This window comes from Euphorbia lathyris, chromosome 2 (genome assembly GCF_963576675.1).
Source record: "Euphorbia lathyris chromosome 2, ddEupLath1.1, whole genome shotgun sequence".
Classification (NCBI taxonomy): Eukaryota; Viridiplantae; Streptophyta; class Magnoliopsida; order Malpighiales; family Euphorbiaceae; genus Euphorbia; species Euphorbia lathyris.
The window spans coordinates 90,082,377-90,154,465 of NC_088911.1; the positions used below are offsets into that span (position 1 = coordinate 90,082,377).

The 72,089-nt window shown below is 35.6% G+C and overlaps 2 protein-coding genes and 1 long non-coding RNA gene across 3 annotated transcripts; 2 read left to right on the forward strand and 1 right to left on the reverse strand.

The window, feature by feature from the left end:
- The first annotated feature begins 24,347 nt into the window (after positions 1 to 24,347).
- LOC136220681 (uncharacterized) lies at positions 24,348 to 26,320 on the forward strand. The gene is made up of 3 exons (XR_010684666.1): positions 24,348 to 25,712; positions 25,802 to 25,854; positions 25,950 to 26,320. It is a non-coding gene; the product is annotated as an uncharacterized lncRNA (long non-coding RNA).
- A 12,099-nt stretch (positions 26,321 to 38,419) lies between these two features.
- LOC136220682 (uncharacterized) lies at positions 38,420 to 38,962 on the forward strand. The gene has a single exon (XM_066008475.1). It carries the CDS (start codon positions 38,517 to 38,519, stop codon positions 38,847 to 38,849), a length of 333 nt encoding a protein of 110 aa, XP_065864547.1. The 5' UTR covers positions 38,420 to 38,516; the 3' UTR covers positions 38,850 to 38,962.
- A 6,614-nt stretch (positions 38,963 to 45,576) lies between these two features.
- On the reverse strand, positions 45,577 to 46,812 carry LOC136217225 (F-box protein CPR1-like; the record flags this gene model as incomplete). Its single annotated transcript, XM_066003821.1, has 1 exon — positions 45,577 to 46,812. A coding segment is annotated over one exon (1,113 nt), but the record flags the coding sequence as incomplete, so codon positions are not given.
- Between the last annotated feature and the right edge of the window lie 25,277 nt (positions 46,813 to 72,089).

Here is a 72,089-nt window from a genome sequence, read left to right on the forward strand (position 1 = left end):
TCACTTGTCATGAAAGCTGACTCCACTGACGGGAGTTCAACTGATGATGAGATGGCTATGTTCACAAGGAAGATGAAAAGGCTGTTCAGGAAGAACGACAAATACTCTAAAAAGCCTTACAGAAAGTTTGATAAGTATAAGGCTGACTCAAGTGACAGCAAATACAGAAAGGACAGCTCAAAGCCCATTATATGTTTTGAGTGCCATCAAACTGGCCACATTAAGTCAAACTGCCCCACGTTGAGGAAAGACAAGAAAAGTGGGAAGAAAGCAATGGTGGCTACTTGGAGTGACATCGATGAGTCTTCATCCACAGAAACCGAGGCCACCGAGTCAGCGAAGATATGCTTCATGGCTGACGAACTTGCTGAGCCATGCGTCTCTGAGCATGCTGACCCATCCATCGCATCAGATGATGAGGAACAATCAAATGAGGTAATTTCTCTTCCCCAGCTCAGAAACGATATGGTTAATGCCCTGAGTGATCTCTATACACTTGTCAAGAAGTGTAATAAGAAAGTTAGAGCACTCAGCAGGCGCTGTGACGAAGTGGAAGAGGTCAAACTAAGTGACCTCAGATACCTTCTTCAGGACAATTTGACTCTGCATGATAACATGAAGATCATGCATGAGTATATCTCTGAAGTCCAATCAGTTTCAAAGAAACTGAGGAAGGACATCACAACCATCCAGAACCAACTAAAGGTTCCAAATAAAAATAACATTCCTCTGAGAACTCAGTACCAAGGTACTCGGCAGAGATGGAATCCCCAGCGAAAAGTCCAGTGTGACTTTTGTGGGAAGTTAGGACACACCACTAAGGTGTGCTGGCACGCTCAGCACTGGGGTGCTGACAAGTCAGTAAAAAATCCTAAACAGAAGGTCAGTTGTGACTTCTGTGGAAAGAATGGCCATACTATCCATGTATGCCGCCATAAAATAAAGTATGATGCTATACCTGTTGCACCTAACAAGTCAGGACCCAAAAAGAATTGGGTACCTAAAAGTAACTAGTTACAATGCAGGTAAGCCTGAGATGTGCCGAGAAGTCAAAGATGTGGTATATTGACAGCGCATGCTCAAGGCATATGACGGGTGATGAAACTCAGTTCATCACGTTTGAATGTAAACGAGGAGGGAGCGTAAGTTTTGGAGACAACAAGAAGGGTAAGATAGTAGGCTCAGGAACCATCGGAGGTAATCCTACTATTGAATCTGTCTCCCTAGTCAGCGGACTCAAATATAACTTACTCAGCGTATCTCAGCTATGTGACAATGGGAGAAAAGTTATATTTGATGCTACTGGATGTAAAATATATGAGGGTAAAACAAATGAGTTAATTTTAACTGCCCCTCGGATAGATAATGTCTTTATGCTAGACTTAGAGAAAAAGTTTTCAAAAACTGTGTGCTTAGTAACAAAGGAAGAAAATTCCTGGCTATGGCACAGGAGACTTGGTCATGTAAGCATGGACCTCCTGGCCAAACTAGCAAGAAAGCAATTGGTTAAGGGACTGCCTGAACTTAAATTTCAAAAAGATCAATTATGTCACGCTTGCCAAGCTGGAAGACAAACCAAACAATCTTTTCACAGTAAAAACATTGTCTCAACTAAACGTCCGTTAGAGTTACTACACTTGGATCTCTTTGGTCCAGTCCAGCCGCTGAGTCTGGGTGGAAGAAGATTTTCCTTGGTCATTGTAGATGACTTCTCTCGGTATACGTGGGTCATCTTGCTGACCAGCAAGGATGACACTTTTGAGACATTTTCAAATTTGGTTAAAAAAATTGAAAATGAAAAAGACCTAAAATTAGCTCATATCCGTAGTGATAACGGTGGAGAGTTCAAAAACCAAAAGTTTGTTGAATTCTGTGAAGCCAGCGGCATTGACCACAATTTTTCTGCTCCTAGAACACCTCAGCAAAATGGGGTTGTAAAAAGGAAGAACAGAACTCTGGTTGAAATAGTCAGGACAATGCTGGATGAGCATAGGCTTCCAAAGTATTTTTGGGGAGAGGCTGTTAACACAGCATGCTACATTCTTAATAGGGCTCTAGTTAGACCTATACTCAAGAAAACCCCCTATGAACTTTGGAAAGGACGAAATCCCAATATTGGATACTTTCGTGCCTTTGGCTGTAGATGTTTTATTTTAAATACCAAAGATAGCTTAGCAAAGTTTGATTCAAAAGCTGATGAGGCTATCTTTTTGGGCTACTCAACAAACAGCAAAGCATACAGAGTTTTTAATAAGCGAACTCAAGTTTTAGAAGAGTCAATACATGTAGAGTTCGATGAAACTGACCCTGCAGGTAGATACCAGCCGCTGACCGAAGATGATCCAAACTCAGTAACCATCGCTGACCCAGAACCAGCTACTGAGTCATTCACGAAAAGGCTGACCAAGAGTAAGAGTGAACCTAAGATTACTTTTACTGACCCATCTACTTCTGTAGAGATTGTTGAAACAGGAACAGCACAAGACATAAATCTACCCAAAGAAATAAGGATTCCAAGAGGGCACTCCGAAAGTGCAATCCTTGATTCTGCTGGGAATACCCTGATGACGAGGAATCAACTCAGGAAGTACCTCAGCAATGTTGCTTTCGTCTCAGTACAAGAACCGAAGAATTTCGCTGAAGCTGAGTACGATGAATTCTGGATGAACGCAATGCAAAAGGAGCTCGATCAATTTTGAAGAAATGATGTATGGGAGTTAGTGCCTCATCCAAAGAGTCAAAAGACCATCGGAACAAGATGGGTCTTTAGGAACAAGATGGACGAACAAAGAAACGTAGTCAGGAACAAAGCAAGGCTTGTAGCTCAGGGCTACAGTCAGCAAGAAGGTATAGACTACGGTGAGACCTTTGCCCCAGTGGCAAGGCTAGAGGCAATTAGAATATTATGTGCATATGCATCTTACATGAATTTTAAATTATTCCAAATGGATGTCAAAAGTGCATTTCTTAATGGAGTTATAAACGAGGAGGTTTATGTAAATCAACCTCCAGGTTTTGAGGACCCTAAGTTCCCAAACCATGTTTACAAACTCAAAAAGGCTCTGTACGGCCTCAAGCAAGCACCACGTGCTTGGTATGAGAGGCTGACCAGTTTCCTGCTGACTAGAAATTACGTCAGGGGTAAAGCTGATACAACCTTATTCATTAAGAAAAAGGGTAAAGATACCCTGCTGGCCCAAATTTATGTTGATGATATAATATTTGGTGCAACTAACGAATCAATGTGCAAAGAGTTTAGCAAACAAATGCAGACTGAGTTTGAAATGTCCATGATGGGAGAACTCAACTTCTTCCTCGGTCTTCAAATTAAACAAGGAAAGAATGGCATCTTCATCAGTCAAGCCAAATATGCCAAGGAGATCTTAAAGAAATATGACTTGGAAAATTGCAAGCCAATATCCACTCATATGGGCACTGACACTGTCCTCTGCACTGATGAGAATGGTAAGTCTGTAGACAGCAAGTTATATCGAGGTATGATAGGCTCTCTACTTTACTTAACAGCCAGTAGACCGGACATTCAGTTTTCAGTATGCTACTGTGCTAGATATCAATCTAACCCTAAGGAATCTCATTACATTGCTGTAAAAAGGATCCTTAGATATTTGCAAAGCTTAGTGAACGCAGGTTTGTGGTATCCAAATACTCATGATTTTACACTCATCGGATACACTGACGCTGACTATGGACGAGATAAGCTGGAACGAAAAAGCACCTCTGGAGGATGCCACTTCTTAGGAAGATGTCTTGTATCCTGGTTTAGCAAAAAGCAAGCGTCAGTAGCCTTGTCCACCACTGAAGCTGAGTACATTGCTGCTGGTCATTGTGTTTCTCAAGTCCTATGGATCAAGCAACAGCTTGAAGACTATGGTGTTCAAAGGAAAATAATTGAAGTCAAATGTGACAACAAAAGCGCAATTGATCTTTCCAAGAACCCAATTCAACACAGCAGAATGAAGCATGTCAGCATCAGACATCACTTCATTAGAGACCATGTACTCAAGGGTGAGATCAAGCTGACCTTTGTCCCAACGGACGAACAGCCTGCGGATATCTTCACGAAGCCACTGGCCCGTGAGCAGTTCAGCATACTGAGAGAAGCAATTGGTATGTTTAATCCTCTTCAGTAAATTCCTGTGCTAAATGAATATGAATGCTGAGTGAATTACATGCTGAATGATTTGTTTGTTTGCTGAGTATCTCATTGAAACTGACTGAATATACAATACTGAGTAAACTTGCACACTGAGTAAATTAGTTTAGAACTTGAACTTAAAATCATCCTTAAATAATGCACTGACCACTCAGAATATCAAACGCTTGACATTCTAAATACTGAGTGATTAATCCGTTAGCATAAATGCAAAGCACGCGTATAGCCTAGGATGACGTATTCGCCGTAATGTGTCATAAATGCCAGGATCGTTGTCGGTACATGATCCTAAGGCAAAACTGACACATGGATTCGATTAAGATCCACACCGTTCATTTCGTCTATAAATTATGGGTATTTCTCCATCTTTTACTCTTTACGCTTAATCAATTCTTAAGGCAAAGAAATCACTTAGAAACTCTTTTCTCTCAAATTCCTCTAATTCCTCCATCTTCGAAGAATGACTAAGTTATCTTTCAACGTCTCCGGTGCCGGCCACCAAAAGTCCAGCTCCGATGAACCTTCACGAAACCCTTCTACACCAAGCAAGGGTAAAACTGGCCAAACTTCTGGCCAAGGGAAAGCTGTTAAGATTAGGACCTATTCCAAGGTCTTCGAAAATGTCCGCGAATGGAAGGTTGAGCCCTCCAGATGGGTCTCTGAGCATTTCGTGCAACGTGAACAGCCATTTGTCGAATGGATTTCTAAAAACGAATGGACTGGGCTATTCTCGGTCAGGGATGAGACATATCCTGACCTAGTGAGGGAGTTTTACCACAACCTCAAGGTCGCTAATGACAATGCTGACTACCTATGTACCGAGGTAAGAGGAAAAACCCTCTTCATCAACCCTCTGTACATAGGAAATCTCCTCCAGCTCAAGAGTGAGGGAGTAAGGCTGAGGAAGTCAGGTGATCAGGAGAAAACCAACTATGTCCATACCTTCTGCAAGCCAGATGGTTACTCAGGAGAAGTCTCAGCTTCTTCAATGGGTCAGCATCAGAAAATGGCTCACTACCTGCTGAGCTATTTTATCTACCCAAAGATCAACTGCACTACATCAGCAACCAACTTTGAACAGTGCTTCATATGGCACATGCTGACGTACACAGCCATCAACATGTCGGTCTTCCTAGTTGCTGGGTTCCTACGCAGCACGGGTACACTGAGGTTAGGGTCAATTATCACCAGGATTCTCATCGACCACAAGATTGACCTTGAAGGTGAGGAATCTTTTAGAGGAACCGAGATCATAGCTGCCTCGCTGAGGGCACTGAAGTTTGGACAGCCTTTGAAGAAAGGTAAAGCTGATGCTGCTGCTGCTGCTGATGCTGGCCAAGCTGAGGAAACTTCTGAGCCAAAGAAAGGGCGAAGAACTAAGGCCCCAGCTTCTCGCAAGAGGAAATCTGCTGAGACTCCTTCTAAAAACGTTGAGTCTCTAGCGAAGAGGCAAAGGTCAGCTGGTAAGTCAGATGAGAAGAGAACCAGGCAAGGTGAGCCTGGAACCGAGGAAGCTGCTGAGCAACCTCAGAAGAAGCAGAAGACTTCAACTTTGACTCCTCTGGAAGCCAGACCGACCGACTTCATTGTACCGGGTGACTCTCACTTCACCCAGTGTCAAGGTACAGGTGCTGAGTCTGAGGAGCCTGACGTCCAACTAGATGATCACTTCATCTCTCAAGTTGAGGAATAACTTGATGGAGATAGTACCGAGGAAGAAGAAGAAGAAGAAGCCAGCGGTCAGGATAACGCTGAGGATTCTGAGGAATATGCCAGCGAAATTGAAGCTGAGGATGCTAACACTGGGTTAGCTTGTGGAGATGTGCATGTCAACACTGAGTTGGCTGCTGGAGTTGAGCAAGTACTTGACCAACACACAGTTGATCAAGGTAAAGAGCAAGCTGACCAGACTCATACTGAGCAACAGGGATCCTCTCCTACTCACTCAGAAGAACCTGCTCCTACTGATACTCCACCTCGCAGAAGGCGAAAGTTGGTCAAGGCCAGTGAAAAACCAGTCATTGAACTTCCTGTGCAACTTCCAACTCTTCCTAACATTGTCCTCTCTAAGACAACTAAGGACCCTTCTACCGTCCAACTTAAATTCTTCAATCGCCAATCCACTTCCACTACATTGGCGCAATTGGAAAAACAAGCCTCTGTTTCTTCTCAACAGGAACATGCCGACCCCAATGCCTCAGCAACATCAACCAGACAGGTTGAGCCGTCTACTGTTCATGCTATTTCCTCAAGCATGGTGCCGACTCCCCATCCTTCTGCCGTCAGCACAGACAGTATTCGCATTACAACTTTTCAACCTCAACTCTCTGCTGATCAATCAACAATTCCTCCAACTCAAGTGCAGATTGAGCAAACTCTTCCAGTCACTGACCAGGTTACACCCTTCACTCCACTTACTTCCGGTCATACTGATGTCCCTGAAGGCTCGCAAAGCCATCTGAATGCCACTGAGTCCAGTAAAAAGATCATCGACTCAGTGCAAGCATTAATCCGGGAACTTCAACATTCCACTCCTCCTGCTGCTGGTTCTACTATTCTCGAGACTACCCAGCTCTCTCAGGTCACTCAGCTTCTAAATGAAGTTAAGGGACTTAAAGATTTGCTAAATGTCGTCTTATCCTTCCAAGCCCAGCAAGCTAAGCAGGATTCTATTGCCAAGTTGGCAGAAATACAGCTGACAACAGTTCAACATCTGAACTCTCTCCATCACCAAGTCCAGAAGTTGTCCGCTGTAAACACTGACTACGCCACTTCCTCTGAACTCAAAATGCTCTTTGCTCAGCTTCACACTGAGCAAGTGAAGACCAACGAGCAAATGGTGTCATACAGTCAGTGCTCAGTAGAGCAAATCGGTGAGGCTATAAGACTGTTTAATCTAAATAAGCAAGAGATGGATACTGATGCGTTGAAGCAGAATGAGTTGATGTCTCTCGCACAACAATCTTTCAACCACATCCGTCATAACAATATCCAACATCATCATTATGACTCAGCTCTCTTGAAGACCTTCCACCAAATCTTTGCTGGCCTCTCTGAAGCTCTTATCTGGCAAGCCAAAGCTCAAGCTTACAGTGTAAATATGCTCAGTGCTGCTGATCTCCGCATACCCGTAGAGGTCTCAGCAGATGGAGTTGCCATTTTTGATGGCGTAAATGAGAGCGCTGACAAACTAAAAGAGCTTTCACAAGAACTGACTCGCGCTGTGTTAACCGATGCATTCAAGCTCCCTGAAGTTGACAAAACGGGGGAGAAAGCGCAAGCAGCTAGAGCTCAGCATGAGCGACGTCAGTACGAGCGAAGTCAGTCACAAGGCAAGAAAAAGAAATAGATAGGCTAGCTCAGCATAGGCCAAAACAGTTGTAATCTTTTTGTTGCCGTATCTATATATGTGTTGATATGTAATTACTGACTTCTATCATATATATCATATCTGCACTTCTTATTCAAATCCTGAGTTATGATATATGTTCCTATATACTGAGTTATTAAGTATCTTCAATTAAAATCAGCCATGTTTAACACTTGTAAAAATTATTTGACTAAATCAAATGCTGATAACATGTTTGACATTGACCTATGTGTTTATAAAACTTTCTGATAAGAACTCATTGAACAATAAATTACTCAGCGCACTATATATGACTAAACCTTCCGCTTTATACTGAGTAAATAGAATATGTTGAAATAGCTGACCTATATCTGAAAACTAACCTTAGACTTACTCATTTAAACCCTTAAATGTTTTAAGTAAAACTAAGTCAGTAGCTCAACACTTATGGGGGAGTTTGCTAAATTATATTAGGTCAACTATCATGGGGGAGCTCATACTGAGTTCCTTGCTGAATAGTTTTGCCAACATCAAAATGGGGGAGTTTGTTGAAACACCTTTCCACATAATTTTGATTTGACAAAATTGTTTAAGTATAACTTAAAATACATATTCTAAACACACTAAGTTTAAATGCTTTGATTTATTCTACTAATATGTTTGTTCAATGTTGAGTTAAAACTGTTATAAGACATAAGGATAAAAAGGCCCAAGCCCAATACGGAAGCCAAGGCCCAAGTCAAACAACTCAGTACACTCGGCCCGCGTATGTCAAGACGTTGCCGTTTTGAACAAAACGCAACTCAGCAAACGGAAGGATCTAGAAGACCTTCGGGAACAACTTCAAGATGAAGCTGTTGAGTAGTCTCGACAAACGTACAAGACACCAGCTGGCGAAGGAAAACTTCCAGACAAAGTGTTTCCTCTTTTGGCAAAGTTCAGACGACACAGTATGCTGTCCAGTTGACCTTACCATAAAAGGAGAGACCATCTGCTGAGCTGACCGAGGACAGAAGATACACGATTGTGATTGGCCGAGAGCTCTGAGCAAGTCAGGATGACAATGACATATAGCCGTTTCCCTCCAACGGTTATTTCGAAATTCGAAATGACCGATGCCCAGACGTCTCTATAAATAGTGCCATCACAAGCTTCATTATACACAGAACTTGATCAAGCCATTACGCTGACCAAATCTCTACAAGTTCTGCAAGCAAGAAGCAAAGCAAAAATTCTTACACTACATTTCTCATATCTGTGTAAAAGTCTAGAGTGATTGTAAATCGTCTAAAGTGTCTTAGCACATCTTTGTATTAGGACAAAACACTTATCATTTCTAGAGATAGAAAGGAGAGGCTGAGTACTCGGTTTTAAGTACTCAGCGGAGAGATTAGGATTGAGTAGAAGTATAGAGGAAGGTACTCTTGTCATACTCAATTGCTGATATTATAAAAGGTTTGAGGCTCTACCTTTAAAGAGCTCAGTAGAGTATTTGAAATCTCGGAACGTGTTCCGGGGACAGGACGTAGGCTTAGAAGAAGCCGAACCTGGATAAATCTGCTGAGTAAAGTATTTCTTACCTTAACTCCTTATTTATATTGCTTGCTTTAAATAATCAAAACTGACCAAGTAAAGAGGTCAATTTGAGTTGTGCGCGGTGAACGTCTGAGCTCAGGAATAGACTCTAAGTGCTATTTCCTGACTCAAGCTAAGAAACTGACATAGTCACCTGTTGACTAAGCCAGTATCTTATTGTTTACTCAGCGCCGCTGTTCAAATCTTTTTCTTTAGAAAAAGAAGTCTGCCTAAATTGCACAAAGTTTAAATAGTTCCTAACCCCCCCTTGGAACTATACTTGCAACTAAACTAGGGACCAACAGAAGTTGCATATCCTGGATTAACTTCCGACGGTTGTTGGATTTTGCCTTCAAGCGAGTTCAGATGGTTCACCATTGTGAGTACCAATTCAGTCAGCTTTGCTATTTGGTCTTGGCTTGGTTGCTGAGTTTGAACGGTGGTTATAATACTTACCAGATCCTTGAGTCCTCTAAGTTCATTGAGAAGCTGAGTGATACCAGACAGTTGGGAGGACTCAACATGAGAAGATCTAGTAGCATCAGCTTGATGAGGGTTCAAATCTTGAAGCAAGGACTGAGCAGAGGCAATGATTCGTCGTCCTGACTCAGTAGCATTCAAGTATTGGAATTGAGCAGCATTTGACTCAGAGGCTGGAATTGAGCTTGATGGTGGTGGAGTTGGCTGTTTGCCAGATTGATCATTTTGATTGGTGACAGGGCTTTGATGCAGATTGGCTTCAGGAGCTGATTCATCAACATGCTGTGTTGGAGGTGGAGTTTGGTTAGTCATGTTGACCTGCTCAACTTGAGTGGGTGAAGTTGAAGCAGGATTGGTTCCATCTTGAGCAGTTGGATTTGGATTTTCAAAAGTTTTGGTTTGTTCCTCATCCTGAGTAACAGAGGCTTGGTTTTGCACAAGATCCGTTGGAGGAGACTCAGGCTCAGCATCATGGGAGAAATATTTGAACTGAATTTTGGAGAGTTCAGCATCAATATCTTGAGGAGGGGAATCATCCAGAAGATTAATGTGCTTTTGTGCCTTCTTCTTGAGTCGCTTGAACCTTGTTTCTTTAGGAGGAGATGGGTCAGCATGAATATCCTCCTCATCAGTATCAACTGTCTCTTCTTCCACAGTTGGATTCTCATGTTGCTCAACGTGATCCTCAACAGCAAGATTTTCTTCTTCCTCAATTCTCTGCTCAGCATCATCCTGATGTTGCTCAACATGAGTGGGTTGTTCCTGCTCGGTATTGACTTCTTCCTCAACATGAGTTTCTTGCTCAGCATCCTTGACCGGCTCAGTATGAGTTTGGTCTAGGTCAATTCCATGACCTTTTGAAGGTACAATCCAATCCAAGGGATTTGCTTCAACTGTCTTTAAGGTATGATCCTTCTTCCTTTTCATCAAGGGGGATTCCGGAGTTTCCTCTTCTTCATCCACACCCTCTTCTGGCCTCTTTCTTTTCTCTGCCGACTCAGCTTTCTCCTTAGCTTGGTCAGTATCAACATTCTTAGCTCTGCTCATAGCCCGCTTCTTCCTGGGCACTGAGTCAATATCTTTTGCGCATGTTTCCAGCGTTTTTCTCTTCTTCTTGTCCTTAGGGGACTCAGCAGGAGCCTCCACTTCTTTCTCAGGCTCATGCTCAGGTTCAACTTCGTGCTCAGCTTCATCATTTTCCTCAGCATCTTCAACTTCTTCATATCCTTTCAATGGTTGATTGTATAATAATCCAACCAGCAGAGTTGCAGTGATTTCGCTTCCCAAACTGTCTGTTTCATTCACGGTCTCAATCTGCTTATCCTCCAGAATTTTTGTGATTAGAGAGCCCAATCGAAGTTTCATACCTCCTCATTGAAGAGCTCCAACTAGAAAGACTGGAAGGTTGAGAGGAGTGTAGGTCAGCATGTGCCATATGAAGCACTGCTCAAAGTTGGAAGCGGATGAGGCTGAGTTGAGTTTGGGGAATATGAAGTTGGTCAGTATGTAGTGTGCCATCTTCTGTTCTTGCCCCATACAGGTGTTGGGTATTTCACCTTTATGATTTTTGGGTTTACAGAACCCATTGATCTTGTCAAGCTTTTCCTTTGGTACCTTCGTCTGGTAAATTTAGCAAAGTAGCTTTTCCTTTTGTCAAGCTTTTCCTTTGGTACCTTTGATCTACACAGTTTCCAAATAGTCAGCATCATCTTCATCAACAAACATGTTGGAATAAAATTCTCTGACCAACCTAGGGTATGTTTTTCCCGTGAGTGAGAAGAGACCGGTCCATTTGTTCTTCTCGATCCAGTCACAGAACGGTTTCTCAGATGTGACGAATCCTGGAGAGAACCATCTGCATTTCAAAACCTCTAATGTCACACCCGACCCTAAACGACCTCAATCGGCATCGGACGTGAAATAGAAAGATCATAATCAATACTTAGAAGTCTCCAATTTATCCAAATATCATTATATTACAATTGCATTACCAAAGTTCTAACCATAATTCTAACAATAAGCAACAACTTCCGATCCTTGCCTAATCGGTCGGTAACCTTCTCTCGATCATGTATTTTCTTACCTAAAACCATTAAAACATTTAAAAACGTGAGACAAAAATCTCAGTAAGAAACTATCAGTTATAAAAACCAACTTTACTTAACATAGCTACATATATACATTTATAAAGGGATTTAATCCAAACCTTATAAAATATACTCAAAAAGTAAGTTCATAATATAGTCAAAGTCGTAAACCAAAACCATAAAAATATATAATCTTGTATCCATTCTTGAGTTCAAAACCTTATAAAATATTGTAATCAAATAAGTGTTTTATCAAACCAACTCGTATTTAATCAAACGTAAAATCTTATATCAAAATCAATTATAACCGAAAACGTAATCCAAATGAACTTAAAACATTGTATCCATCCTCGAGTTTCTCCCCTTAAGTATCAATCGATAACCACATATATAGTCGAGACGTCTCTTAACATTGCCTATCCCATATGGTCTTACCCGACACTTCTTTGCCATACCCAATAGGTCTTTCAGACTGTGTACACAGGCCATGTCCCTCACTGAACATGGTCTTCAAATATGGAACCACCGATCCGGATAGCTCTCGATGGATATAAAATCATAAAATCATAAAATCATAACATGCCCAAATATCCTTTCACAATCAAATTCCAAACTATTTCATAACCAAAAATCATTTGGCTACAATTAGCCATTTTGTATCATAAAAATCATATTTGGACTTCAACCCAAAATAATAACCGTAATAGATTTCTCAATCCAAAACAATTCGTAAGAAATCATCAACTTCATTTTGTTTAATATAGATATATATTGAAACCAAAAACATATACGTATATCTGTAAATCAATCAAATCAAGCCTTAAATCAACATAATCAAGTAAAATCCGAAATTCACATAGAAGCATAATCATTAGCTTCATTTGAACCGTAATATCACAATAAAAAGCAAAATCGTGGAAAACCCCAAGTTTACAAAATACTCGTATAAACCCTGAAATATCAATTTCTGTAAATCCTTTGATTATATATATATATATATATATATATATATTTATCAAACTCAAAATATAGTTGATAGTTACTTACCTTGGCTATTAATTGAAAACCACAAACCCGTTCAATTCGCCTCTAAACTCTGTCTAAGCCATTTCCCTCCAAACATTGTCGAAACTCAAAAACTCTTCGACTAGGACTTAGATCTATATATAAGGATGCTATGTTTCTAATTTCGAGTGATTCGAATGGTCGAATATCTGTAAATTAAAGAAACGGTTCAGAGAAAATTGATGATAAATATAAAAAGAAAAAAGAAAAAGAAAAAGAAGCAGAACATGAATCGGTGGATGCTGATGACATTTGAGATATATATCTCAAATATGGAAAATATCCATTTTGGTCCTTCATCTTATATAATCTTTTAAAAATTATTCTAAACTTTTAATTTACACATAAAACTATCAATTTAACTCCAAACTTTCCCTATATTACTAAATAAAAATCATACACTTAATAATTATAATATATATTACTATCAAGATATAAATTCTAAAAATTTAGACCCGGACGTGACAATTCTCCCCACCTTAAGAAATTTCGTCCTCGAAATTCACATTCTCTAATCTAAATTTTCTTCCTCAAATAATCTTCAAGATCACAAAATTATTTCAAATTATCAAGATTCCTCATAATCATCATAAGACCACAAATTCTAATGTTTCCTTCCATTAACTTCATCATTTACCAATATCGACATCTTAATATACTCTTAGTAACTCTAAACTTCAACCCAGTCAATTCCCTCACCAATAAATCCACAATAAAACTTTAAATATCATATATTCAATTTTATATGATATGATACACTTTATCTTCATATCTTCCTAACACACACCAAATCTCACTTCAATAGATCTAAATCACAATTGATTGTATCAATTATATTTTACCTATCTCCAAGTTCTACAGACTTCAAAAATATCACTTTTGAACCGCTAATATGTATGATATTATATTTTTCTTAAACTTCAAATAATTCGAATAATGATTTGCTTCAGCATATAATCTTATTTCATCATAATAACAATATGTGTATCTATAATTTTTCACTCCCATCATAATGAATATGAACTCCAAATCATCATTATCAATCAAATATAAACCTGATATCGATAACATATTTCCTCTATGAATATCACCTTGACTTATTTATTTTCGTAAAATCTCTATAATCAAATCCTTATAATAAGAAAAATCAATATAGATCATTCTTATACCCATCATCCTACATCCCATTAATAACTTCAGATAAATTTAAGTTTCTCATCAAACTATATGGATAACAAATACGATTTACTTAAATCGCAATGTGAAAAGCCTAAATTTTAGAATGTCATTCAATTTCTTTATTTGATCTATAACTACTCAATTTGATCTTTATGTAAATTTAGACTATAATCCTCGAAACTTCAATCTCTTCTCCAAACCATAAAAAACCATATAACCAAGAAAGATAGAGTACCTAAATTACGATAATCAATGTTTTTTTTTTCTCCAAACTCCAAATAATATCTTTACACTCGTAAAAGTCAATAAATCTATAATATCATTCGATTTTCTTATTTAACCTATAAACACTCAATTTGATCCTTATATAAACTTAAACCATAATCACACACTTCACATATCCTCTTATATCATATTTATCTCTTAATTTCCTACCTCAAACTGTGCTTAAGATCAGCAAAATTTGTCCTCAAAATTCATATCTTAATTATGTCCTCAAACATCAAATATATTCTCTCACTTTACTTCTCATTGATCACTAACATCGGTATCTCTCTAAACATCATTTATATAACTCCCAATAATTCTAAACCTCAACTCACTGAAGTTCACCAATAAAACAGTAATTTAAATTTCAGATCTCATCAACTTCCAAACCCATTAAATGAAATCTCCATATTTTATCTTTCTCAATGTCATATCTATTATCTTCAATTTATCACTTTATCATTTCCTCAATCTCCTATAATCCTAAGAAGACCAACTTATCATGTAAACTAGTAGCAATGTCTCTCAAATAAGGAGAAAAATCAAAGCAAAAACCAAATTCTGGTTTAACACTAAAATGACCAACATATGCCGTTTTCAGCATAACTTTTTCATACGGAGTCCGATTAAGGCGATTCAAAAACCTTTGGAAACGTAAGACAAAAATAAAGAAGTTTCATTTAGGACTCTATGACAGATTCGGCCTCTATTTGGTCGAAAAATGCATCACAAGATTTGGGTACGAATCTGATGTTTCAGCAGCACCTATATAGACAATTCTCTATATCTCTAGCTCAAAGTTATGACTTACTCATAACCCATATCACCAAATATCAAATAATTTACTATTTTTCATACACTCAATATGTTACTAACCATCAAATCTCATGTCTAGCCCTCATTAGCTAGTCACTAAATCCTCGAAAAATTTCAAATTATGTTTTTAGCTATCACCAAATATTCATATTCCTCAATTACTATCGATTATTTCTTAGATATCATCAAATATCGATATTCCTCAATTATTATCAACCTTAGGTCCGAAGAATTTAACCTAGATCTCTGATACCAAACTGTCACACCCGACCCTAAACGACCTCAATCGGCATCGGACGTGAAATAGAAAGATCATAATCAATACTTAGAAGTCTCAAATTTATCCGAATATCATTATATTACAATTGCATTACCAAAGTTCTAACCATAATTCTAACAATAAGCAACAACTTCCGATCCTTGCCTAATCGGTCGGTAACCTTCTCTCGATCATGTATTTTCTTACCTAAAACCATTAAAACATTTAAAAACGTGAGACAAAAATCTCAGTAAGAAACTATCAGTTATAAAAACCAACTTTACTTAACATAGCTACATATATACATTTATAAAGGGATTTAATCCAAACCTTATAAAATATACTCAAAAAGTAAGTTCATAATATAGTCAAAGTCGTAAACCAAAACCATAAAAATATATAATCTTGTATCCATTCTTGAGTTCAAAACCTTATAAAATATTGTAATCAAATAAGTGTTTTATCAAACCAACTCGTATTTAATCAAACGTAAAATCTTATATCAAAATCAATTATAACCGAAAACGTAATCCAAATGAACTTAAAACATTGTATCCATCCTCGAGTTTCTCCCCTTAAGTATCAATCGATAACCACATATATAGTCGAGACGTCTCTTAACATTGCCTATCCCATATGGTCTTACCCGACACTTCTTTGCCATACCCAATAGGTCTTTCAGACTGTGTACACAGGCCATGTCCCTCACTGAACATGGTCTTCAAATATGGAACCACCGATCCGGATAGCTCTCGATGGATATAAAATCATAAAATCATAACATGCCCAAATATCCTTTCACAATCAAATTCCAAACTATTTCATAACCAAAAATCATTTGGCTACAATTAGCCATTTTGTATCATAAAAATCATATTTGGACTTCAACCCAAAATAATAACCGTAATAGATTTCTCAATCCAAAACAATTCGTAAGAAATCATCAACTTCATTTTGTTTAATATAGATATATATTGAAACCAAAAACATATACGTATATCTGTAAATCAATCAAATCAAGCCTTAAATCAACATAATCAAGTAAAATCCGAAATTCACATAGAAGCATAATCATTAGCTTCATTTGAACCGTAATATCACAATAAAAAGCAAAATCGTGGAAAACCCCAAGTTTACAAAATACCCGTATAAACCCTGAAATATCAATTTCTGTAAATCCTTTGATTATATATATATATATATATATATATATATATATATATATATTTATCAAACTCAAAATATAGTTGATAGTTACTTACCTTGGCTATTAATTGAAAACCACAAACCCGTTCAATTCGCCTCTAAACTCTGTCTAAGCCATTTCCCTCCAAACATTGTCGAAACTCAAAAACTCTTCGACTAGGACTTAGATCTATATATAAGGATGCTATGTTTCTAATTTCGAGTGATTCGAATGGTCGAATATCCGTAAATCAAAGAAACGGTGAAGAAACGGTTCAGAGCAAATTGATGATAAATATAAAAAGAAAAAAGAAAAAGAAAAAGAAGCAGAACATGAATCGGTGGATGCTGATGACATTTGAGATATATATCTCAAATATGGAAAATATCCATTTTGGTCCTTCATCTTATATAATCTTTTAAAAATTATTCTAAACTTTTAATTTACACATAAAACTATCAATTTAACTCCAAACTTTCCCTATATTACTAAATAAAAATCATACACTTAATAATTATAATATATATTACTATCAAGATATAAATTCTAAAAATTTAGACCCGGACGTGACATCTAAGTTGTTGACCTTCTTATGGACCTTGATCATGTTCCTTTCTACTGGCTTTGATGAACCCGCGGGGTCAGCTTGAGTGGGTTTGCCAGATGTTTGGCCAAGCTGAGTGGTGACGTTAGGGATTTCGTTTTTGCCGGAAGCCATTGTTACAGATGAAGGTTTTAAGGTTTTAGGGAGAGAGAAGAATTCGATTTCAGAAGATTTTAAGCGTAAAGAGTAATGAGTGGGGATCCTTCCACTACTTATAGAGTTTTGAGTCATTAATAAACTAGCAGTTTTCATCTTGGGACTTTAATCGACAAGGATTCTGCCATTTATGACAGGTTCGACGCATGGGTATTCATTATTACTTGCGTTTTTCTAGGTATGATTCGTTACACGTGTCATTGTTTATCGGTGCAAGTGGGCTTTTACTCAGTTTGCCAGAATATGAGTCGTTTATGATACTGAGTATTTAATTCTACGTAGATGGATTTCCTATCTCTTAGTAACTCAACATACGTTAATCACACAGCATGTACATCTACTCAGCATAAGATGATTACTCAATATGTTTATCTACTCAGCACAGAATATTTTACTCAACATTTGTATCTACTCAGCATAGACTATTAAGCTCAATGTGCAGTAGTTACTAGATTGATATCAGTCAGCATGGTAATCACTCAACATTTATTCAAATATTTAGAATTATTGAAGAGGATTAGACATACCGATTGCTTCCCTTAGTATGTTAAATTGCTCACGAGCCAAAGGCTTGGTGAAGATATCTGCAAGCTGTTCATTTGTTGGCACATAGGTTAGCTTGATCTCACCCTTTAGTACGTGATCTCTGATGAAGTGATGCCTTATGCTGACATGCTTCATCCTGCTGTGTTGGATAGGATTCTTAGATAGATCAATGGCACTTTTGTTGTCACATTTGATCTCTATTGTCTCAGTTCTTACTCCATAATCCTCAAGCTGTTGCTTTATCCATAGGACTTGAGCTACACAGCTTCCAGCAGCAACGTACTCAGGTTCAGTTGTAGATAGAGCAACTGATGACTGCTTCTTACTGAACCAAGAGTACTAGACAGCTTCTAAGGAAATGGCATCCTCCTGAAGTACTCTTACGTTCTAGCTTATCCCGTCCATAGTCAGTATCAGTGTATCCTATGAGTGTGAAGTCATTTGAGGCTGGATACCACAAACCTGCATCAACTGAGCTCTGCAAATATCTAAAAATTCTTTTTACAGCAATTAAGTGAGATTCCCTTGGGTCAGCTTGATATCTTGCACAATAACATACTGAGTACTGTATATCAGGTCTACTAGTAGTGAGATAAAGTAAGGAGCCTATCATACCTCGATAAAGTTTACTATCTATTGACTTACTTTTCTCATCTTTGCATAGGACAGTATCAGTACCCATAGGGGTTGATATGGGCTTACAATCTTCCATATCAAATTTCTTTAACATCTCCTTGGTGTACTTGGACTAACTAATGAAGATGCCGTTCTTACCTTGCTTGATCTGAAGTCCAAGGAAGAAGCTGAGTTCTCCCATCATAGACATTTCGAACTCAGTCTGCATCTGTTTGCTAAACTCTTGACACAAGGATTCGTCAGTAGCACCAAATATTATGTCATCTACATAGATTTGTGCAAGTAGGGTATGTTTACCCTTTTTCTTAATGAACAAGGTTGTGTTAGCTTTTCCTCTGACATAATTCCTGGTCAGCAGGAAGTTGGTCAACCTTTCATACCAAGCTCTTGGAGCTTGCTTCAGGCCATATAAGGCCTTCTTGAGTTTATAAACGTGGTTTGGAAATTTTAGATCTTCAAAACCGGGAGGTTGATTAACATATACCTCTTCGTTTATAAAACCATTAAGAAATGCACTTTTAATATCCATTTTATACAATTTAAAGTTCATGAAACTAGCATATGCACACAATATACGTATAGCTTCTAACCTAGCAACTGGTGCAAAGGTTTCACCATAATCAATGCCCTCTTGCTGACTATAGCCTTGGGCTACAAGTCGAGCTTTGTTCCTGATTACATTTCCATGCTCATCTAGTTTGTTTCTAAAAACCCACTTAGTTCCTATGGATTTTTTATTCCTAGGTTTAGGTACTAAATCCCATACCTCATTTTTCGTGAATTGGTCAAGCTCTTCTTGCATAGCATTGATCCAATACTCATTATGCTCAGCATCAGCAAAGTTCTTTGGTTCATGAACTGATACGAAAGCAACGTTGCTAAGGAATTTCCTAAGCTGGTCTCTAGTCATTACTTTGTTGTTGGCATCATCAAGGATGGACTTTTCTGAATGTCCTCTTGGAATTTTTATCTCCTTGGGTAATGTTGAGTTGTTTGGAACATGTGTTTCTATAATCTTTGCAGGGACAGATTGGTCAGCAAAGGTAATTTCAGTTTCGATTTTACCTTTGGTCAGCTCTTGTGCAGATGGCTCAGCACCTCCACTTTGGTCAGTATGAGCTGAGTTCGGCTCGTCCTCCATGGGTTGGGTTGTCTTACCTGCAGGGCCAGTTTCATCGAAATCTACATGGACTGACTCTTCTACAACTTGGGTTCTTTTAATATAAATTCTATATGCTTTGCTGTTTGTTGAGTACCCTAAAAAGATTGCTTCGTCAGCTTTGGCATCAAACTTCGCTAAATTATCCTTAGTGTTGAGTATAAAACATTTACACCCAAAGGCACGAAAGTATCCAATATTGGGCTTTCGTCCTTTCCAAAGTTCATAAAGAGTTTTCTTTAATATAGGTCTTACCAATGCCCTATTCAATATGTAACATGCTGTATTGATAGCTTCTCCCCAAAAATACTTTGGAAGCCTATTTTCACTCAGCATTGTCCTAGCAATTTCTACTATTGTCCTATTCTTCCTTTCAACAACTCCATTCTGTTGAGGAGTTCTAGGGGCAGAGAAATTGTGGTCAATACCATTAGTTTCACAGAATTCATCAAACATTTGGTTTTTGAATTCTCCACCATTATCACTTCTAATATGAGCTACTCTTAGGTCTTTGTCATTTTCAAGCTTTTTGATTAATGTAGTAAACATCTCAAATGTTTCATCCTTGCTACTCAGCAAGATGATCCAAGTATACCTAGAGAAATCATCTACAATAACTAAGGAAAATTTCTTACCTCCCATGCTGAGTGGCTGGATAGGTCCGAAAAGATCCAAATGTAGTAATTCCAATGGTCTTTTGGTTGAGACAACATTTTTGCTATGAAAGGACTTTTTGGTTTGTTTACCTTGCTGACAAGCATTACAAAATTGATCTTTTTCATACTTTAATTTGGGTAATCCCTCAACTAATTGCTTTCTAGCTAGTTTGGCAAGGAGGTCCATGCTGACATGCCCAAGTCTCCTATGCCATAGCCAGGAGTTGTCCTCTTTAGACACCAAGCATATACTTTTTGAAAATTGTTTTTCCAAACTCAACATGTAAACATTTTCTACACGAGGGGCTGTTAAAATCAAATCATTTGTTTTTCCCTCGAATATTTAACACTTAGTATCATCAAATATAACCTTTCTTCCACTCTTGCAAAGCTGAGCTACGCTTAGAAGATTATATTTGAGACCTTTAACTAAGGAGACTGACTCAATTTTAGGGTTACCTCCGATAGTTCCTGAGCCAACTATCTTGCCCTTCTTGTTGTCTCCAAAGCTTACACTACCTCCTCGTTTAAGCTCTAGTGTGATGAACTGAGTTTCATCACCTGTCATGTGTCTTGAGCATGCGCTGTCTATATACCAAAGTTTTGATTTCTCCACGCATGTCAAGCTGACCTGCATTTTAAACTATTCATCTTTAGGTACCTAATTCCTTTTAGGTCCTTTCTTGTTAGTATAAACAGATGTAGAGTCATATTTCAACTTGTGACGACATACTTTTATAGTGTGGCCAGGCTTACCACAGAAGTCACAAAAAGGTATCCTTTGAGGGTTGTACTGAGTATGGTCAGCATTGTTGTGTTGGGCGTGCCAACATACTTTTGTGGAATGCCCTTTTCTTCCGCAGAAGTCACATTGGACAATCCGCTTGTTATGCCAACACACATCTTTTGTGTGCCCCCTTTTTCCACAACACTCATATTGAGTGAATTGCTTATGCTGACTAGTACTTGCATACTCAGCATGGGGTTTATTTCTACTTGAGCCTTTCACTTGACTCTGCAAGGTTGTGACATCCTTCCTAAGTTTCTTTGACTCAGATTGAACCTCCGTGACAAACTTATGCAAGATTTGCATGTTGGTATGTAAATCTGAGTTGTCCTGGAGGAGATATCGGAGATCACTCAGTTTGACCTCCTCAATCTCGTCGCAACGCCTGCTGAGCGCCTTAATCTTTTTGTTACACTTCTTAGTTAGTGTATATAAGTCACTCAGGGCATTTACCATTTCGTTTCTAAGCAAAAGTAAGGATGTTACCTCATTGTTGTTTTCCTCCTGCTCAGAATCTCCAGAGAGGTCAGCTTGCTCAGATTGAGATTGGTCAGCTCCATCATCTGCCATGAAACATATGTTGGCTGTTTCATTTTGCTCAGCTTCAGATGATGTTGACTCATCACTGTCACTCCACGTGGCCACCATTGCCTTTTTGCTTCCGTTCTTATCTTTCTTCAGATTTGGACAACTTGACTTAATATGCCCAGTTTGATGGCACTCATAACATGTGACAGGCTTGGAGCTGTCCTTTTTGTATCTGGTGTCTCCGGACTCAGCTTTATATCTGTCTCCTCTCTTGTATGGCCGCTTACTATTTCTTTCATTTCTTTTGAACAGCTTTTTCATTTTTCTAGTAAACATAGCCATTTCCTCATCATCAGTTGACTCAGCTTCTGTGGAGTCAGCTTTCATCACTAGTGATTTCTGTTTCTTATCCTCAGATTTTTCTTTAGCTTCAAAGTTTTTCATGGAAATTTCATGAGTCAGCAAGGAACCGATCAGCTCATCATATTTGTATGTGGTCAGATCCTGAGCTTCCTCTACAGCTGTCTTCTTAGCTTGCCAGCTTTTGGGAAGACTTCGTAAGATTTTCTTCATTTGTTCTTCTTCAGTGAAGTTCTTCCTGAGTCTTTTGAGCTCATTTATTATGTTGGTAAACCTGGCATTCATTGCTGAGATGTCCGCATTGTCAGTCATCTCAAACAGTTCATACAATCGTATGTGCTGGTTTACTTTGGACTCCTTGACCTTCCTTGTGCCTTCATAAGTCACTTCCAGCTTCTTCCAGATCTCCTGTGCTGACTCACAACATGAAATCTTATTGTATTCTGCAGCATCTAGAGCACAGTGAAGCATATTGATAGCCGAAGCATTGTTTTGCAATTTTTTGAGGTCATCTTCTGTCCACTCAGTTTCACTCTTGATAACTTTCTCATTATCAACAGTTTTGTAAGGTATATGTGGACCTTGAACTATTGCAAGCCATGCACTCATGTTTGTGGCTTGAATAAAGTTCTTCATCCTATTCTTCCAGAATGTATAATTAGATCCAAAGAATAGGGGAGGCCGACTAATTGATAATCCCTCAGGGAGTATCTGTGTTGTTTGGTTTCCTGGAAGGAAACGAGTGCTGTTTTAAGCCATTTATCGGGATCAGCTCAAGATTGTTAGATCTTTGAGTAGTGAGCTTTTGGCTCTGATACCACTTGTTGGTCCCTAGTAATTAGTTCCAAGGGGGGGGATAGGAACTAATGTAACTTTTTCGCTTTAAATTATGCTGACTTAATGTTATTTTAAGAGTTTATTAACTCAGCGTGTTGGTCAACACGGCCGATTGATTAGTTAGACAGTTTTAGTTCTATGCTGACTAAGACTGCTTGACTTGAGAGTTGGGAATTGACACTTGAGAGGTCAGCTTCCAACTCAGCACTCAGATTTACTCAGTTTCAATTTTAACAGTTTATAAGCTGAGTAAATATAACAAACAACACATGCACATATATATATATATGTATATTGAGAGAAAGAGTTTAGAAGTTACTCAGCACGACTTATCCTGGTTCGGCCTCTCTGCCTACGTCCAGTCCCCAGTTCCTCCTGGGATTTTCAATCCAATACTGAGCTCTTTCAAGGTAGAGCACAAACCCTTTACAAGGCAGTGAGTATGCAAGAGTACGTCCTCTATTCGTCTACTCAGCTCCTACTAAGTACTACAACCCAGCACTTAGATTTTTCTACCACTGAATGCTTACAACCAAGCACTCAGCATACACTCTCAATATAACAATTGATAAAACACTTGTTCTCTTTTCAGTAAAGAACACTTTAGAAGATTACACAGAATCACTCTAGCATTTACACAAAGAATAGAAGATTTGGTGTAAGATCTTTGTATTTGAGTGCTTTGAAGATTTCTCTTTTGGATTTTTCTTTTTGTTGCTTCGGCAATGATCCAAGGCTCTTGATTGTCCTTTTATAGATGGAAATCTATAGATGGATCATTTGAATTGTTTTAGCCGTTAACACCAAAATGGCTCTTTTAGGGAACATCTTCTGGTCAGCTTCAGACTGTTCCGCCATTCCCTTCCTCTGTTTTCTTCAGGTGTCAGGTTTTGTCTTCTTGCATCAGACTTGTCTTTTTGTGCCAGTTGTCTTTTACCAATAATCCATTGACCCATGTTTCTTGGAATTAGTCTTCTGTGTATTTTCGAGGCTTCAATTATTGGTGCAGAAGATTGGCAGACTTTGTCCTTTAGTGAACGGATCCTTCATGCTGTCCTGACTGTCACTCAGCTTCACTCGTTATCTTCGAATGTTCAACTTCTATGCTGAGTTCCTTCTTAGTCAGCTCTGTTCTGTTTATACGATTCTAAAGGAGTCTTCTAATTTAGTCAGCTTCGTTCTGGCAACTTTGAAGAAGACTTCTGAGACTGAGTTCTACTCCACTCAGCTTCAATTCTTTTATGCTGAGTTCCGTTCCACTCAGCTTGTATTATTTCATGCTGACTTTTGTCATGTCTTACTTTATATATATATTTTTGCACTCAATATTGAACAAACACATTAGTACAATTAAATCAAAGCATTTAAATTTAATTGCCTCTTAATCATGAATGATTTTGTCAAATCAAAATCTTGTGGAAAGGTGTTTCAACACTTATGTCAACCAGCACATTCGTGCTGAAAAAATATACTAAATTTCTGTAAGTTAATTGCTTAATCCGAGATACTCTCATGTTCTACCAGAATATCCACAATATTAGCACACTCTGATAAAGAAGTTCGGAAAAATAGAAAACTATAATGTGGAAAAGTAGAAAACTATCATGTGAGAAACGTTTTGAAATGCAGCTACCACAAACATCTCGCAGTTCAAAATTCTTTATAACATATAATTTAGGGTTAATACACATATTTGCCCCTGTATTGTCACGGATAAATGAATATGCCCTTACATCAAATAAACCCACAAAAGTATCCTGCAATTTTTAAAAAACAAGCAATTATATCATAATCTAATGGTTAATCTATGAGGCATAAATGGAGCTCCACATGGTTAACGACTAAGAAAAATTACAGCCCCACATACACTTAATTTAATGACCCGTCACTTTTTCTACCCAATATAATATCGTCTTATTCCTTAGACAATTTAGAGTGCCTTTTCCTCACAAAATAATCCTTATCCATTTGGTTTTTCAAACTTCTAAATTGAACAAAAAAAAGGTAATCATTTAAATTGATGTATTTCCGTGATAAAGACGAAGAACAACCACAAATAGAGCAAAGAAAAATAAAATTCAAATATGACATCTCTTTCATCTTGATCTTCCGATTTTTCCAGATCTTCTACTCTGCATGAAAATGTAGACCTGAACCCCATCTTCGATTTCACCTTTTCGATTTTTCCTCCTTTGATTTAGTGTCTCCTTCGTTCTTTTTTGTTCTAAGACCAGATTGAGCCGTTGTTCATCGTCTCTCTGTCGTCTTGCAAGGAAGAAATTATCTGGTTCTTCCCCTCTTTCTCAAAGAAGAAAAAGAATGGGTATTTGAGATGATAAGCTAATCTAAAGGATAATTTTAGAATGTTGATAATTTAGCTTATATATCTAATAAGTCCTTAATTTCCATGTAATTTATATGTTTAATTTTATATTAATGATATGTCAATAGCTAATTGGTCACCTAACGATAAGATTAAACGACATTTATGCCTGATAGATTAACCATTAGATTAGGGTATAATTGTTTGTTTTAGAAAAATTTCAGGATACTTTGTGAGTACATTTGATGTAAGGCATACTCGTTTATCCATGATAATACAGAGATAATATTATTAACCCTATAATCTATACAATATACTAAATCTGCAGAAAATAAGCTGATGTGTCGCTGTTTGAAAAAACAAAAGATGATGTGTCATTATGAAGAATTTTGAGAAATTTCACGCTTTCTTTTTGGGAATTTTAAGTTTATTTCTTCCAATTTTACTCACTACCTCCATGTTCCCTCTGTCACGTTCTATCTCTCTGCCCTCTCAACTGCTGATACCTTCAATTTCTCATCATCACTCCCACAATCTATGTAACTTTCTTCACTGCTCCACCAATTTTCTCTCGCTTTCCCCAACTTTCACAATAGCCAAAAAAAATTTTGAAACTTCGGTTATGCCCGAACGGATTCGTTTACACTCGCCTGCGTGATTGTTCATCCTGGTGGTTTTGGCAGGTATTTTCATCTCAATTTTAATTTTTACCTGTTGAGGCATTAGTTTACAAATTATAAATGCATTGAATATATATCCAATTTCAAAACAGAGAGTTTGAAGATGTGGTTGTCAAGGCGGACGGGTTAGGACAAAAGAAAAATTGTAAGTTGTTTCTCCAATTTTTCAGAAATGTATTAGATGCTGAATTGATTTTCTCCTAACCTATCTCTTTTGTCGTTATTGTGTTTTGTTCACAGACTTTAAATGGGTTCATCGTGCGAAACTTCTCATCCAGACATGCAATCAAACCAAGGTTTCCCTCCTTTTATAAATCTTATTTTAATATATATTTTTCCGAATTTCCAAATTGCTGGTTGAATAAGGTAATGTTGTCCACTTTGATTGTGATATTCATTTGTAATTGAAGTTTCACTCTCTGTTCTATTCAATTACAAAACCGCTCTTTTATACTTTTTGTTTGTGTTTCTGTAACCGAAATTGGGGTATTAACTGTTTGTGAAAATTCCCCAATGAGAGTTTTTTGTAATTAAAGTACATATTTTAGGGATAAGAGGATATGTATCCCAAAGTATTAATATCAGAAAGCCAACTACAAACTTCTTAATTATTTTACCTTGTAAAGTATTATGTATCCCAAAATTGATTTATTTCAAAATGTTTTTACAGATCTAAATTTTCAGGAACAAAGTTCACAATGCTCAACTATGACAGCGGGATGATGGACACTTTCTATTAATTTTTAATAAGCATGTAAAAACTATGACAATTCCTTTAAAGAAGTATTTAATAATATTGATTGAACTATTCATTATTCATTAATCATCACGTTATATTATAATAATTATATATCCATTAAATTTTAATATATGTAAAATTATAAACTGTAAACATGTACATTATACGAAAATATAAAAGACAACCGTGCAAACACAGGTGAAAAACTAGTTTATTAGCTAATTGGTTACACAATTGTTTAATACATAGTCTTTTTTTTTTGTTGTAGTGACGAATAGTTGTATCTTTGTAGATTTCGTCAGCTTTTTTTTTTTTTTTTTTTTTATTTTTATTTTTATTATGTATGTTGATCTCAAAAATGCACACGAGTGAGTATATAATATATTCATGTTCTTCTAAACCAAATATACCGGTCCAACATAAACTTTATATTTTGTCCCCATTTTAATTAGCTAGCTTAACTATAGTCCTTTAATAACAATATTAATTTCAACCAACTATTTAATTAAAAACTTAAATTGATAGTAAGATTCTAAAATAATACTGTAATTAGGCCGATAGAATCGTCTAAGATTAATTACGCGATTAATTGGATTTTTATTTATATATTTTCTTATTTATTAATAAACACATTATTATACAAACTCAATTAAAATAGGTATTACATTATCAAAAAATAATAAATATTAAATAATTTAATATAAAAAACATATATATTTATACTATATATTTAAAAAAATATGCAAATAATTATATTACAATACAATAATATCATTGAAATAACTTAAGAAAGTTTAATATAATTCACCAAAAATTATAAAATAATATTTTTAAAATCTTTAACCATAGCATGTAAACAAATAAAGAACGTAATTACATAAAAAATATTCGAAAATAATAAACATAATTCGCTAACAACCATAAGATAATGTTTAAAAGGGAACTATAAAAAAATAATAATAAGAATAATACTAATAAACATTTTTTGTTCCTATCACCGCATGAAGCCGCTCAGGCAGTCTAGGCGCTACCTGAGCTGCTAACAACGTCCAAAGGGACTAATTAGGAAAAATTGAGATGTAATCTCAATTTTGAGTATTTAGATCTCCAAACGGTTGTTTTGTTTTAGGTAAATTAAAAGTTTAGGTAATGGTATACTTATTTACTCTTAAAATCAGGACAAACCAGAGACTTGGATGATGATTTAAAGTGAAATTTACAGATTACTTATCAATAAGGGTTAAATTTTAACGGAGTGAAGAATCGAACCTCGAACCTGATAAATAGAAATTCAACTCCTTATTACAATTCGAACCAACCATCATTTACAAATGACAATTTTCTTTAATAGTAAGATTCAAGAATATTTTTTATTATTATATCTGATCCACCCAATATAAGAAGAATATCCTATAAATTTAAAAGGTATACAACGGATACTCAATTTTATTAAAAAATGAAATTGTCACCATTTGAAATCCTCATCTATTTAATCTAAGAGAGTCTAATATAATATTAGAGATTCACAATCCAAAATAATAATAATTAGGCAAAAAGCATCATGAGGCCCCTGATCTTTCATTGTTTGGTGCATTAAGCCCTCGATCTTTTATTTAGACATATTAAGTCTCTGATCTTTCATCATTTGGTGTATTAAACCCTCGATCTTTCATTTAGACACATTGAACCATTGATCTTTATATATGGTTGTATTATGCCCTTCTGTAAATCAATTAATATATAAGTTTATTAAGGGCATGTTTGGTTAGGTTTATATAACTGCAGCGTTTCGCATTTTCTCTGGACACTGCAACATTTTGGAGCTTTTCACGAAAAGCTCTTTTCATGAACAGTTGTTTGTATTTACTTGTTATTGAAAAATTACCCTTCTTATTTCCACAAAATGTGCTTCAATTTTAACATTATTTTTATTTTTAGAACATAATTATCGAAAAACAAGGTTTTATTGTGTTCAATAAATTTTTTATTTTTTATTTAAATTATTTTTATTAATTTGTATAATATATTTTTTATTTTAGAATTTGTTATTTTTAGAACATCATTTGTTGTTACACCAAACATGCCCTTAATAAACCTATATATTAATTGATTTATGGAAGGACCTAATACACCCATATATGAAATATCAAGGGCTCAATGTGTCTAAATGAAAGATCGAGGACTTAATGCACCAAATGGTGAAAGATCAAAGGCTCAATGTGTCTAAATAAAAGATCGAGAGCTTAATGCACCAAACAATGAAAGATCAGGAGCCTCAGGATGCTTTTTGCCTAATAATTATTATTATCTTTTATAATAGTAATTAAAGAAGTGATTAAGCTTAGATAATGAAGAGATTATCTAGAAAAAGTAGGGGAGGTGGGTGTCATAATCTTAGACTGAAAAGACATAGGGAAGTATATTCCAAAATGACTAAGACCCACCACAAATTGACAACAAGGCCCTACCCTTCCTTTTATCTATATGGAATCATTATCTTTAAACCTCTCCTATTTTTATCTCTTTAATTGCCTTTATTCCTTTCTAAGTAAAGCGTACAAATTCACTTACTCTATTTTTCATTATCATTACTGCTTATTTTTGTTTTTCTAAATCCATTTTTAATTTAAATAACACAACGCCTTTTTTATCAACGATGCTTTCACTAAATTTATTATACATCATATTAATTTGTCCTTTCATTTTTTTTAAAGAAAATGTTAGCATTATTCGGATTATAGACCGAATAATAATTATATTCGTAATAGTAATGGGCTGGATCCATCTAAAATGATAAAGGATTATATTAGAGTTTATCCTAATACTTAAACCATAATCTCATAAGCTCTCTAATCATTCTAAGAGAGATAAATCAATTGTCTCCTTCCGACTCACTCTCTCCGCGCTACCCTCTCTCTCTCTATGTTAGCTTTCCATTTGGTTGAGATTTTATCAATTTTAATATGTGAAATAGATCAAGGCAGCAAAGACTAACATTTTAAGTATGTCAGAAGGCCAATTGTTTTAACCCTATTGCAAATTAATGTGAATTGTCTTATGGTTGGACTGAACATTTCTATTTGTAGAATATGTTTTAACTTGCAAAATCAGAAGACCGTCACTAACTAGCCGTGGATAATATGATGCTTAAGTACGTGATTTACTTAAGACAATGGTTGATGATATAAAATAGTAAGTAATAATACTTAATGTAACCATACCTCAAAGTAACTAAGGTCTTTATATAGGAGAAAAATAGTCCTAACCGAGACATAACTAGTCTTTCTATTACCTAATCAAGGAGCAACCCGAATAGGTTAGGAACCTCCAATATAGGAGTAAAGCACGCCATCTATGAAAACCTAATCAGAATAGGATTGTAACATCCTCAATAGAATAAAGATAACACGAGTCCCACTTCAGATTTTCCATCCGGTTGGAAAAGTTCGACATTGACATTCAAGCCAAACAGGATGGTAAAATCTAGCATGTCATCAAAAGCGTCCCGAGAAGGTAGAGATAGTATCGATACTAAACCTTAACCCTATGATGATATACAACCGATAATGGATATGCAGATATAGTAAAACTTGAAATGGATGAAAAATAAAAGAGTTACAAAAGTCAAACCACCCAAAATAAAAAGGCCAACCTTTTTAAGCGGATCTATATTAGGTCACGAAGTATTTACAAGATTCATTGTACTCTTCATGAGCTTTCCAATGCACATGATGTCTTAATTGGAGGTCTAACGAGAAATTTATGACATTTGGAAGTTTTGGTCAAACTCGAGAAACTCTGAGTTTAATATAGAAAGTTGGAGTTTGATAGTACTAGAATAAGTCTTAGAGGCTTGAATATAGATTACATTAATCTTCATAAAATTTCCAATCATACTACTTACACGGAATTTAGAGTTTGGATGAAAAAGATATGTCATTTGAAAGTTAGAATGCACGATTAGGTAGTCATATAAATTGTTCTAGAAACTATAAGACAAGTCGGTTATGATGAATTCAGAATTTGCTTTAGGTATCTTATGTTGATTTGTCTCATGATCTCAACGTTTCTAACACAATCGATCGTGTATCATTCCATTGTTGGATGAAAATTTTATGATCCAGCGAAGTTTGGAAGGCTATCAAACAGTTCTATGAGCCTCACCGCCCATAGATGGTGGGTTTTCGAGGAGACCGTCCTCGATCTGTCACTTGATATAAAATGAAATATTGGTGTATTTAACTCGTGTTTGGATTTTAATATTGGTGTCATGTAAACCGTTCAAATAAAAATTGATAGTTTATTAATAAACTATTTATTAAAAATAAAAATATTATATTTTTAATTTTAAAATACTTTTATATATATATATATATTTACAATATTAAAATTAGTTAGGAGAAACCAAATAATTGAAAAAAAAATTAAAAAATACATATATAAGCCTCGTGATGATTTGAATCTCCACCTTAGAATTCTAATAAGCCTAGATCTAACGGTGAATGAGCAAATTCTACATGCTCATTAAGGTGTATGTGATCAAGACTGTATAAAAGTATACTTTTAGTATTTAAAATAGGCTCAATGTATATTTACACCCTCAAACTTTAACATGTTTTGTCTATTGGCAACCCATAACTTTTAAAATAGCATATCATATACTTATAGTTAGCTTTAAGAACATATCACACACCTATAGTTGGCTTTAAAAATCTATTATACACCTATAGTTGGCTTTAAAAACCTATCACACACATAGAGTTAGCTCATTAGGACTTCCTATATATAGAATCGTTGACCTATTATATATTTTTGATAGATGAGGTGACATGTGCGTGTCATAGAAAATAAAATGCATGAGTTTGTTCTGTATGCCACCTTATCTGTCAAGAATGACAGATTAACGATTTTGTATTCAGGAAGTCCGAATGAGCCAGCTATAAGGATGTGATAGGTTTTCAAAACGAACTATAGGCGTGGAATATGTTTTAAAAAGCGAACTATAAGTGAGTGATATATGTGTTATTTTAAAAGTTCAATTTACCAATAGATAAAACTTATCATGTCTAAAGGTGTAAATATATATTAAGCCTTTAAAATAATAGTATAAAATTAAAGCTCGATTAGGAAAGTGTAAAATATGTTCAAGTTCAGGTACCATAAATATAATTTTATCATTAATGAGAAAAGGCAAATTAGTATTCTACAGAGAGACTAAATTATTGAGTAGAACAAAACTTATATTCCAAATAATATTATTACTGTAATTTTGTAAATATAATGACTAAACTGTATATTAGGAAAAATTTGAGGGACTAATAAAATATTTACCGTAATTTTAAATATAGTTCGTGCCCATAAAATTGACAAACGAGTACGAAACTTGTTGACCACGTAGTTGCATGCCAATCACTTATATATTATTATTATTATCATAAAACGGCTTGATTTGCTTCGATTAGTGACAATTTTAGGGCTGAAAATGGGCATAATGAGAATGAAGAATAACTTTTTTTCATTTTTGTCCCTAAATATTTGGGAATATCCGATCATATTGTCCTATATGAATCTATGAAATTTCTCTCTATTTCCGGACCTGAGGACAGCAGCAACTCTAGTATTTTAAAAGTCCTAAACCAAATTTTCATATATTATTTATTTATATTTGATAAATTTAAATTAACAGAAATAAAATTTAATTAATTCTGATTGGATCAAAAATACTAAATAAAAATCAATCTGTTTGCAATTCAGAGAGAATGAAGGAATTAGAATCTATGTTATTGTTAGGATAAAAACAAAAATAAACCTTGTAATTTGACATTTTCGTAAATACAGTCTCACAGTTTTGAAACTTCCAAATAGAAGTTTATGGTTTGTGCAGTTTGTAAATTCATACATTCCGTGAGATAAAATTGTTTGAATTTATCCCAAATATGAGCGATTTGTAGCAATTAAATAGGATGACTTGCAAAGTATCCAACATAAGTATATAAAGCCCGACTTTACATATTATTTAAACTACAAGTATTTTTTGACTGAAAAATTGACTTGCAAATCTTTTAACTATAAAATGCACAAACCACATACCTCGATTTCCAACTTTTTAAACCACGTGACTGTGCCTGCAAATCAAACAAACCACAATGTTTTTTTTTAATATACTTTACACTTATTTTAAAAGAGAAATTGTGAAATAAATTTTGAAGGCCTTCTAGTGAACTATTATTGTTGAGAGCTGATGACCGAAAACAAAATGTGTGATGTTTTATTTCATTTTAATATACTTGTTTTCTATATATGATATATATTAAATTTAGTTACATGATATCTAGAAATTTTTTAATAATTGTAATTTGGATAATTATTGAATTATAAATAAAATAATTTTTGAATTGAAGGACCCATAAATAGGAGGCCATGGGCGTCCGCCTATGCCGGCTTTTGCCTCACCTAAGGGCTGGCCCTGCCTGAGGATTTCCAAGGGAATATGGATCCACAAAGATTTTACTTTTTTTTTATTATTATTTTTATTTTTATGGTTTAATACCTTCGACAACCGGTCTTTTTTTTTTCACTTTCTCCTTAACTTAAGAGACACCTTAATACCCTCATTAATTCAATAAATGTAACATTTTATGCTCCTTATATGCCTACATGAAATTGAGTATACCTTCCAAGACACCTTTCGTATCCTGATGTGATCAATTTCTTCATTATTTTGAAATAGATATATCAACCTAAGGAGCACAAAGTGTTAATTTGGTGAGTTGAGAGAGCTAATAGGATGCACAAGGTGAGTTGACGGGAAAAATTAGTGTCATATAAGCACATAGAGGGACACGAAGTGTTACATTTGTTGAGCTCGGGTGACTAATAGATTGCCCACTAAGTTGAGGGGATGAAGTGAAAAAAATGACAAGTTGAGAGAGCTAGGAAGGTATTAATCACTCTGAACTTTTAAAATAATCTATCACACACTTATAATTGACTTTAAAACATTATCACACACCTGTACTTGCTTTAAAACCCTATCACACACCTATAGTTGGTTCATTCGGACCTCCTGCATACAAAATCGTTGATCTGTCATCTTTGATAAATGAGGTGGCATGTCATGCTATATAAAAAAAAACGTGTGAGTTCGTTCTGTATGTCACCCCATCTATAAAAAATGACAGAATAATGATTTTGAGTGCAAGAAGTTTGAATAAGCTAACTATAGGTGTGTGATAGGGTTTGAAAGCCAACTATAGACGTGTGATAGGTTATTTTAAAAGTTCAGGGTGCCAATAGACAAAACTTGCTAAGTTTAAAGGTGTAAATATATATTAAATCAATTAAAAAATTACAGAAGTATATTAGCGAAGCTTGAATCTGTATCTTCAATATAATAAATCGTGATAGCGCAATAGTAAACAATGTTTGAAACTGTTTTTGGTAAAACGACGAGAAGCACATTCCATTCAGAATTGACTTTATAATCTTTTTCGCCAGAAATAATTGCATAATCTTTCAATGAGTATCTATGTATGTATTGATAGACAAAACTCTTTTATTTTTTCATTAAAAATTATATGATAATAGTCATGTAACATACCACAACCATACATAAAGTGAGAATGAAAAAAAAAAACTATAAATAAATAAAAATTACCAAATCTAGAATAATAGATCAATCAAAAATTTATTCAATAAAAAAAAAAAAAAGCAAAAAAAAAAAAAAAAGAGAGTTTATCTTCCAGTTAATTCCATGGATAACAAATGTTCCCATTCTCAATCTCTGCTGGATGGAAAATTCATGCCGCATTGACACCTTTGATTTTTATTTTTTTATTTTATACATATAGTATTAATATAATTAATTAGAGACGTTTTGAAAACAATGCAGTTGAAAATTCATAAACCCAAAAAGAAAAAGAAGGATGAATGAGCCATAATTATAAAAGCAAAAAGACTAAATTAATCAGATTTTGCCATTATGGGAATCAGGAATTTAGAAGAATTTGGTTGGCAATGAGTTGGGCTTGCTTATGTGGCCCTGTCCAGCTATTTCCCTTTCTTTCTTAAGAAAAAGTCTTTTATGAAATGTATAAGTTTGATATGATATGAATCATCTATCTCAACTGGATTAGCTGTAAATTATGGTTGGCTTTCCATCATTTCTGTTTTTATTTTCTAAATATATTGATTTTGATTTGGTTTTATTTTCAACTTTCATTAATTAATTCAAATGGAGATCATTCATTTAATTAATATTTCAATTTTATTTTAATAATGGAATAAACTATTTTTTGGCCCCTTAATTTTATAGATTCTACACATTAAGCCCTTGAAAGTTTCAATTTAATACATCAAATCCCAGCAATTGTATAAAAGTCCAATTGAAAATTAAAGGCGTAAAATCCGCAACGTTAAGGCCCAAACTCAATATGCGCTTCCTGTTTTTTTTTTTTTATTATAATTTGGATTATCCCTTTTAATATATTTCATAAAATGCATTACATGAATTTTATTTAATGCGAATTATTGTTTTTTGAGATGTGATATCCATGTTCGTTTAATAGCTTGATAAAAAAATATTTATATTAAATGGATTACAGTAGATATAATCCAATATAATAATGTGTTTTCGGGTTATCAAATATGTTGAGATTGATTGAAACGGAAGAATGGACAAATATTGTATATTGTAGGTAACAAATTAATTACATTGAGACACGCTGGAAGGAGATACGATAATCCATGAACTAATGATGCGAATAAAGAATTGACTTGCAAATTCATAGAGAAATTTGATAAATTCTAATGCAGTAGCAATTTTGTAATATTTGTCAAATTTTTAAGTTTCGGTTTTTTTTTTCTGAGTTTTCGGGTTCTATTTTAGATGGAAACAGGCCAACAAGCAAAACGAACGATTTTTTCGTATGTTTGTGCTATTAGTATGTTTAATGTGTTATTATGTTATTTGTCAAACAAATATAATTATATATACTTATAAAAATGAAAGCTATGAACAATGCAATTTCTAAATTTTTTCCAAAATGTTCCAATTTTAGCCTTACAGCTTCTTTCCTTATCTGTGCTTGCGATTTTTCATTTTTTTCCCAAACTACTGAATAGCAAAACGGTGTCGGTTTTGCATTTGTGCTAGGGAAAATTACACCCATGGCCACTGAACTTTAACTATTTGTTTCCTTATCTCATTCTTAGGATACATTACTCCCATGGCCATTGAACTTTAATCATTTTAACATTGTGGCCACTAAACTTCAATTCTTAACGGTATGACCACTGAATTTTACAATCTTTTACACCGGTGGCCACTCAATTTTAACTAACTCCTCAAAATGACCGTTAACAACCTCAAAATGAAAATATTCAAGAATTAAAGTTGTTCCAAACGACCTTTACCATAAAACCACATTTTGTATTTTCCAAAATCACAAGTTTTTAATCTTTTTTTTTTCTAAAAATTCATTATCTCTCCTAACAAAACATCTAAATGACCTAAAAACGAAATTTTTTAATATACATATAAAATTGAAGAATGTGAACAGTAGAAATTGAGAATTTGCGCCACAAATTTTACAATCTTACGCTTCTAACATATATTACAATATTAGCCCTCCAAATCCCTCCAAATTAGTCAAAAATCATTTCCTATCCTTTTAAATGACTTTACACTTTTGTCCCTCCAATTACCTCAAATCAAATGCCTCATCTACCTAACACCAAAACGGCACCGTATACCTTTTCAATACCAACTGTACTTTTTGTCCCATCTTTCCTAACTATCCTAGACATGAAAAGTTTTAGTATTTTGAAAAACTAAGAAAAAAATAGAGATCAACGCTTTCACAGCGTAGCTACTAAAAATATATATATTTGTGAAGGTTAATTTTATATAATTTTAAAAAATATTTTTTATTAGAAGGTTTTAAAATTCACATAATATATCCCTAGCTCCCTTAAGTTGTTTAAAGTTGTAATTAACCCATCAACTTATTTATTTGAAACAAATAACCTCTTAAATGTCACATGATGGCAGTGTGTGATTGGCAACACGTGATATTAGAAGGTTAGTTGTAATTTTCTGAAGTTCCAATCACGTGCTGCCATGTGATATTTGATAGGTTATTTGTTCTAAGTAAGCAACTTGAACATGTTAGTTTTAAGATTTTGAAATTCAGAGGGTCAGTGAAGCTACATGACTCCTTAAATATATGAGGTCATCCTCAGCCTTTAAGGTATCTTTTTGGTGAATTAGCCATTTGTTTACATAGTATTAGAGTCATGGTTCAATGTTGGGCCCTAATGACATTAGCGTCACGCACCAAATGGATTGGATGTGATGAGGCATATTAAATATCCCACATTACTAAATTGAAAAATTATATGACTCCTTATAATATGTGAAGCAGTTTTAACTAGACTTGTTCATGGGTTGGACCGGGCCGGGCTCGGGCCGGGCCTAATCGGGTTTATCATGTAATTACTTTGTCCAAGCCCAGCCCAACCCACACTATATTTATATCGGGCTCGGGCCAGGCTGGGCTTGACTATGAAAAGTATTTCCCAAGCCCGGCCCAACCCGCCCATCTAATATATTAATATTAAAAAATAATTTATTAAATTTTTTTCCTTCATCAATGTTTTCCAGTGTTCTGCCTAGTATTATATTTCTTCAATTACCATCTGAACCTTTTTTATAAAATCCATCTAACTTTTAAAATTCTGATTATACCTTAAAAAACTGATTATACTAATTAATTAATTTATTCTCTATTTGTTATTTTAAATTTTAATTTTTTTTATCTTATTTCAATCTATCACTCCAACATACATGTAATTAATAAAATAATTATATATATATATATATATATATATATATATATATATATATATATATAACATAAAATCGGGCCGGGCCGGGCTCACTTGGGATTTTGAGACAAATCCCAAACCCAACCCATTTTATGTGCGGGCTTAATCGGACTTGGACCGGACCGGGCCAAACATTAAATATGAATGTCCAAGCCCAACCCATGAAGGTCGGGCCTGGGCGGACCAACGGGTTTATGAACAGGTCTAATCTTAACCATCTGATGTACCTTTTAGAGTGAATTAGACATTTTTTTTATAGTTAATTGCAATTTTTACCTCGAGTTCTATGATCTTATTAGAATTTTTCTACTCTAACAACCAAGAAAAAAAAGTATTTACAAAATTTTATTTTTGAGTTGGCTGCTTATAATTTTTGGATTGTCAGATTTTTAAGTTCGGCTATTGATTTCGTTAAGTAGGTATTTAGTGGAGAAAATCTTTATAGTTTTAGTTTTTTTTTTAAAGATATTTTAAGTTATTATATATCTATTGTAAGTAGAAAATTAACTACCACCAATCACGTGGTTAAAGTACAAATCAATTTAATAAAAATTATCAAGTAATTTTTTTCCGAAGCGAAGCAAAGGTATCTTTCTAGTTTTGGAAGAGAATTACTGGTAAATAAAAAAAACTGTTATTGGTTGAGAAGCTTGACCTTTTAATTTTCTAGCTGTCTTTGACGAATCGATTAACTCACCTTTCTTTTTCATTCAAAAACTAAAAACATAAGTTCACAGAGAAAGAAAAGAAAATTAAAAAAATAATCATATTCAGTTGACCAGCAACGCCAACTGGACTTGAACAAGAAAACCAACTAATAAAAATAAAATAAAATCAAACGGAGCCATTTATTAATATCTGGATATTTGCTGACTTAGTATAATATAATGCACCTAACAACTAAAAAACAAACAGAAAAGTAAAATAAAATTCAGTTTAAGAGTTTTTTAAAAAAAAAAAGTGGAACTAAATTATTAAAAGAAAGTGGGAGACAGAGTGCTTATAGTTACAATACCAAATTAACAAAAAGTTGAGTGACCCAATTCAACTTTTACAATATAAATAAATAAAGTCAAAATCAAATGGCTATTCCACACATTTTCTAGAACTGGTCAAGTCTTACATACAACCTTCATCAATAAAATCCCCAAAACTCCAACTTTTTCTTTCCAGGAAAAAACATGCAAATCATTTCTCAGCAATATAGCCAAGAAAAGCTGGAATTTCCGACGGATAATGAAGGAATTCAGGTTCAAAGATATAGCCGGAGTGTTATTTCAGCGTCGTCTCCGAGGGTGAGGGTACGGTCAAGTTGTACGTGTTCGAATCGGCCTGGTTCAGCAAGGTGTAGCCGCCATGGATATGTCGTGCCTGGTGATAAGCTTAGAAAGTATAGTGCTAAGAAGGAGATTATACGGAGGGCGTTATCACCGCCGGCAAAGCGTATGAGTCTCCGCTGGTGTAATTTCCGGCCCACTCCTAGTCGGCTTTCTAATATGTCTATGGCTTCTTAATGTTTATGTCCGGATTACTTGTGATTTAGACAATAGATTAGATTTCTAATAAAAAATTATTAAAAAACATGTAGATTTTTATTGGAAAGAAATATCACATATTTTAGCTCCTATCTTAATGTTCTTTATCATTTTAGTTTTCAAGCTCTATTTTGGAGGAAATTTTATAAATAATTCAAAAAAGCGGTGGCACCTTTAAATCATATTCACAGTTAAATTAATTTTTGTTCGTTTATTGGTTGATAGACAACTCAAATGGTTAGAAAATCTTTACCGCTCGACCAGATCGCTTGAGTTTATATATATATATATATATGGCTAGGTTGACCTCTTGCTGGTACTACTACTAAGAAGCCATTATGAGAATTAATTAGATCCACAATAGCAAATTAGGAAGATTATGATACTGGCCTAGAGCTGCTCAAGGCAGGATATAAACTTGGTTGGGCTTTATATTTGTCTCAAAAGTCCCCACATCTATATGCATACATTTGATTTTTTTTTTTTATTTGTTATTATTTGAGTTTTGTTGAATTAATTGATAAAATTTTAATTTGATGCATTTTTTCATTTATAATTATAGTTTAATATATAAATATATTAGTTGAGCGGACCGAATTGGACTAAATTGGGCTTGAGAATTAACTTTCTTAGCCTGGTCCAACATGGTCCGAGCTCGATCTGAAAATAGTGTGAGATGGATTGAGCTTCAACAAGTATTTATATGCCAAACTCGATCCGACCCATCCTATGAAAAAGTTTAGCGAGTAGACATTCTAAATCTCATTTTACATAATTCAAGGGTATTGACACTCGTTTAAATTAAATGAAATAAATAATTGATAAGAGAGTTTATAATTCTGCCTTTAAAAGAGATTTGGACGTTTTGGTAAGTGGATTGGGAAGGATATGTTCGACAATGATGTATGTGGGTGAACACCTGCAAAACAAATGAAAACGCTTAGTCAGATCCTCTACGAGAGATACTGTGGCGTTCAAGTTAGTTATTATCTTAGAGAGAGAAAGTAAATATAGAACGTAGATTAAGAAGCTCCGAGGAATAATGTGTACCTTTATGAAGGGAGTTGGATGTATTGGATTATGAACGAAGTCGAGAAAGTCACATTTCCTCATTAGTGAGGCGTTATCTGCGCGCCTAATGATTCCTATTTAGGAAAGGAATCCTATAACTGGCCTTATAAAGGGAAAGATTCTAGAATCGCATTCCAAGATATCAAGCAAGCATGAGGAATCGATCCGAGTCTGTTTAATACCAGATCAAATATTCACTTATGTTATTCTAAGCCCCCCATAAGCTGAGTCTAGTCTTTTAAGGCTAGAGTACCCGTTGTTTCTTCCTATGGTCACACGTCGTTTCATTCCTTTTGAGTTATGGCTCACTAGTTGAAACGTGAGACATGCCCTTTTGAGGGTTTATGAATGTGAAATGTTGCCTTCATCCCTTATAAAAGAGAAAAATTACGTGAACCTCATCTCACCACCTTTTCAGAAAATCTAGAATATTGTTCTATAATTGTCATCTTTCCTCTTTTTCTAAGGAAACAAGTAAGTTTCTTCCTCTTCTCTTTTGATTTTCTTCCATCCTCTTCCATAAATCTTGAAACAAAATCCCTTTCCTCTAAACCCAAGAAGGTGACTCTGAGGATCGAAAAAGGGTTTTCTCTGTAACCCTAAAAAGAATTGAACAATGGAAAGAATTGTATCCCTAGCACAAAGAATGTAAATGCAGAGTTTCGAAGGCCACTAAGAGGATTCATTGGTAGTTAGCAAACTTCTTCATCCATATTATCGACAATTTCATCTACCTCCTCTTTGAGCCACTTGATAATATGCTTGATTACATGGGGCTATGCCCAGTGCAAGTTCATACAAACGTGTGGATGGAATTGGTGGATACCTACTGAATCTGTCATGGACTGGGCATTGTCTTATTTGGGTGACTTTTGAGCAATATGGTGTCTTTAGCTATCCGGCTGAAGACATATGACCATTTCTACTTCACCGAACTAATTGGATTCCAGTATTTTAAAGGTTGAACCTCAACAGACAATGGCTGGAAGGACAAGTATTTCTTCATCAAATTGAATGATGATCAAAAGTTATCCTCGTGAAACCAGGGAGGGAATGAAGTGAAAGTGGTGAAAGCCGATTTGACAGATGTAGAGAAGGATTACTTAGTGATTATGCCATGTATCCTTTATAAGAGATGGAAGTACAGTTTTATTCTGAAGTCTTTTTTTAGTACGACTATACTAACAACATGTGACATGGAGAATCAAGAATTCACTTTATTTATAGAGGATGAAAAAGGTACCTCCTCTTGACTTTTTTTCTCCCATCTTATTGTAAAGTCTTTTCTTAGCATGACTAATGATAGTTTGTTGTATTGCTTGTTTTGTTAACGATATCTACACTTGTAATGATATTAAACATTATACTTGTGTGAATTTTTTTAAAATATTTTTAATTGATTGAATTCATTTGATATAAGCTTCAGTCGATTTCATCCACTTTCATTAAATTCCAAATGAGGTGAAACTGTGTTGCATTTTAATATAATGAAACCTTTTTTTAACATTGTTTTTAATATTTCTTTGTTATTTCAACCAGTTTGATATTGGTTTCAGCTTATTTTGTAAAAAATTTGGCTCAATTTCATCGATTTTCATTTGATTTTGCAAGATGTAAAATTTGGATTAAATTAGTGTACTTTTGCTTTGTAACATTTTCTATAAGCATATAAAAATTGTTAAAACATTATTTTTAATTTTCATATATGTTTTTAATTATTTTGATATTTAGTTTCAAAGAGTTTCATTCCAATGCAATCAATTTCAACCACTTTTAATGGATTTTAGAACAAGTGAAATTGCAATGTTACCATTCTGAAATTGATGTGAAACCGTATTGGATATTGATTTTTATGTTTTATTGTTTCAATGCCTTTAAAATGAGTTATAGCCACTTTCATTTGCTTTCATTCGATTTCATCTACTTTCATTGAATTTTTTTTTTAAAGCTGAAATCGATGTTTTTAGTTGTTTGAAGTTGTTTGATGAGTTTATTAACCCATTTTTTTTTTTGACAACCAAAGAAGCATATATTAAGAATCAAGAAGAAGCATATTACAAATAAAATCAGGGGGTACAGAAAACCACTCACCCCGATGTAAAGGTAAAATACTATTTCTAGCTAACAAATGAGCAACAGAGTTTGTAGAACGACAGACAAATCGAATAGAGCAATTAAAAAGCTCGTTCAATGAAAAAGACAATCATTGGCTAAGACGTTAAAAGGAGATGAAACCTCTAACGGGCGGGCCATAGACTGTATCACCATCAAAGAATCTGATTCAATGATTACATCCTTCCATCCGCGTTCTTTGATCCAATTGAGAGCTTCACGGACCGATAGCGCTTCAATGAACGATGCATCATGGTAATTCTGTAATATACCATTTTTAGACGCAACAAATCGGCCCAACTCATCCCGAACGATACACCCAAACCCAGCCACATTCTCGTTCGCAAATGATGCACCATCCACATTTAGTTTTAGAAAGCCTGTTGGAGGACGCTGCCACACCGTCGGACTTGGCACAGCCGGACAACCTGAAGGAGAAACTGATGCCTACGCTTTCTTCCATGCCTGTAGAAAGGAACCGGTCGAATGGTACAGGATCGAGGAGTGTGAATCCTTCCAATTCCACACAATGTCGTTTCTATAACACCAAATAATCCACCATAAAACCGCTACAAGCTCAACAAGCTCCACCGGTTTAGAAAAGATCCAGCCCCAATAATAAAAAATGTTATGAAATTGGGTTCCCACATCCCCAATAGGCAAGAGAGTCCAAATAGCTCGAGCCATATTACATTTGAGAAAAATATGATAAGAATCTTCCACCGCCCCATGACAGAGCTCACATAAATCTGAGATAGGAACCCTCCGGGTTTTCAGCGCGACTTTAGAAGGGAAACAGCTAGCAAGAACCCGCCAAAGAAGGTTCTTAACTTTAGGGGGCACTTTAAGATTCCAAACTTTATTCCAAACTGGAGAATTACTGAACCAATTTGTTCCAAATCCAGCCATAAGCTTTCGGTACCCACTTTTAACTGTATAGTTGCCCCGTCGGTCATCCTTCCAGTACCACCCATCATGATCAATCCGATTAGATAAGGGGATACGGAGAATAAGTTCTGCATCCCGAGGGACAAAAATGCCCGAAACTAACCCAACATCCCATGACCGCCGACCCTCCTCCATAAGATCAGCCGCCACTTCCACCCCTAAACCATCCAATTTTTCACTTTCAATATATGGGAAATGATCGTCAGGGAGCCACGGGTCATCCCAAATTCGAACCTCACCACCCGCCCCTACAAACCTGCGAATACCTGACTTTATCAACTTTTGAGCACCCATAATACTACGCCAGATAAAGCTAGGCCCATCAGATAACGATGCATCAAGAAAAGAGCTATTCGGATAATAAAGAGCTTTAAAAACTCGTGCCATAAGAGACTCAGGATTTGAGCTAAGTCGCCAACCTTGTTTCGCCAATAAAGCTAAGTTGAAATTATGCAACTTTCTGAACCCCGTTCCACCAAATTTTTTAGGGCAGCACAACTTATCCCACGATTTCCAGTGTAAACTACCATTACCTGAACTATCTGATCCCCACCAAAAAGAATTCATCAACTTTTCAAGATCATCACAGATATTCATAGGAAATAGGAAGAGACTCATAACATAAGTAGTAAGCACCTGCACAACAGATTTGATCATAATCTCCTTTCATGCTCTTGATAGAAACCTGGCTTTCCAACTCTTTAATCTAGACCGCACCATGTCCTCAGCAAAGCCAAAAATCTGTGACCTATTCCTTCCTACCACCGAAGGTAGACCCAGATACTTATCCGGGATGGCTACAGTGGAAACGCCCAAGATATTACTAATTTCTGCAGACCCACCATCTGGACTCGACTGAAAGATATAGAGGATTTTGATAAATTTATTTTCTGTCCAGAAGCACACTCATAATCATTTAGAGCTTGTTTAATTGCTGAAGCTTCTGATCGATTGGCTCCAAAGAAGAAGTAACTATCATCAGCGAAGAACAGATGAGAGATTGCTGGCGCTTGGTCCGCAACAACACAACCTTGGATCCGACCCTCTAACTCCAGCCGAGATAAGTAGAGAGAGACCCTCCGCACAGATAATAAAAAGATATGGTGACAGCGGATCCCCTTGATGGAGTCCCCTCTGTGGAACAATAGGGCCCACTACATGCTTTCCATGGACAACCCTATATTTAACCTTTGTAACGCACTGCATTAATAGGTTAACAAAGCTTGATGGGAAACCAAGTTTCAATAACATCTCCTGAAGAAATCTCCATTCCACCCTGTCATATACTTTAGACATATCAAGCTTAAGAGCAACCATACCACTTGAAACCCTTCTAGTCCTCTGATGGAGATAATGATTCACCTCAAATGCCAGCATAACATTATCAGTGATTAGTATGCCTAGGATAAAGGCACTCTGGGATGGAGATATAAGAACATGAAGGACTTTCTTTAACCGATTAGCTAAGACTTTAGAAACAATTTTGTAGATCACATTACAAAGAGCCAAAGTTTGTAGGGAGCGGGAATTCAGTTATAAAAAAAATATGAAATGAATGTTTTTATTAAGTGTTTGATATAATTAGTTAGTGAAAATTAAGAATGTTGGTTTTGATTTTATGATATTTTTTTTAATGTGTTTAGTATTTTATTATTGAAATCCTCCAGAAAAACCTCTATTAAATTTTGGGTTACATTGATGAGTCCAATGGAAGTTGCTCTCCTACTCTCATCCGTCAGATACATTATGGAATAGTTCTAACATCTACTTTTGCTTAAGATGCCAAAACTCTGTTTTGTTCACATTAAAATTTGAATAATAAATAACACTGAATGCTAAAAAATTGTTGAATTCCTAATTGTCTCTAATACTCCTTTAAAATTATATTAAATTCTGATTGCTGTAAAACTACCATGAAAACATTCAAGTAAATATTGGAGATTTATGAAAAATTGAAATGATTGTTAGAACCTTTTTGATGTAAATAGTCACAAAAGTTGAAAAATGTTCTAAAAGCTCGTAAAACCTAATTTATTTTAATGAAATAATTTATTTTATTTTTCCACCGGAATTGATTAGGTAACATCTAATCACATGTCTCATAATAAAAAAAACTACAAATTAATCCAAATAAGTGAGGAATGTCACGTGACGTATTGATTGTCAATTAAAATATGTAGTTCCATTTTTTTTAGTATGGCAGTGGAGTTGACTTGACATTGAGATATTATATCAGCAATTTCGGTAAAAAGATGATTGAAAAACATTCAAAATGACCTTATTAGGATAAAAATAAATTAAGTGATTCTATTGAAATAAATTAAACTTTTGTGACCTTTTAACATATGGTCCATATTTTAGTAAACGGAAACTAATTATCCACCGTTCTCTTCATGAATGGGGTAGTGTTAAGTACAAATATTCCTTTCTTCAAAAAAAAAAGTACAAATATTCCAATTTTAATTATTAATCAATAGTAATTGTTATTCAAGTCACAAATTGGAAATATGTAAAAAAGAAATAAAATACAAATACAAATAATGAATAAATAAATAACAAAAAGTTAAAACCCATATATAAGGTTCAAAAAAAACCCATATAAAAATTTGTTTACAATCCGATTAATTAATGTGATCCAAAATGAATATAATTTTTCTGATGAATTTGAATAAAAATCCAGAGAAATTGCAACCCATGATCAATGATTCAATAAGACCAGACTTTGTGCAATGGATCCAACGAAAACACCAAACAATGAACCTCCCTCGTACTCGCGAGTTATCACTATTCTCCAGCTTATCACTGAATTTTCTTCTAACTTGTACGCATACAGATCTTCTCTATACTCATTGCTGTATTCAACCACCATTATTTCACCATCCTTTCTACATCCTAATATCTTCGGAGCCATTTTCCCTCTCGAATCATCTTCACCTTCGTTTCTACATCCTAATACCTCCGGAGCCATGTTCCGTCTCAAATCATGCCGGAGAGTCAAGACCCTAGCCCATGAATTCTCAACCCCATACTTCTTCATCAACCATAAACTACTCTGTTCCGATCTCGAATTCGAATCAAACAAACCAATTGTTGAATCTTTGTACACAATCGGAGATATATCGCTCCAAATTACTTCATCATTATCCCCTAAATCTTTTGGTAACGTAATCTCGCTTAAAACCTCATCGCCTAAGTCGAACTTTAGCAGAATCGGGAATCCAGATTCTTTACAGGCGATACAATGTATGTCTCCATTAACAAAAGCCTGTGAATTCTCCGGAGGAAGAGATTTCACTCGCAGATTGCTTTTACTCGCAATTTTATTCCATGAATCAGATTTTAGGGAAAATACCTCAATTTGAATGCCGAGTTCTTCAGAAGACTCTAATTTCACAAACTTGTAATCATCTGATACAGAATCGTAGCCGAATCCGATGAAGAAATCGTCAGATCTGACAGTAGTGTGGTTAGAGTTGAAGTCGGAGAGGAGGAAACATCTATGAATTGTTGGATTCCAAAGGATAAAAGCGTTTGGAGTGGAAATAAAAAGTAAACCGTTAATGGAAGCAAGGACATTATATGATGTTTTTCTGAAAGGGAAATTGACCAGTTCAAAGTTATCGAACTTTTGATCATCTGGCTCCAGATGATAGCAGCACTTTTTAGTGGATGCATCGAGGCAGATGAAGAAGATGTCTTTGATCGGCGTTGAAGAATTGAGGTGGGTGGAGATAAAAGATGGGCTTTTGATGAAGGAGTTCCAGTGCTTGCAGACTGATGTGCAACCGATTAGGGTTTTTATGGGGTAAATTTAGGAAGATTTTTCCGATTGCATCATCAGGCAATGAATTGAAAGATGAAACTTCTGAGTTTATCGCCGGCATCTTAGAGAGAATAAGTAATCGGAAAATAAATGAATCAATTATAATCTCTTATGGTATGATATGATTATCAACATGTCAAGTTATATATATATATATATATATATATATAGTAAATTAGAATCTCTTAAACCTTATGCAGTTGTATTTCCTAAATCTATTTGAATTAGAATTTTGTTGGTTCAGATAACTTGAGACTCTTACACTTCTAGTGAAATTGAAAATCAGGAGATAACCGAGTATGAAACTAATTATAACTCTCATTGTTTTTGTTCGATAAATTTTAATTATTATCCAATAAAAAATTGATAACTTGTGAAAAAGTCGTTGATCGGATTACGCCTCTGTGAGGCGCCGTTGGGATCGGCCGGGGACACTCCGATGCCAAAGTCAGTAATATTCTTGGGAGAATAAATTGTAATCACAAAGTAGAGTTAGAATAATGTGTGTACCTTTAATCTTAGGAAGCTGATGTATTTATATGCAATTCTGTAACAATCGCATTAATCCCCTTTATTGTCATTGAATGTGGGTTTTGATGGTACTTTAGTTATACTTGATGGTTTAAGTATTAATAGAGTTATTAGTATCATCAATGTTAGAGGTTTCTCCTTGATAATGGTTTAGAGACTTTTGGATGGACCTGTCTCAAGAAACCTCCTTATATTCACCTGACGGATACTTATCTCTTTATTGATGGCTATTAATTGTCATTTAATTGTATTTATTTCCTTCATGGATGGTTATAAGTGCGCCTTTTGGTATTCTTTAGAACCGTCGAGGCGTATGTATGCTCTCCTTTAGATTTATGGCGGGTCTCCATTACTTGCTCTCATTGGGCGTATCTTGCTATGTCGTGTCTCGTCATGGTCCAAGCGGCGTGTCATAATGCTAGAGACTCATTCATTTTTCTTCATTATTTGCATATTCACCCCTGCATTAATCGGGTAAATTTCACTCATGGTGTACAAGGTTTATCCTAAATCACACTTTGGTGTACAAACTTCAATTTGTCACACTAATATATACGTACTTAGGGGTGACCTCCCACTATGGTATATGGCCAGTTAAAATAACCGGTCAACGCTCAGTCAACGCGCCACCTCAGCTTTGACCGGTTAAAAAGTCAAAAAAATTCAACCATTAATATAAAATTACTATTATACCCTCTTCTTCTTTCTTCTTCCTTTCCCTTCACCTTCTCCTCTCCCTTTTCTCTCACTAACTCTCTCCATCTTATTTCTCTCATTATGATCTCAAAACTTCATAAAAAAAAAAAAAAATACAGATCAGATTTAAATCTCACTAATAAAATCAATTTTTACACTTATCTAATCAAATTTAACACAATAATTTCAACTTCTAACACCATCTTATCATTAATCAAAATCCAGATGCCCAAAGACTGGATTTTTCATTTTTCAACTCAATAATAAAAAAAAGCTCAAAAATTTCAAAAATGGCAGATCACAGTTGAATCTCACTACGAAAATCAAATCAATTTTTACACTTCCGTTAACAAATTCCATATCCTAAAACCCCCTAATTTCCAATTTTTTATACGCAAATTTGTTTCTCTCCAAATCTGTTTCAGATTTCTACCAATTCCTTCATCTTCTTCTTCTTTTTTGTCGCTTCTTTAAAATCCAATTTCGATTCTTCTCCAAACCCTTCACTTCACCTGCTTCCTATATTTTCCACCTTTCCTGCTCCATATATTTTCTATCTTCCCCAAATCCAACTTTTGTTGTTGATGAACAGTACTGCAAATCAGCAGCAGAAATTCGACCATCCAGCAAACGATGGTTTCATTTCTGGATTGCTTTATTCCACTGTTACCCTCCATTTTATTTTCTGAAGCAAAGTTATTTGCGGCTTCTAATCTTCCATGGATCTCGGCTTGTAGGTATTAATTAGAAAAAGAGATTTTTGTGAAAATAATGGAGAAAATGGTTACTAAATTAGAGAGAGAAAGGAGTTAGAGAGGAAGAGAGTTAGAGAGAGAAAGGAGCCATGGAAGAGAGAGGGATGAAGAAATGAGTGTATTTTTATTTTTTTATTGGGATAAAGGGCATTTTGGTAATTGCATATGAGATGTGTCTAATTAAAGTTGAAAAATGGTGAGGTGACGCGTTGACTGCCGTTGACCGGTCATTTTAACCGGCCATATTGTTGGGGTTTAGTGTCCTATAGACAATTGTTCTAGGATACAAACTTAATATAAATGAATTGTTCTTTATATCATCTGTTTTAATGAGATATATGTTTTATAACTATATAAAGGCAATCCCTTTTAAGCACTAAATAAAGTTTAATAAAAGGAAATCCGTAAGTTTGTTTAAAGTGATTATAAAGTGTTCATACAAGCATGAAGTGAAACAAAACTTTATAATAAACTAATAAACTTAAAACCACCCCAAGTCAAGTGATATATTTAGGATTGATATATCACTGTTGAGACTTGCATGTAACAATGTCTTCTGTCCGTCAGAAAGCTGATCTCACAAGCTTCATATATACAGATATCTGGACAGTTACATGGATCCGATGAAAAGTAGTTCCTTAGGATTGGGGATCCGATTTGAGATAACAGGATGGGTAGATTCATCCTTGTCACCTGTTCATCTCATTGGTATTAATAGGTATAACTAATCCTCAGACTCAAAGGAATATTAATTGGTATTCTGGATTACGGAATGTGACGCTTTGACTCTGATGTAACACGATCCTTAACAGAGATGACTCTGGGGTGTGAACAATAGACGTTGGGTATCACAGGAAGTGATTGCGGGATCGTTATATATTGGATTGAGCATTTATCACTCCCGATAAATGGGAGATACATCCAAGGATCGCTTGTGGAAGACTCGACTCTAAATCCTTGCAAGGTGATAACTTAAGACTTGAAATACAGATTTCACTTAACCTATCTATTTGAGTTGACTCGGCCTGTATAAGTAAAACGAACGTCTCGCTATATGTGACTTGACATCATCCATAGTCATAAGATTCAGTTCAAGGATGTAGTTGATAAAGGATCGAATTATACTGTAACTAATACGGAAAGGTTAACGACAGAATCAACCTGTCTTCTTATGGCTCTGGGGGAATGATTACGGACTTGCTAATCACATACTCTGTACATCGTTCCGTTATGCAAAGATTAAATATAATTCTTTGAAAATTATTTAATAACGTTGCATACGGCTAGAAGCAATAAGAACCTAATGGGTCACACATAAGACTTGGAACCTAAAAGAGAGATAGATGTTAATTAATTGATGGAAGCCCAATTGAGCCCAATAAGGCCCATGGACCATAGGGGGGTCGAAATTCATGTAGTCAAAATACATGAATAATTAATTTGATTTTATTAATTCTAATTAGATTAGGATTATGAATTAAATTAATTAAGAGATAAATAAGTTAGGAGTTTTAATTAGATTATAATACTCCTATTATTATCCAATAAGGTTATTATTATTATCTTTAATATATTAGATATATAATGAGATAATAATTAGGAATACTATTCCGAATTGAATTCCTATTCAGTAACATAATTCTATCTAACTAGGGATTAGATACAAGATATTATAAATAAAACCCCGATGGGATTTTTGAAATCCACTAGCCAAATCCCTACTGTGATTTTCGAAATACTCAGTGCAACCGGGAGAGAGAATTTCGACACCCCCCAGTTCGAGGACGAGATTTTCCACGGCTTCCTTCCGATCAATTGATTTCATCTATTTCTTTTATCCTTGATCTTGTGTTGATTAATTAGAGGCAATCTCTTTTGGTTGCTATTCAACGGTTGATTCTAACTTAATCTTCCCGTGTTTTATTTTGTGCTTGGGAACTCGGAGAAGAGTTGTGGGCACTTCATTAACAACGGTAGATTGATCATCAAAAGGTAATTCTTCTTATCCCTCTTTATATGAAATAACGATTAACGGATCCTAGGGTTAATGGAAATAGGTTAAAATTTTTATATTTCCGCTGCTATACCTTAGCTTATTTTCCAACAGTGGTATTAGAGCCATCGTTAAATCCGTTATTTCATATATGAAAATTTAGAAGTTTTTCAATAGGATTGAATAAATATTTATAGTTAGGATTAATTAACAAATTGTTTTGATTAATTAATTCTAAAGATAAATAAGTTTTAATTAATTGTTAATTAAAATAGATTATGCGTATGTTCCTAATTATTTTGGTTGATAATCATCATAACAAAATCTATTAGTTTTATAGTTAGATTGATAAAATCAGTTTCATTAATTCTAAAGATAAAACGGAAATCTATAGTAGTTTTTCCTATTTTCTGGAAATCGTTTTAAAACCGTTTTAGAACTGATATATATATATATATATATATATTTAAAATTATTATAAAAAAAAATTGCGACAGCAGCTCGAGTGGCGCCTCGCGGCGCGACTGGCCGCTGTCGCGCGGCTGTTGCCTGGCGGCACCTGGCCGCCGCTGCCGCAAGGCAGCGGCGTTTCAGCCATCCTAGGGCTGCTGCCAATCGGCAGCAGCCCACCCTCGGGCCCGACCCGAGACCCACTTGAATTTTAAATTGTTTAAAATCGATTTTTATATATATTTGAATATATATGTTTCAGAAATTGATAGTTTTCTGTTTTGATTATCGAATGAAAATTTGTTTAAAAGTTTGTTTTACCAATTTGTAAATCAAAGTGTTAAATGAATTGAAATCAAAATAATTGGGACGTGCATAATTGACGTTTTGTATAGTTATATTAATCTAAGGATTAATATAAAGATACGAAACTATTAGAAGTAAAATTGGATGAAAGTTGATTTAATAAGTTAATGTGATTAACCTAAATATTACATAAAATAGTTATGTAATCAACCAATTAAATTTATTTAATTGAGTCTATGCATGTTTGGAGTTATGGACATATTTGGACCCTCTTTTAGTCTGGTATTTTTAAAATAGGGCATGCGAGTCCTGCCTTTCTACTATCTATTGTAATTTCTCCTCTCATCTAATTCCATTCAATTCAATTGAAGTTTTCTTTAGTAGTATAGAAATTAATATGTAATTTCAAGGCGTCATGGAGAAGACGGAGGACCTAAAGAGAAATATGTAATAGTTAGTATTTCCTTAGGTTTGCCCCTTTTATTCCGTCTCTGGCTCGACGGAATAATTTAGATGATATGTCCATAACGCCAATGTATGTGAATGTATGTGTCTGATGTATGCTAAAGCAAATCAAGACTAAGTTAGATTATGAGACCTAAAATAAAATCCCTCATTAAAAAGTTAAGTAAATAAACAAATTATTAAAATCGGTTGCCCCTCCCTAATATTATAATTCAGCCGGCAGTACTGGGGGCCTTTGGGTTGTTGAGCAAACTCAAGCTCGGGGTCTTACGGTAACACCTGAATTATCGAAAATTACTTTTCATGAATATGGGGTAATACTTAAATTAGATTATGATAATTGGATGAGCAAACTCATGTTGTCATAAACTAACACTACACCATAGATGGTCTCTTGCAACCTAAAATACATGTGTTGCCTGTAATGTGTTGCACTTTTTTTGATTTTTTTTGGATCTTTTGCAACATGGTTTATAAAAGGTTGCAAAAGACATGTCAAACTCACATAAATTTGATATTTTAGAACACTAATTATAAAGTGTTACAAGAGATGTGCCAAAATTGGAACACTTTTTATGTAAATAATCTGTATTCATTCTAATAGATGCAAAACGACGTCGTTTTGTATATCTCAGGATTAATTTTTTTTTTTTAAATTGTTTTAAAAAGGAACACTTTTATACTTGTGAAATTTATGGAGGGAAAAAACTATTTTATTTGCCCCTAAAAAATTAGACCTAAAAAAATCAGAACCTAAAAAACTCTAAGGATTAAAAATTAGGAGGGAACAAATATTTTATTGCCATGTCGTTTTGTATCTCTAAGGGCTAAAAATCAAAACCTAAAAAACTCTATCGTTGCTCTTTCAAAGTTCTTCTCTCTCAACGCTACTCTGCCATGACTCACCTTAGGTAAAATTGTGCCGAGGTTTTTCCGATCAGCCACTCCGTTCTTGCTCTTGAGGTTTTCTGTAATCAGGCTTTTCAATTCTTCCGTTAAGGTAAACCGTCATCTCCATTTCTTATTTCAACGATACAACTTCTGTAATGGAATTTCACACTCGTCAAACAAAGAAGTTTCTGGCATTTAATTCAGAATTTCCTTTTACTTTAGTGAACATGGTCCATACAAATTTGGTACTTTAATATTTGGGAAGGCTTGATTCTTATATATTTATCTGTGATATAAAGCTTGGTGTGGGTATTGTTTTGTTTTCTCTGTGATTTGGGAAAATTTTTCTATTTTTTATGGGTTGAAACCTGCCTGTTTTAATCATACAAGCGAGAAGTAGAGACATAAGAGAAGTTCCATCGTTAAGTGAATGGTGTGCTCTTAAAAGGCCAACAGATTCAGCGTCTTTAGTTTTCAGATTGATGAGATGCATATCCCGTAAAGGCTGAGACATGGTTATGGTAGTTTTGCTTAGCTCCTAAATGTAGTCTTCTACCCATTTGTCTGTGTTTTCGATGTTTTCATCTAGTTTTGGTACTATTATGTGATTCTCTAAATCAACTTGCGTTTTCACCCATTTCATTTTCTTCTGATCTTTCTCGTCTACTACGTGTGAAATAAATGAATGTAATTTACTTATTCAAAAGGGGGGAAAAGGGGAAGAAGAACGGTACCTGCAAACTAGAGAAGCGAGGGTGCTTAAGTAAAGTCTAGGGTAAATTGGATTTAACAATCAGTGGATCAATTGGGGTTTTCAAGCCACTTATGGCTATGACGTCGAAAACTAGTAGTACGCAATGATATTTTGGCAGTTAACTTATCTTTAGAATTAGTATTATTATGATCAACTTCATTTTCTTTTATAACTTCCCTCATGGTTTCAGCAGCTTTAGACTCAGTATCAGTGTCAGTAGTGGGATTTTTTTTGTTTGATTTGGTAATTTGTGCTTGAACACTTGGTGGTTGATTGCTTGAATAATCAATGGTAGGATCAGTATTATGTAAACCTAATTCACCTGAAGTACCCAACCAATTTGCATGGTCTTTAGTGAAGCTTGCATTTCTCATGTGAATACTAAATAATGATTCATTAGATGCAGTGCTCTAGTCTCTTTGTGCTGACGATTTTGTTCTTTGAAATATAGAAGATGGTATTCTATATGGTTCCATCTCCTGTACTGTTGGAGGAGATTGTGTTGGGGACTCACTTTTGTTATTACTTGCATGTACTTCGTCACTACTGATTGGAACCTCCGTTAGGAAGAAGTTATCAGGGTTAATACCTTGCCCTGTACCAACAACCTCAAATGTGAATAGATCGCTATCACCAGTACCAACTAACTCAAAAGATTGAATTTTGAGTGTCATAAATGGCAGTTGAATTTTGTTTAGCTTTTCTATGTAGCGGTGAAAGAAAGGATTCATGTAGCAGGTGTCTTCATCGCAGTAATTCTAGACTCGAATTCGTAGAGACAACTGCTTGCTTGACGTGATTTATTTATGCAAAATATTCATTGAACAACATGAATGCTCTTATATCAAATTTCTTCTTCAATTATTCATTGTCTGGTTAGAAATGTCAGATTTTATAAAGTGATTTTCATCAATTGTCTGTTTTATCTTTAAGTGTCCTGGGTTTTATGCAAGTTTGAGTATTGTATGCATGTTGTCTTGTGGATTTATGATATGAATATACCATTGTAATTTCAAAAAAAAAATCTATGATATTTATATATTCAGATGTTTTCGAAAATTTGGAGAGCTCCTTATAATGGCCATTGTCTAGAGATTTTTGAGCAACTGTCATCACTTTGAATATGCACTTATGCTTGCTTCTGTGATCAATAATTCTAGAGCACAGTTACTTCTTTACTTGAATAGGCATTGTTAGATTTTATTTACTCTTAGCATATTATGCTAAATTTACTCCTCAATTATTCATTTGTTTGGTTAGAAATGTTTCCTTAATTGCTAAAGTGATTTTATGCTAAAGTGATTTACTCATATTATGCTAAAGTGATTTTCATTAATTGCTTCCTTAATTAATTCCCTTGAAAAAGTTGATTTTAATGATGATTAGTGTATCAATTGGATAATATATTTCTCCTGGTGTTGAATGAAGGAGTATAATGAGCTTTTTTTTCATTTATTTTAGCCCAAGTTGAGCATCTTTTCTTCATTTTTTCTGTTACTTCAATAGGTACAAATATATAAAATAGGAAAAGTTGAATTTTGGACTCAATATTGGTTAATCCATACATATTATCCCTAAACTTTTGTCCATTCAAATTATGAATAGTAACTTATAGATAAAAAAAAATATGAAAGCCCATAAAACTACCAACAATCTAAATTAATCTAAATTCAAGTTAGCATATATGTGCTAGCAATTCAATTTATTAGGCATTAAAAGTGCAGGGACTAACTATAAAAAAATGAAATTTAGGACTAATCAATTGAGTCACATGTCTGTGTTGAATCTAGGGTTAGATAGATGAGAGAATTATGGAGATAGACAGATAAGTAATAGGCACAATAATGAATTGAATCAGCTTAATGATTCTGGCTCAGAGGCCTTGTATTTATAGTGAGCCAATAATAGTTTGTATAGGAATACAATACATAAGTATAGTCGTATTAAAACTCTACCTAGCTAGGAATATAGACAGAGTAAAACTCTAACTAGATAGGAATCTATTTACAGAGATAATTAGAATATTATCTCTAACACCCCCCCTCAAGCCGATGGCGGGCACGAATGAAGAGGCGGGAGCGTAGCATCGTGAAACGAGCCGGAGCTAGCGGCTTGGTGAGTATGTCTGCAACCTGATCATCGGTTGGAATAAATCTGACACTGAGAAATCCTCTGTGAACTTGTTCACGAACAAAATGATAGTCTAGCTCAATGTGTTGGTGATGTGTGCAGGGTGGTTCCCTGTTATGAGTATATCATCAACATAGCATAGAATGTAACTTTTTTCAGTATCGGTGCGTCTGATGAACAAAAAGTTGTCAGCCTGTGACATTTTGTACCCTAGGGAGAGGAGGAATGTTCGAAGGCGAGTGAACCATTCTCGCGGTGCTTGCTTCAATCCATAGAGACTCTTTTTGAGAAGGCAGACATGATCTGGTCGGTCACTATCCCGAAACCCCTGCGGTTGTTCCATATATATGGTTTCTGATAAGTTTCCATGGAGAAAAGCATTGGAGACATCTAGCTGATTGACGAACCAGTTGTTTGCTGCTGCGATGGCAAATACAGACCTGATGGTTGTGGCTTTGATTACTGGACTGAATGTTTCTTTGTAGTCAATCCCAGCTTTTTGAGTGAATCCTCGTGCTACTAAGCGGGCTTTGTGACGCTCAATGGTTCCATCAGACTTCTTCTTTGTACGAAAGAGCCACCTGGAGGTGATGACATGCTGATCATGTGGTCTCGGTACAAGTTGCCATGTTCCATTGTCCAGAAGAGCTTGGATCTCTTCAGACATTGCAGTACACCATTCTGCTTGTTTGTTAGCTTTACTAAAGCATGTGGGATCCACTGTGCCATTTGGATGTGTAGCTAATAGTCCCTCAAACCTTCCTCTTGACTGAAGAGATGATTGTCGAAGTTGCATATAATGTTGTCGTGGACCAATCAGCGGTGCATTTCGAGGCCTGGGCCTTTCAGGTGGAATAGGAGCATGTGGTGCACTTTCAGAAGGAGGAGAATCTGTTTGTGGCATGATGTTCTCCTCATGAGGAATTGCATTCTGTATTTCCGGTGTGATGATGTCCGCAACATCAACTGGAGTGTTATCTTCAACATTAGGATCATTCTGAGAAACAGGTGTTGATGCAGCAGTGACCATTGGTGACAGATATTGAGGTGGAACTAAAGGAGCACTGTGTGTGGCTTCAGAGTCAAGAGGAGTAGTTGGGGTTTCAGGATGAGGTCCAGGTGTGATGGGTGCAGAGTATGGAACCAGGTTAGAAGAAGTTACTATAGGGTCGGGATTAGAGAAATTACCTGGATACGGGCCGAGTAGAGATGGTAGTTGACACGATGTGCTTACCCCTGAGTTGCTAAATGAAGGTGATGATGCAGTGATTGTTGATGCAGGAAAGACTTCTTCATTGTGCTGCACAAACTTGCAGATGTATATGCGTCCGGTGGCATATTCAAGACAGATATCCCCGGAATGATTTTCTGATGGACCAAGGTAGACACATAGCTTGGAGCGAAAATCAAATTTGTGCTGATTGTATGGACGAAGAAGGGGATAAATACCACTGCCAAAAATGCGTAAGGCCTTATAGGCAGGTTGTTTCTTGTAGAACAAGAAATAGGGTGACTTGTTGTTTAGGATTTTGGTGGGTAAGTAGTTAATTAGCCTAATGCTGTGTATCATGGCATAGTTCCAAAATTTTGGAGGTAAAGATGCATTGGCTAGCAAAGTAAGGCAAGTGTCAACAACATGTCTAATTTTCCTCTCAGCTATACCGTTTTGTGCATGAGTGTGAGGGCATGCAATCTTGTGTATAATGCCATGGCGTTTGAAAAAAGGTTGTAGTTTTTGAAACTCCCCCCCAAGATCAGAGTAAATGTTCTTAACCCTTGCACTATACTGATTAGAGATCATGGCATAAAAATCACAGAAGGTTGAAAAAACATCACTCTTATTCTTTAAACAAAAAACCCATCCAAATCTGGTGAATTCATCAATGATTATTAAAAAATAACGGTGGCCAAGACAAGAAGTAACTGGAGCTGGCACCCAAACATCCAGATGTAAGTTTTCAAAAGTAAATGTGCTAGAGCGACTAATAGATGGTAAAGAGCTCATAGCAAGCTTGCCTAATGGACAAAAAGAACATTTGCTAACTGGTTTTGAAGAGGATAGATTGTTTCCTTTGAGAACTGAGCTGACTGTCTGATTCTGACAATGTCCAAGCCGTGCATGCCACTTTTCAAAAGACACCTTCTCTCCAACTAGCGCCTCCTTCAGGGTGGGTGTAAGCACATAGAGTCCATCTTTACTCGGGCCCCGTAACAGGATTTCCCCAGTTGTTTGGTCCTTCACAAGAAAATGGTTAGGCCAAAATTCAAAGAAACATGAGTTGTCACGGGTAAATTTTTGAATAGATAGTAAAGATTTGGTAAGCTTGGGAACAAGTAGGGCATCATTAATTTTCAAATTATTGATACTTGAATTTCCAAAGTGAGAAATTTGCAAACCTTGACCATTGCCAAACTGAACTATATCATATCCTGGATATGGCTTCATTTGTTGAAGTTGAGCCGGATTTGCCGTCATGTGATTAGTTGCTCCTGTGTCTGGGTACCACGGCTGATTAGGACCCATGAATGGATTCAGTGGTTGGTGCCATGCCATGTGCGCTTGTGGTCCAGGATTGTATTGTGCTCTTGAATTGTTCTTAGGTCTTTTGCATTTGTCAGCCCAGTGGCCTGGGTCACCACAATTATAGCACTTGCCACTTCTTCTTTTCTTTGGATTCTGCTTCTTTGCTTGATTTGCTTCCATGGTGGATACATTAGCCTCAGGTTGAAGCAGAGTTGTCTTTCTGGTCGATTGAATCATGCCCTCAACTATCTTCAAGCTATGCAAAATCTCTTGATAGTTGATGTTTGTACCACGTTGAGTTACAAGATTATGAACAGTGGAGCGATACTCTTCTGCTAAACCTTTGTAAAGGACTGACGGTAGTAGATGCCGAGGATAGGGATTCCCTGAGGCAGCCAGATCATCAAGGATGGATTTCACTTTTTGCATATATGCCGTAACAGACATTCCTCCTTGCCCAAGTTCATGCAGTTCGACTCCCATCTGAAACTGCTTGCTGCCTGTAATTAGCCCGTAGGCATCCTCTAAGGCTAGCCAAATATCATGTGAATATTTGAGATATGCAATCTCAGAAAACACCTCTTCGGTGATTGAATTTAGGAGCAAAGTCCTAACCACATTTTCTACATCATCCCATTGAATAAACGATGGATTTATGATTAAATCCGCAGCTGATGTCACAAAACCTGTTCTAGGAATAAATTTGGGTGGTGGTGGTGTTGAACTAAGAACGTGAGGAAGAAGATGATAGGTTTGAAGGGTAGATTCCATGGACATTCTCCATGCTTTGTAGTTATTCGGGTTTAATTTGATGTTGATATTGATGTTTGTGGGTGGTTGTCTAGGTTGTTCAACATGAGTGGGTATAGGTTCTGGATGGACATGATTGTTTGTATTATGAGGGATGGATGAGGAAATAAAATTATGTCTAACATTGGTTGATGGTGCATCAACAGTGTTGTGAAAAGAATTTGAGAAGAAAGATGGTGAGGGATCATGAGATAATTGAGTATTGTAAGAAAACGGTGAGGTATGTGATTCAGAAATAACCTGATTTTTGTTACTTGCTTCAGCCGCCTGATATGCCGCAAGGGCAGCCAGAACTGATGGAGAAAATAGAGTTGGAGGTGTTGCAGATTGTTGTACCTGAACGGATGGCTGCTGAATCGGAACTTGTGGATTCCGTGTTTTTGGAATAGCCGCCTGATATGCCGCGAGTGCGGCTAGAATTGCAGTGTCTTTGGATGACGTCGGTGTCGCGGTTTGCATTGGAGCCGCGAAAGGATGACGGCTCGCAGGTTGGATCGGCGCTGTTTTTGTCGGTGGGCGTGCACTGGCCGCTTGGAATGCGAGAAGCGCAGCTTCGACTTCCGGGGCCAGCGAGTTTGCCGCGACGGTTGCCTCATGATTTTGCGCAACCTTCGCAGGCTCCCCCCCGGCCATGATCGTCGGTTGTGTCGTAATGGACGCACGGGCGCTGGCCGTCTGAAGAAAATGGAGCACCGTCTGGACCTACGGGGACAGCACATTCACCGCGCCTGTTGCGGTTGTGTTTTGCACAACCTGCGCTGACGGACCCGCAGCCGCAGACGTCGAAGCCACCGCGGTGGGCGCACGGGAGCTAGCCGCCAGATACGCGTGGAGCGCATCGCAGACATCCACCGGAAAGAAGTCGCCGATTGTCTTCTGTGGTGGCGGAACTGTTGCGGTAGGAACAGCGGCGGTGGTGGCTAGGAATTCCGATTCTCCAGTGACAAACGGTGAGGTAAATCTCCACCCCGATGATGCAAACGACCCTCCGAGGGTGTCGTTCGCGTTTGGAGCAGCCGCGGGATCCGACGCCGTGGTTGGTGCGATGGAGACAGCCACGACGCCGGCGGCAGCAGTGGCAGCAGCGGCGGCGGCAGTGGCTTTTGCGGCAACGGAAGCTTTGTATTGGGAATAGGTTGGGGATTGAGGATGATCAGAGGATTCGGAAGATGCGGAAGTTGATACTACTGATACCATGTTGAATCTAGGGTTAGATAGATGAGAGAATTATGGAGATAGACAGATAAGTAATAGGCACAATAATGAATTGAATCAGCTTAATGATTCTGGCTCAGAGGCCTTGTATTTATAGTGAGCCAATAATAGTTTGTATAGGAATACAATACATAAGTATAGTCATATTAAAACTCTACCTAGCTAGGAATATAGACAGAGTAAAACTCTAACTAGATAGGAATCTATTTACAGAGATAATTAGAATATTATCTCTAACAGTCTGAACCATATGTACAAATTGAGCCACATGTCTGAACCATTCTTGTCTTTATAGCATCACTAATCAATTGTTTATTTGGTTTAGGCAACGGAACAGCGAAAGGAGGATCTCGGAAAGCTCGAGTAGCAGCTTACAAGGTCTGAACCATTCCTGTCTTTCAATTATTTGATTATATTTATAAATAAAAGACCTTTTTTCACAATATTCTTTTTACAAGAGGTTTTCTACACTAGAGTTAATTATCAAAGTTTATTTCTAATGAGGACAGTATAGAAAAGATCTCTACACCATCTTCATGATGTCTGTCACCAGATAGTATAAATTTTCCAGAGTGCTAACTAGTGACTGAAACCTTTTCTTTTTCTTTTTTTCCTTTTTTGGTATGCAAACCAAACCATATTGGAGCAGTGAATTTGAATTTTAACAGAGAAACATAGAACTGTCAAATTAAAAAAAAGGAAAAGAGGAGCGGTGTTGGGACTAAAAACAAGTAGTCACTTTCCATTGGGTGAAGCAACGTATTTTGATCTATGACCAGAAGATATTCTTCCCTCCCTGCAAATCCTTACCCATCTCTTCATATCTTCACAAACCTCTCAAATGTCAAATGCTCCCCGATGCTTCCAAACTTGCCTTCATATATACAATTTTTGCATTATTCATATATGTACAAATTACTCACCACTCTTTCATCATTCAAATAATGCATGCACTATCACATTTCAGACAATATAATACGATTTTAATTATGTGATCCACCATCAAAATCATATCACTTATAAATTCTTAATTAATTAATTAGCATAAATTTCACTTCCTATAAATATGTAAATGTAATGTTTCAATATATATATGCAGATGTAATTGATTGAGCTGTTTTGTTTAATACATAAAATCTTTCATCATTTTTGTTGGCATTATCCATTGCTAAGTAATGAGATTATTTTCTATTAGAATTCATGTGGATCTATTTTTCATTATGTCAAACTAAAGAAGAAGAATCTTTCATTTCTATGTTAGAATTTCACCCCCTCTTTAATTTATGATTTTTGCTTGTATTATTGGATCAATGATGCAGTCATGAATGATCAAGATAAGATGTGGTGAATGCTTTTCTAGGAAATGCATTTGCCAATTTTGCCGTAGGGAACGAAGTGTGGTGCCCTTGTAAAAAATGTCATAATCGTCAATGGCATTGTCAAAATGTTATCTACGATCATCTCATTTGCAATGGCCATTCTCCAATGTATGCCGAATGGATTTATGGTGTTTCATGTCCAAGTTTAAAAAACAATATTGATGGGATGGATTGTGAAACAAGTATGGGTTTTGGAGATGATCTCGATGCAATGTTGAACTTTTTGTTGCAACCCGTAAACGTAAAGAGGGACATAAATACAAGACGCCAACTGACATCCTCAAATATAGAATGGTAAGTACTTTTATTTTAAATGAAAATATTTTTTTAATAAATGGGTTACTTGTGAAATTACACTTCTAACTCATTTTTTGTAGTCCACAATTGAAGATTTTGTTCGTCTGGAGCAAACACTGAGAGTGTTGAGCAGCTTATTTGTGGTGACATATCACATGGATCCTCTTGGCTTATGGGTAGGCGTGCAAAACCTAAGAAATTGAAGGAACAATCAACTGAAAATGTTTCTAATGCCTATGGAGAGGAATTAACAAAGATAAAAAAAACAATTGTAAGGAGAAATGGAGGAGAAAGTGATTCAAATGGAAGCAGCAATGGAAGAGAAAGTGATTCAAATTGAGGGAGCAATGGAGGAGAAAGTGATTCAAATGGAAGCAGCAATGGAAGAGAAAGTGATTCAAATGGAAGCAGCAATGGAAGAGAAAGTGATTCAAATTGAGGGAGCAATGGAGGAGAAAATGAAACAAGAAGTGCATCAAACAGTGAGGAAGGACTTGACATTGATCATAAACAAATTGGTAGAAGTTAAACTCCAATCTCAACATTGATATTGAGGAAATATGTGGTGGCATTTCAAATGAAAATGAGAATGTCGAGTTTGAAGAATAGGTTACATTGTGACTTTATTATACCCTTTTTATTATGTGTTTTGGATCATTTGAGAATTTTAAATTCTATTGTTAACATATTGACCTATTATGGATTTATAATTGCAATTAAGGATTTGTTCTACTATTATTTAAACTAAAAAATTTCTTTTAATTTTTTTTAGTGTTCCACGTGTTAAAGATTATATTGCAAATATTAAGGTGTTACATTAAAAACTGTTAAATTTATTAAAAAAAAGTGTTGCTATGATAAATTAAAAAGTGTTAAATTAAAGAGTTTTTTTAAAAAAGTGTTAAATAAAAAATGTTGCAAATTGTAAATGAAAGAGTTGCTTAAAACAAAAAATGTTAAATTTAAAAGTGTTGCAATACTACATAAAAAGGGTTGCATCTAAACAATAATGTTGCATAAAAATCTATTGCAAAAAAGTTCAAAAGTGTTGCCTATAATTTTATTCGATAATTGTGTTACCTGTTATATTGTTTAGGCAACACTTTCATTTCAGTTGCCAATAGGTAGGAATGTGTTGCCAAAGATACGTGTAGCAACACTTGTACTGATGTTGCTAAAAATGTGAAAACATGTTGCTAAACACCTCTTTGGCAACAAGCAAAAAAGCAACGCCTTTTTTTGGCAAATCGTGTTGCCTAAACATGTTTAGCAACACTATAACGACTTTAGCCAACACTTGTTCGGTGTTGCAACAGACCATCTATGGTGTAGTGTAATGGGCAATATGGTTGGGATTAATGTGAATAGCATATTAGTTACTAATGTGGTTAGTAACCCAATAACCTAGGAATCACATTAAAGATGTGATTGGTTACATGAATCTACCTAACGAATGAGACTAGCTTGTTGAGCAAACTCAAGGTGAAATCTCAAGAGTTAGGATCCTAGCTCACTAAAGGATTTGTGAAATTCTTCGAATTAATATGGAGGGCTATTAATTTGGCAAAATAGTGGGAGCAATCTAAAATAAACTAAAAGGCCTATAATTTTAGATTGATATACTTTAAGCAAATGAATGACATACGTTTAATCTTTCTCACTCTCAGGTTTAATTAAACACACTCTTAAAATCATGACTAAAACCAATCTGCAAAACATTCTTACCGATAACAAATTGAATGGTTCAAACTTCACCGACTGGTTTCGTAACCTCAAAATCGTTTTGAAGTTCGATAAAATAGGGTATGTACTTGATACATCGATACCCCCTCTCCCTACTGATGATGCTCCCATTGAGGAAATTGATGCTTACCAGAAGCATAAGGCTGATGATGATCATGCCGGATGCATCATACTTGCATCGATGACACCGGAATTACAAAGTCAACATAAGGAAATGGATGCCTATTCCATCATCATGCACCTAAAGGAATTGTTTGGGAAACAGACCAGGTGCGAACGCTACGAGATATCCAAGTTTCTATATCGTTGCAGGATGCAAGAGGGCACATCTGTCATGACACATTGTGTCAAGATGATTGGCTACATTACCAAACTTTCTAGTATTGGATTTGCGATGGATAACGAATTAAGCATAGACTTAATTCTTCAATCCCTCCCAGAGAGTTATTCACAGTTCATTATGAACTATCAGATGAATGACTTGCAAACCTCGCTTGAAGAGCTTGCAAATATGCTCAAGTCAGTTGAGCCCAATATGAAGAAAGACAAAGCCATACCGGCTCTTGTCATAGAGGGATCAAAGAAGAGGAAAGGGAATTCTCCAAATCCTAAACATCCCAAGAAAGGTAAGAAAGCCGTGCCCAACAAAACTAAGGGAAAGGAAGTGAAGAAGCCCAAAGGAGAGTGCCACTTCTGTGGTAAAGACGAGCATTGGAAGAGGAACTGCAAGGAGTACCTAGCTTCCCTCAAGAAGGGAAATGGCGGTGCTTCAACATCTGGTATGTTTTATATTGAAATAAATACAGTTTCACAGTCTGAATCTTGGGTACTTGATACCGGATGTGGATCTCATTTTTGTACAAATATGCAGGAGCTAAAACAGACTAAGGAACTAAAGAAATAAAGCATAAACTTGCGAGTAGGAAATGGAGCAAGAGTTGCCGCCCTCGCAATTGGAGATTATGTTTTGAATTTGCCCTCTGGGCTTGTAATAGAATTAAGGAACTGTTTGTATGTTCCATAAATGTCTCGCAACATTATTTCTATTAGCCGTCTTGTTGACGACGGTTTTCATATTTCAATAAAAGACAAACATTACGATTTTTATAAAGATTCGATCTTTTATTTTTCAGGAATATCACAAAATGGGATTTATGTGTTAGATGACAAAATTTCTATTTTCGCAATTGATACCAAAAGACATAAGCTAGATAATTCAACTTACTTGTGGCATTGTCGTTTAGGCCATATAAACAAGAGACGCATGCTAAAGCTACATTCGGATGGGCTTATAGATCCAATCGATCCCGAATCATTGGAAACATGCGAATCATGTTTAAAAGGTAAAATGACAAAGACACCCTTTAGCAATAAAGGTGAGCGTGTATCAGACACTCTAGGACTCATTCATTCAGATGTATGCGGTCCTATGTCAGTCCAAGCAAGAGGAGGATTCAGATTCTTCATAAGCTTCATAGATGACCATACCCGATATGGTTACATCTACTTGATGAAGCACAAATCAGAAGCTTTTGAGAAATTCAAATGCTTCAAGAATGAAGTAGAAAATCAATTAGGAAAGAAAATAAAGACGCTTCGATCTGATCAAGGTGGCGAATATCTTTCAGATGATTTTTTGAATTATCTAACTGAATGTGGGATATGCTCACAATGGACACCTCCCTATACACCACAACACAATGGTGTATCCGAGAGGAGAAACCGTACCCTACTAGATATGGTACGATCCATGATGAGCATGGCCTTACTTCCAAAGACGTTTTGGGGCTATGCCTTAGAAACTGCCCTCTTCACCCTAAATCGAGTACCAACTAAATCCACTAGTTCCACACCATATGAATTGTTCGTTGGTAGGAAACTCGTGTTTTCATTTATGAGAGTATGGGGTTGTTCAGCATTTGTCAAACGCATTGCGTCCGACAAACTAGATTCGAAATCTGATAAATGTTTCTTCATTGGATACCCTAAGGAAACTAAGGGATATTACTTCTATCATCCAGATGATCAGAAAGTAATAGTATCCAGGCACGCAACCTTCTTAGAGAAAGAGTTTCTCGAAGAAACATAAAAGGGAAGCATGATTGAACTTGATGAAGTTCAAGAAGAAGAAACACCGACTGAAACAACAGAGGCGGTTGAGGTACCCGAAGTAGTCCCATTAGATGAGACTCTAGTGCCACCTATTCGTAGATCACAAAGAGTTCGTGAACTCCCAGTTAGATATGGTTTTCTAATGGGAGATAATAATGAGGTTCCCGTGTTAGACGACGAAACCGAAAACTATGAAGAGGCTCTTACTAGTCCAGATTCTAAAGTATGGCTTGAGGCTATGGATTCTGAAATGGATTCCATGTATACTAACCAAGTGTGGACTTTGGTTGATCCACCCGAAGGGATAAAACCCATTGGGTGCAGATGGATTTTCAAAAAGAAGACAAACATGGATGGAAAGGTTAGCACCTACAAAGCTAGGTTAGTAGCGAAAGGATATCGTCAGAAGCAAGAAATTGATTATGACGAAACTTTCTCTCCTATGGCTATGTCCAAATCAATCAGAATCATGCTTGCAATTGCCGCTCACTTTTGGCAAATGGATGTGAAAACAGCTTTCCTAAACGGAAACCTGCTTGAGGATGTATATATGATGCAACCTGAAGGTTTCATATCGAAGGATGCAAATAAAGTTTGCAAACTTCAGAGATCCATTTATGGACTCAAGCAAGCATCAAGAAGCTGGAATAAGCGTTTTGATGAAACCATAAAACAATTTGGTTTCGAACAAAATTGCGAAGAAGCTTGCATTTACAAGAAAGCAAGTGGGAGCTCTATAACATTTCTCATACTATATGTGGACGATATATTATTAATGGGAAATGACATTGCTCTACTACAGTTGGTAAAAGTATGGTTATCTGGTAACTTCTCAATGAAAGACCTTGGTGAAGCAGCTTATATACTTGGTATAAAGATCTACAGAGATAGATCGAGAAGACTGCTTGGTCTTTCACAGGCTACATACATTGAAAAGGTGCGCAATCGGTTCGATTATGTATGCTATGCTATGCACTAGACCTGACGTAGCGTTCGTGTTATCTGTAACGAGTCGTTACCAAGGGAATCCGAGAGACGAGCATTGGATTGCCGTCAAGAACATTCTTAAGTACTTGAGAAGAACTAAAGATATGTTCCTAGTGTACGGAGAAGGTGATATGAAAATAGAAGGATTTTCAGACGCAAGTCATCTCACAGATGAGAATGATTTTAAATCCCAATCAGGATACCTGTTTATCTTGAATGGGGGCGCGGTCAGTTGGAAGAGTTCCAAGCAGGGAAGCGTAGCTTTCTCTGCGACCGAGTCAGAGTATATCGCAGCTGCGGAAGCAGCAAAGGAAGCGGTTTGGATAAGAAAGTTCATTACAGAACTTGGTGTGGTGCCTGACATTGTAAATCCCATTACACTGTAGTGTGATAACAATGGAGCCATTGCGCAAGCAAAGGACCACAGTCTCATAATGCGTCCAAGCATTACCTTAAGCGATACCACATCATAAGAGAGATTGTGGCTAGAGGAGATGTGAGAATAGAAAGAGTACCTACAGAGGACAACGTTGCAGATACGTTGACAAAGCCCTTAACCCAGAGAGTACATGATCGTCATCTAATTTCTACTAGGATAAGTTTTAGAAACAATTGGCTTTAGTCCAAGTGGGAGTATGTTGGGGTTTAGTGTCCTATAGACAATTGTTCTAGGATACAAAATTAATATAAATGAATTGTTCTTTATGTCATCTGTTTTAATGAGATATATGTTTTATAACTATATAAAGGCAATCCCTTTTAAGCACTAAATAAAGTCTAATAAAAGGAAATCCGTAAGTTTGTTTAAAGTGATTATAAAGTGTTCATACAAGCATGAAGTGAGACAAAACTTTATAATAAACTAATAAACTTAAAACCGCCCCAAGTCAAGTGATATGTTTAGGATTGATATATCACTGTTGAGACTTGCATGTAACAATGTTTTCTGTCCGACAGAAAGCTGATCTCACAAGCTTCATATATACAGATATCTGGACAGTTACATGGATCCGATGAAAAGTAGTTCATTAGGATTGGGGATCCGATTTGAGATAACAGGATGGGTAGATTCATCCTTGTCACCTGTTCATGTCATTGGTATTAATAGGTATAACTAATCCTCAGACTCAAAGGAATATTAATTGGTATTCTGGATTACGGAATGTGACACTTTGACTCTGGTGTAACACGATCCTTAACAGAGATGACTCTGGGATGTGAACAGTAGACGTTGGGTATCACAGGAAGTGATTGCGGGATCGTTATATATTGGATTGAGCATTTATCACTCCCGATAAATGGGAGATACATCTAAGGATCGCTTGTGGAAGACTCGACTCTAAATCCTTGCAAGGTGATAGCTTAAGACTTGAAATACAGATTTCACTTAACCTATCTATTTGAGTTGACTCGGCCTGTACAAGTAAAACGAACGTCTCGCTATATGTGACTTGACATCATCCATAGTCATAAGATTCAGTTCAAGGATGTAGTTGATAAAGGATCGAATTATACTGTAACTAATACGGAAAGGTTAACGACAGAATCAACATGTCTTCTTACGGCTCTAGGGGAATGATTACGGACTTGCTAATCACATACTCTGTACATCATTCCGTTATGCAAAGATTAAATATAATTCTTTGAAAATTATTTAATAACGTTGCATACGGCTATAAGCAATAAGAACCTAATGGGTCACACATAAGACTTGGAACTAAAAGAGAGATAGATGTTAATTAATTGATGGAAGCCCAATTGAGCCCAATAAGGCCCATGGACCATAGGGGGGTCGAAATTCATGTAGTCAAAATACATGAATAATTAATTTGATTTTATTAATTCTAATTAGATTAGGATTATGAATTAAATTAATTAAGAGATAAATAAGTTAGGAGTTTTAATTAGATTATAATACTCCTATTATTATCCAATAAGGTTATTATTATTATCTTTAATATATTAGATATATAATGAGATAATAATTAGGAATACTATTCCGAATTGAATTCCTATTCAGTAACCTAATTCTATCTAACTAGGGATTAGATACAAGAGATTATAAATAAAACCCCTATGGGATTTTCGAAATCCACTAGCCAAATCCCTACTGTGATTTTCGAAATACTCAGTGCAACCGGGAGAGAGAATTTCGACACCCCCCAGTTCGAGGATGAGATTTTCCACGGCTTGCTTCCGATCAATTGATTTCATCTATTTCTTTTATCCTTGAGCTTGTGTTGATTAATTAGAGGCAATCTATTTTGGTTGCTATTCAACGGTTGATTCTAACTTAATCTTCCCGTGTTTTATTTCGTGCTTGGGAACTCGGAGAAGAGTTGTGGGCACTTCATTAACAATGGTAGATTGATCATCAAAAGGTAATTCTTCTTATCCCTCTTTATATGAAATAACGATTAACGGATCCTAGGGTTAATGGAAATAGGTTAAAATTTTTATATTTCTGCTGCTATACCTTAGCCTATTTTCCAACACATATACCATAGTTGGAGGTCACTCCTAAGTACGTATATATTAGTGTGACAAATTGAAGTCTGTACACCAAAGTGTGATTTAGGGTAAACTTTGTACACCATGAGTGAAATTTACCCTGCATTAATCCTGAATTAATTATCATTAATTCTACTTTTATAAGGAATAATTCGGGTTGTTATCAAAAATATATTTGAAAACAGCTTTTGAAAACCGTTTATGAACCTACTAGTATAATATTTTGGTTGAAATTTCTTTATAAATATTTCATTTGTTTTGAATTTTTAATAAAACAAAAGGACACAAAAGTAATTTTGTAACTTGTCTAGGTTTTTTTTTCTGATTATTTTTTTCTTCAAAAGTTCAAAATAAGATTGTAGTTGTTTTTTTTTTCTTGTGATAAGTTCTACACATGATGAGAGCTCACTTATATAATATGTTGTATTCTCTGATATAATTGTCAATAACGATAAAATATATCTTAAAAGAGACTAGCCTCATATTTCTCACATTCTTTTCTTCAGACTTTTGTATGCTATCATTTAATTTCAATTAGTCCAATTTTATTGTTTTTACATATTTACGTTCATTTTGTTTCTTAGATTAATTTTTTCTAACAATTCTCACTCTAAAAAAAGATGAACATAGATATAACATAAGAAAGCAATTTTAAGGTTTCTATATCATTCAAAAGTCATTATGATTGTATAAATCAACATATTGTAAGACATATATATGACAAGTATCACTTTCTTCCCAAAGTAGGAAGAGCATAAATAACATGACAATATAGATTCAATTTATTTTGAAAACTTGACGGTATCAATAAAGTGATCTTTAAAGTTACCAAACCATAGTGCAACAATGAAGAGTTGACCACATAGTAAATCAAGAAAAGAAAGAGATCAAACTATGTTACAATTTAAATTACAATGCATCGACAATTTTTACATAGAGTGAGCAAACTATGTTGTTGTAAAAGAAATGTCAACTGACTTACAATTTGCATCAAGTATGGTTGGTAATCCAAAACTTTGATCAAACTATGTTGCAATGCAAAATTGATATAAATCAAGGTCTATAAGGGGTTGATGATAGCATGGATGGAGGGCCATAGGAAGGTAGCTGTCACGCCCGAGTAAAAAAAACGATATAAATTTTTGAGTGTTAATTAATTATAAATTTTAGCTATATTTTAGGTATATTATGATAATATAACGAGTCTAACGACATTCGGTCTAAAATAACGATACCGGTTTTATGTAATTATTCCGATGACAGATACACATAAGTCTTATAAAAGTATTTGGTTTAAAAATAGTTTTAAAAGTATTTTAGTGGTTGTGAATACTTTTGGTTTTAATTGTTATTTAACATATTTGAATACTCTCGATTTGGATTGGAAAATAATTATTTGAAGAATGATTATTTATTATTGTGATACTTTGAAAATTGGATTGAGAAAATGAATTTGACTATTTTATGCGAATTGGTTTTTTGATTGAGAAAGCTGAACTGTTTTTGGATGGAGAAAACTGTTGCGGTTATTGTTGTTATTAATTTTGTGATTTGGATTGAAGTCCAAATATGATTTTTATGTTACGATATTTTGAAAGATAGAAAAATTGTTTTGTCCATCTAGGATTGTCCGGAGTAGGAGTTCTAAGTGGTAAGACCATACCTAATGGCTGTATGGCCAGAGTGCACGGCTGGTAGTCCTAACGTTAGGCAAGGAACGAGATATAAATGAGATATCTCGATTATTGATATTGTTGATGTTATGAGAAACTACACGGGTGGAATTCGAGGATGGACACATATGAGTTTTTATTACGTTTTTGCAAATTGTGATGATTTGCTTTGTTACATATTTTGATAAAAATCTTTATTTGATTACGAGTCGGTTTAATAAAACGTGTATTTGTTTTGATTTCATTTGATAAAATGTTATTTGATTTTATTCGTTCGTAAAAAACATTGATATATATTTCGTGATTTGAACTGATAACATGATTTTTAAGTTTAAAGTGTTATACTATTGAAGCCATAAAATATTCGTTTATGAAATATATTAAGTAGATTATTAAATAAATTTGAGATATTAAATGTTGGTTTAGGCCCAATAACGGTATTGTGAATAATAAAAGTATTATAGTTAGAAGTGAAATATACGGTTAAATCATTAGCGAGTTAATCAACGTGTCAATAAGTTAATAGAACTACTTAAGTTAAGAGAATTACCTAAAAGAGGTAGAACTACATGGCTTTGATTCCCGATTTAAAGATCAAAAGACATTCGGGATACGTAGGAAGCTTGATAGAATTATCAAGTTCAAGCCAAATAATTAAATAAAATTTGAGTCGGGTGTGACAGTAGCTGTCACAGTGGACTCCTCTACGGTGGTTACCTTAGTTTCTGGGGAACCAGAAAGGACTAACCCACACGCCCCCTCATCAGTGCTTGCCTAACTAGAGGTCCTCTTCTCTGTTGGGTGCTTGCCACGACTGTCCTGTCGGACATTTCCAATCGTCCTGGAGGCAAAGTGCATGGGTTTTGATCCCAAAGATTGTTCAGCCCAGGGAATGTGGTAGCAGTGCTGCTACTGAGAGCGGTGGGTCGAGGCCCCCTAGTTGTTGCGGGACTAAGGGAGCAGTAATGTCACTTGTCTCAGAGATGGAGGATGCAGGGATCCAGGTGTTAGATGTCAAACACAAATGGATTGAGGGGATGGAC

What these genes read in the sequence shown, in the direction of transcription:
- LOC136220682 (XM_066008475.1), top strand. Translation starts at nt 38,517, where the DNA reads ATGCAAATCATTTCTCAGCAATATAGCCAAGAAAAGCTGGAATTTCCG.